The sequence below is a fragment of the Lepidochelys kempii genome, chromosome 23 (assembly GCF_965140265.1).
Source record: "Lepidochelys kempii isolate rLepKem1 chromosome 23, rLepKem1.hap2, whole genome shotgun sequence".
In the NCBI taxonomy this organism is placed as follows: domain Eukaryota; kingdom Metazoa; phylum Chordata; order Testudines; family Cheloniidae; genus Lepidochelys; species Lepidochelys kempii.
In genome coordinates, this window is record NC_133278.1 from 10,709,644 (window position 1) to 10,781,732 (window position 72,089).

At 41.4% G+C, this 72,089-nt stretch overlaps 1 protein-coding gene across 1 annotated transcript; it reads right to left on the reverse strand.

Moving 5' to 3' along the window:
• Nucleotides 1-29,172: 29,172 nt before the first annotated feature.
• LOC140901851 (butyrophilin-like protein 2) lies at nucleotides 29,173-58,497 on the reverse strand. The gene is made up of 11 exons (XM_073321275.1): nucleotides 58,434-58,497; nucleotides 56,690-57,040; nucleotides 55,185-55,469; nucleotides 54,094-54,522; nucleotides 48,541-48,816; nucleotides 42,905-42,970; nucleotides 42,384-42,404; nucleotides 37,462-37,482; nucleotides 37,127-37,147; nucleotides 31,365-31,385; nucleotides 29,173-29,351 (listed from the first exon to the last, which is right to left on the reverse strand). The coding sequence occupies exons 1-11, from the start codon at nucleotides 58,495-58,497 to the stop codon at nucleotides 29,173-29,175; spliced, it is 1,734 nt and encodes a 577-aa protein (XP_073177376.1).
• Nucleotides 58,498-72,089: the final 13,592 nt, after the last annotated feature.

Sequence of the window (72,089 nt, forward strand, 5' to 3'; positions counted from 1 at the left end):
AATTTGTTCCAAGACATTGCATACAAATGAGGTCAAACTACATTGCTACTTTTGGCATTCTAGCTCAATCAAAGGCAGTTCAGGTATGTCTATCCAAACTGGAAATTACTTCTCCAGTTCCAGTGTAAATGTCCCATTAGTTAAGGCGAAGTTTCTTTGTGGAGAAGAAGGGGGATAATCTTACAATTATCAGGTCATTGATAAAAACGTTAAATAGCATAGGCACAAGAATGAGAGGTTATCACCCTGTGCAGTAACTGGAGTTCTTCAAGATGTGTCCCCCTGTGGGTTCTCCATTTCAAGTGTGCACGTGACGATGTGCCTTTAATTGGAGATTTTCAGTAGCAGTGCCTGCTAGGCCTGCGCATGTGCTCTACACAACATCATGCCCTGCACCAAGGCTATATAGGACTGCTCAGGCAAACCACCCTCAGTTCTTCCCCCACTTCAAAGTCCCATAGAGAGGAAGAAGCAGAGAAGAAGAACGGCAGGTGGGGAACACCTATAGGGACACACACCTCAAAGTACTCCAGTGACTCAACAGGTTGCGTAACCTCTTCTTCTTTTTGTTCAAGAAGCGTACCTGTGGATGCTCCACTTCAGGTGACTACAGAGCATTACCCCAACTGGAGGGGGGGGCTTCAGCTCTGAGTCAGGACTGTAGACACAACTGCATTCCCAAGGGTAGCCTATGATCTGGAAGAGTGGAAGTTTGGAAAAGGCATGCACTGAAGTCCAAGTTGCAGCCTTGAAGATGTCAGCAATGGAAATGTTCTTAAGCAGCACCATGAAACTAGAAAGAGCTCTCATTGAAAGGGCCAGTACCCTAGAAGGAGTTTGCATATTGAGAGATTCATAACAGGAAATGATGCATCCAGAAAGCCATCTAGAGAGCCTCTTACTAGAAACTGTGAATCTTTTAGATGAGTCAAAACAGAATGGGAGACTTCCGAAATGGCTTGGTCCAGTCCATGTAAAACACTAATGCCCTCCTGGCATCCAGTGTGTGTACTATAGCATACTTGGTGGTGGAGTGTGGTTTAGGGGACAAAAATGGATGAGTTGGTTAATGTGAAACTCTTATGACACCTTAGGTATGAATTTCAGGTGAAGGAATAATGAAACTTTGTCCTTCAAGAAAACCATAAAAGGTGGATCCACCATTAATGCACCTATTTCCCCAACTCTTTGAATAGAAGTGATGGCCCCTAGAAAGGACATCTTCATAGATAGGCTAAAAAAGGAACAGATTGCTATCAGTTTAAAGGAAGTCTCTTGAGACATTTGAGTACCAACTTCAGATCCCAAACAGGAGTGGGTTCTTTCATTCAAGAGAAAAGGTTCCCCACTCCTTTGATAAATCTCACTGTTGTGAGGTAAGAAAACACTGAGAACCCTTCAACAGGGGAGTGAAAGGCCTTATGGCCACCAAGTGGATTCTAACAGAAGTCAGACAATCCTGTCTTTTTCATTTCCAGGAGGTATTTTATAAAAGTGGAGAGGGAAGAATGAGCAGGTGGATGACATTGCTGTTCATATCAATGAGTGAATCTTCTCCACTTTTGAAGGTAAATATTTAAGGTGGATTCTTTCCTACCGTTCAACAACACCTGCTATACCTCTGCAGAGCAAGCAGACTCTATTCCTGCAAACCATTGAGGACCCACACCTTGAGGCATGTGAAGTTTGAGTCTGATCTTTCCATTTTTTCTACTTGTGCTCTTGGGGGAGGCACAGAAATTACATGTCTGGGAAATGTGAGTGTCCCCCAGGCAATGGATACAACAGGAATGTCCCTCTTGACCAGGATAGCCTCCCAACAAATGAGACATCTTTTAAAGCCTGGAACTTTTTTAAGTTCCTGCCACACTCCCGTAAAGGAGGAAAAGCAGCCTCCACACAGAGGGAGGGGAGAAGGAAAGGGAAAGATGAGGGGATAAAACAAATTTTGAAAGATAAGCTAAACTAAGCTAAAAAACGTGTAAGGCTAGACTAAACTAAAAGGAAAGCAACTAAACTGGCAACTAAGTGGGCACACTAGATGCCCCATCTCTCACCAAGGTGGCTGAGAACTAACAAAGGGCAGCTCACTTGTGCAGCCCTATATAGCCTCGGTGCCAGGCATGGGGTCCAGAAGGGTGCATGAGCAGGCTGAATGGGCGGTCCTATCAAAAAACTGATAGAAGATGCATAGGATACAATACATGCACTTAAATATTCAAATTTACTAGGGCTGTCAATTAATCGCAGTTAACTCATGTGATTAACTCAAAAAAATTAATCGCGATTAATCGCACTTATAACAGTAGAATACCAATTGAAATGTATTAAATACAGAATACAAAGTGCACAGTGCTCTCTTTATATTATTATTTTTATTACAACTATATCCACTGTAAAAATGATAAACAAAAGAAATAGTATTTTTCAATTCACCTCACACAAGTACTGAAGACCAATCTCTTTATCATGAAATTGTAATTTACAAATGCAGATTTTTTTTTGGTTACATAACTGCACTCAAAAACAAAACAATGTAAAACTTTAGAGCCTACAACTCCACTCAGTCCTACTTCTGATTCTGCTAGTCGCTAAGATGAACACGTTTGTTTACACTGACAGGAAATACTGCTGCCTGCTTCTTATTTACAATGTCACCTGAAAGTGAGAGCAGGCATTCGCATGGCACTTTGTAGCCGGTGTTGCAAGGTATTTACATGCCAGATATGCTAAACATTTGTATGCCTCTTCATGCTTCGGCCATCATTCCAGAGCACATGCTTCCATGCTGATGATGCTCGTTAAAAAAATAATGTGTCAATTAAACTTGTGACTGTACTCCTTGGGGGAAGAACTGTATGTCTCCTGCTCTGTTTTACCCGCATTCTGCATATATTTCATGTTATAGCAGTCTCGGATGATGAGCCAGCACATGTTCATTTTAAGAACACTTTCACTGTAGGTTTCACTAAATGCAAAGAAGGTATCGATGTGAGATTTCTAAAAATAGCTACAGCACTTGTTTAAGAATTTAGGTTAAGAATTTGAAGTGTCATCCAAAATCTGAGAGGGATTAGGTGTGGACCCTGCTTTTAGAAGTCTTAAAAGAGAAACACTCTGATGCGGAAACTACAGAACCTGAACCACCAAAAAAGAAAATCAACCTTCTGCTGGTGGCATCTGACTCAGATGATGAAAATGAACATGGGTCAGTCTACACTGCTTTGGATTGCCATCAAGCAGAACCCATCATCAGCATGGAAACATGTCCTCTGGAATGGCTGTTGAAGCATGAAGGGACATATGAATCTTTAGCGTATCTGGCACATAAATATCTTGCAACACCAGCTACAACAATGCCATGCGAACACCTATTCTCACTTTCAGGTGACACTGTAAACAAAAAACAGGCAGCATTATCTCCTGCAAATTGTAACCAACCTCGGTTGTCTGAGTGATTGGCTGACCAAGAAGTAGGACTGAGTGGACTTGTTGTAGGCTCTAAAATTTTACATTGTTTTATTTTTGAATGCAGTTTTTTAACATAATTCTACTTTTGTAAGTTCAACTTTCATGATAAAGAGATTGCTCTACAGTACTTGTATTAGGTGAATTGAAAAATAATTTTTTTAGTTTTTTACAGTGAAAATATTTGTAATAAAAAATAAATATAAAGTGAGCACTGTAGACTTTGTATTCTGTATTGTAACTGAAATTAATATATTTGAAAATGTAGTAAACATCCAAAAATATTTAAAATAACTGGTATTCTATTGTTGTTTAACAGAGCGATTAATCGCGTGATTAATCGAGATTAATTTTTTTAACTGCCTGACAGCCCTAAAATTTACCAATTTCATTCTCAAATTGTTTGGCAAAAAATTATATTTGATCAACATTTATGTCTGTTTTTTGAAAATTTGTTTCACATTATAATTGGCTATTTGACATATGAACTTGCTTCATGAGTAGTAGTACGAATCAGCCATATTCAGACAGGCTCATATTAAGTGAGATAAATATTATGATCCATAACTTGTGCTATCTCTATGTTCAACCACCATTGCATTCTCTTCCCTGCTGTCAGCCCGTCATCATGGCTTCTCTGTTTTCAGCTAACAAAATTATCCTCATTCTTTTCAATGTAAGTCACAGGTTCTCACATCAGAGTCAGGGTGAATTTGAAATCTAGTCTCAATAATATCAAGTTCCAGATAAAGATTAGAACACAGCTGCCCTGCACAGTAAACCACTTCCTGGAAAATAAGAACCTCAATATTGTTTTATTATCAGTTTTCATCAAAGCCTCGTTTTTCCCAGGTGCAAGTCCACTGATTTCACTGGTGTTACAGACAGGAGGTATTTGGCCTCTGGTGTGTAATATACTCTTTGAAGAGGAAGTGTGGCCAAGTACACAGTACATGCAATTCCATCAGATCCTCTAACCCTCTGCTGCTTAAGAATAAAGCTATAGAGATCAATACAAACTTACCCCTTTCCTTTTGCAATTGGTCTGCAAAGCAATGACTTACATTTGAATATAGTACATGTATTCTCTTGATACAGTGAAATAATGTTTTCTATGCAGATGACATAGTATAAGGGGCTCTTTGGTCTGTGTTATAAGAACATAAGAACATAAAAATGGCCATACTGGATCAGACGAAAGCCCCAGTATCTAGCCATCTAGCCCCAGTATCCTATCTTCTGACAGTGGCCAGTGCCAGGTGCTCCAGAGGGAATGAACAGAACAGGCAATCATCAAGTGATCCATCCCGTCGCCCATTCCCAGCTTCTGGCAAACAGAGGCTAGGGACACCATTCCTGCCCATCCTGGCTAATAGCAATCAATGGACCTATCCTCCATGAATTTATCTAGTTCTTTTTTGAACCCTGTTATAGTCTTGTCCCATACAACATCCTCTGGCAAGGAGTTGCACAGGTTGACTTGCATCATGTGAAAAAATACTTCCTTTTGTTTGTTTTAAACCTTAATTTCATTTGGTGACCCCTACTACTTGTGTTATGAGAATTAGTAAACAACACTTCCTTACCTACTTTCTCCACACCAGTCATGATTTTATAGACCTCTATCATATCCCCCTTAGTCGTCTCTTTTCCAAGCTGAAAAGTCCCAGTCTTATTAATCTCTCCTCATATGGCAGCCGTTCAATACCCCTAATAATTTTTGTTGCCCTTTCCTGAACCTTTTCCAATTCTAATATATCTTTTTCAAGATGAGGCGACCACATCTGCACACATTATCCAAGATGTGGGCGTACCATGGATTTATACAGAGGCAATATGATATTTTCTGTTTTATTTTCTGTCCTTTTCTTAATGATGCTCAACAATCTGTTCACTTTTTTGACTGTTCCTGCACTTTCAGTGGTTGTTTTCAGAGAACTATCCACAATGACACCAAGATCTCTTTCTTGAGTGGTAACAGCCAATTTAGACCCCATCATTTGATATGTATAGTTGGGATTATGCTTTCCAATGTGCATTACTTTGCATTTATCAACACTGAATTTCATCTGTCATTCTGTTGCCCAGTCACCCAGTTTTCTGAGATCCTTTTGAAGCTCTTTGTAGTCTGCTTCAGATTTAACTATCTTGAGTAGTTTTGTACCATCTGCAAATTTTGCCACTTCACTGTTTACCCCATTTTCCAGATCATTTATGAATATGTTGAATAGGACTGGGCCCAGTACAGACCCCTGGGAGACACCACTATTTACCTCTCTTCATTCTGAAAACTGACCATGTATTCCTACCCTTTTTTCCCTATCTTTTAACCAGTTACCAATCCAAGAGAGGACTGTCCCTCTTATCCCATCATAGCTTACTTTGCTTAAGAGCCTTTGATGAGGGACTTTGTCAAAGGCTTTCTGAAAATCTAAGTACACTATATCCACTGGATCCCCCTAGTCCACATGCTTGCTGACACCCTCAACAAATTTTAGTAGATTGGTGAGGCATGATTTCCCTTTACAAAAACCATATTGACTCTTCCTCAACAAATTATGTTCATCTATGTATCTGACAATTTTGTTCTTTACTATAGTTTCAATCAGTTTGCCAGGAACTGAAGTTCAGTTTATCGACCTGTAATTGCCGAGATCACCTCTGGAGCCTTTTTTTAAAATTGGCATCACATTAGCTATCCTCCACTCATCTGGTACAGAAGCTGATTTAAATGATAGGTTACAAACAACAGTTGTTAGTTCTTCAATTTCACATTTGAGTTTCTTTCAGAACTCTTGGGTGAATACCATCTGGTCATGGTGACTTATTACTGTTTAGTTTATCAATTTGTTCCAAAACCTCCTCTAATGACACCTCAATCTGGCACAGTTCCTCAGGTTTGTCACCTAAAAAGAATCGCTCAGGTTTGGGAATCTCCCTCACATCCTCAGCCATGAAGACTGATGCAAAGAATTCATTTAGTTTCTCCGCAATAGCCTTATCGTCCTTGAGTGCTCCTTTACCATCTTGATCAGCCAGTGGCCCCACTGGTTTTTAGCAGGCTTCCTGCTTCTGATGTACTTAAAACAATTTTTGCTATTACTTTTTGAGTCTTTGGAAAGCTGTTCTTCAAATTCTTTTTTGGCCTTCCTAATTATATTTTTACACTTCATTTGCCAGAGTTTATACTCCTTTCTATTTTCCTCACTAGGATTTAACTTCCACTTTTTAAAGGATGCTTTTTTACATCTCACTGCATCTTTCACTTTGTTGTTTAGCCAGGGTGGTACTTTTTTGGTTCTCTTACTATGTTTTTTAATTTGGGGTATACATTTAAGTTGAGCCTCTATTATGGTGTCTTTAAAAAGTTTTCATGCAGCTTGCAGGGATTTCTCTTTTGGCAGTGTTCCTTTTCATTTCTGTTTAATTAACTTCCTCGTTTTTGTGTAGTCCTCCTTTCTGAAATTAAATGCTATAGTGTTGGGCTGCTGCGGTGTTTTCCCCGCCACAGGGATGTTCAATTTAATTATATTATGGTCACTATTACCAAGCGGTCCAGCTGTATTCAGCTCTTGGACTAGATCCTGTGCTCCACTTAGGACCAAATCAAGAATTGCCTCTTCTCTTGTGGGTTCCAGGACTAGCTTCTCCAGCAAGCAGTCATTTAAGATGTCAAGAAACTTTATCTCTGCATCCCGTCCTGAGGTGAGATGTACCCAGTCAGTGTGGGGATAGGTGAAATCCCCCATTATTATTGAGTTTTTTATTTTTATAGCCTCTCTAATCTGCTTCACCATTTCACAGTCACTATCACCATCCTGGTCAGGTGGTCGGTAATATAGCCATACAGCTATATTCTTATTATTAGAGCATGGAATTAATATCCATAGAGATTCTATGGTACAATTTGGTTCGTTTACAATTTTTACTTCATTTGATTTATGCTTTTTTTCACATATAGTGGCACTCCCCCACCAGCACGGTCTGTTCTGTAATTCTGATATATTTTGTACCCTGGTATTACTATGTCCCATTGATTATCCTCATTGCACCAATTTTCTGTAATGACTATTAGATCAATATCCTCATTTAATACGAGAAGCACTAGTTCAATCATCTTATTATTTAGACTTCTACCGTTTGCATATAAGCCCTTTAAAATTTTTTCACTTTTTAGCTGTCTGACATTACATGATGTGCTTGAATGGGACTCTTTTTCATTTGACTGTTTCTCATCAGATCCAACCTGTATTTTATCATCTTCCATCCTCTCCTCCTTACTAGGATATAGAGGATCTCCAATAATAGATGCTCCCCAAGGAAAGTCTCTGTCCAAACCACATGCTCCTCCGCACCAGTTGGCTTTCGCCCAGCCCTTAGTTTCAAAACTGCTCTATGACCTTTTTAATTTTAAGTTCCAGCAATCTGGTTCCATTTTGGTTTAGGTGTAGCCCATCCTTCCTGTATTGGCTCCCCCTTTCCAAAATGTTTCCCCAGTTCCTAATAAATCTAAACCCCTCCTCCCTACACCATCCACACATTGAGACCCTGCAGTTCTACCTGTCTAACTAGTCCTGTGCATGGAACTGGAAGCATTTCAGAGAATGCTCCCATGGAGGTCCTGGACTTCAATCTCTTACCTAGCAGCCTAAATTTGGCCTCCAGGGCCTCTCTCCTATCCTTCCCTATGTCATTGGTACCTACATGTACCACTGGCTCCTCCCCAGCACTACACATAAGTCTATCTAGATGTCTCGAGAGATCTGCAACCTTCGCACCAGGCAGGCAAGTCACCATGCGTTTCTCCTGGTCATCACAAACCCAGCTATCTATGTTTCTAATGATTGAATCCCCCATAAATATTACCTGTCTCTTCTTATAACTGGAGTTCCCTCTCCCGGAGAGGTATCCTCAGTGTGAAAGGATACTGCAACATCATCTGGAAGGAGGGTCCCAACTATCGGATCATTTTCCTCTGTTCTAGTTGGATGTTCTCCTTCCCTGAGACATCCATCCTCCTCAGCAACACAGAGGCTGTCAGACCGGGAGTGGGACCATTCAACTGTGTCCCAGAAAGTCTCATACATGTACCTTTCTGTCTCCCTTAGCTCCTCCAGTTCAGCCACGCTAGTCTCCAAAGCCTGTACACTGTCTCTGATGGCCAGGAGCTCCTTACATCGAATGCACACATATGCCACCTGCCCATCAGGCAGGTAATCATATATGCTGCATTGGGTGCAATAAACTGGATAGCCCCCACTCTGTTGCTGGGCTTCTGCCTGCATTCTCTTTTTACTCCTGAAGCTCATTCCTTTGTTGATGTTTTGTTTTTATCAGGGGGTGGTTTTGGTTTTAAGTTTAAAGCAGTTTAAAGAATGTTAAGTGTAACTAGACTCCCTCACACTTCCCCTCTCAACTCCCTCGCAAAAATCCTGTTAGCCGGTCCTGTTTGCTCACTCCTCTGGTCACTTAGGAGTGGGCTTTTTAAAGCCCTGGCCCCCTGGGTAAAGGGTTGATGGGTGCTAAAGGGCTTAGGGATCAAAGCCTCATTAAGAAGCTCTCAGCCTTGCCTAGCAAGACTGCAGCAAAGGATTCAAATGTGCAGGACATGTGTCTACCCCACATCCAGTTCCACAAATCAACCATCAGCATCATTCCACAGATTACTATGAGCATTGTTTTTCCTTCTTATTAATAAAAATGTATTTTGACTGATGGATTAAACCCCAGCACTGGACTTCACTAACAAGTCATGTGACCCAGCATTCTAGATTCTGTACAGTCTATGTAACTCTCTCAGGGTATGTCTGCACTAGAGCTAGGAGGCAGCGTTATCTCCTGCAAATTGTAACCAACCTCATTTGTCTGAGTGATTCAGCTAGTGTACTAGAAATAAAAGTGTAACCATGGCAGTGACAGCAGTGTGAGGGGCTATCCACTCAAAATACAATCCCATCTGAAACACTAGGTACGTGCTGGAGACAGCTAGCCCATCCTTCTGCTCTTGAAGATGTCACTACACTGCTAATTTTGGTATGATCATTGGTGAAAATGTTAAATAGAGTAAGGCCAAAAAACAATCCCTGTGGGACCACACTAGAAACACACCACTCTGTGAGGATTCCATGTTTGCAGTTACATTTGGAGACCTACGAATTAGTCAGCTTTAAATCCATTTAATGTGTGTCACATTAATTTTACATTGATCTAGTATTTTAATCCAAATGGCATGTGCTACCAAGTCAAACACCATACAGAAGTCTATTATATCAACACTATTACTTTTATCAAACAAACATCTAGAGAAGAGGATGCAGGGATGTGCCATCCCCTTCCGGGGTGGAAGGAGAAACCTAGACACCATGAGGGACTTTATATGATACTAGTGATTATTTTTAAGGTGCTTGGATACTGTAAGCATCAGTGTGTTATATCTGTAGATAGACAAATTGATATAATATGGCAAATCATTACAGAAAAAGTAAAAAATTAAAATGTATGAATCTATAATTCAAGTGCATTAAGTAGGGAATTTGTGTTGCATCCTTAAAATATTTGTTCAAGTCTTACCCAGGTAGAAGTGTGGATGTGAATGGATGTTCTATATGACTAACAACTTACAAAATTCTGTATTTGACCAATTATCTTCAAAGCAACTATTTATGGGAGAAAGATACCTCACGTAACTCAGAGTGGGCAGAATTGGACACATACTGAGTGGTATCTTTTTTTTTTTTTAAAGCTACATAATGGATGATTTAGGGACTTCTGTTTAGACTGAGAAATATAGGATATACAGTTGAGTTAAAAAGAAAAATCTCAATGCACCTGCTTAGAAATCAGGGCTAACTTACCATTTTCACGCTGGACTTGGTCTGTAAAAGAATAAACTTGATCAAGATTTGCATTTTGTTTTTGTTATTGAAAATTAGGTTCTCATTACTATTGACTATGTCAGTTCTTAACTTCTGGATTAACAAGAATTGGGATTTGTAAGAACTTCCATTGGATTAGATGGGCTTTGAATCAGCCCCAAAGTTTCTCTGAACTGTCCAATGTATTTTGGAAAGACCATTTTTGCTATTGAGACTGGTAGAACAAATCAGTACAATTTTTTAAAATGTCAAAGGATAGAAGCAGCCTTACTCGGAGCTTATCACATGCTGCAAAATGTTGTTTCATGGTCAGGCCAATGGCACACTTTTGACTGGCGGGAGGAAGGGAATTATTCAGGAAATGAATGGAAGAACTTTCTCACAGACAGTTGTCAATTTGAGTGGAAGTGCTGAAAAGGCAACTTTGACTTACACATTATCTGCTGGAGAGTGGTTGAAAAAGAAAAGTTGAAATAACACAGAGCTTTTCTCTAAATGAGGCAGAGAACGTAATTTTTTTTAATTTAAGGCTCTCCCAAATTATCAGACACATCATAGCAATAGAAAAATTTATGCTTTATTTCTTGCCAGAAAAACAAACTGAGGGTTAAACCCGATTGCATTTAATATTGTACAACGGGATTCAGATATGAAGATTTGTCTGCTCAATCTCAGTTCTATGCAGTCTCATCGTAAGCTGTCTCTCTCCTCTCCCTGGTAAGAAGATTACAATAAATCATTTTTCACTTTCCTAGTGCCTTCCATAGCTTGGTGGCAAAGGAATGAAACACATTTGAAGTAACTACATATTTTCCCTATTGTGTAAACCAATCATGTCAATAGACCCCCAGTAAATAATGATCAATCTCTTCTGTTCCAGGTGAGGGAACCTCCTGGACTTCCCTTTATGCACAAATGATCAGGTCTCTCATTATCACCCTCTTAAAGAAATTCCCGAAGAAGGCATTACTTGACCTTCCTCCTCCAAACCCTAGAAATCAGAGCAAACTTACTGTTTTCCACCTGGAGCCGGTCTGAAAAAAACACAATTATTTTCAATAAATGCACTTTTTTTCATATTGGGGATCCAGTCCTGTTCCCCTGACATCAATGGGACTCCTACCATTGATTTCCCTGAGAGCAGGAACAGACTCAAAGTAAACAAGTATTCTCACTTTTTATATTGTCATATGGCCAACCTGACACCATTCCAGCATCCAACACAGCTACCAAACTTCTTTGGCCTTCCCCCAGTGATAAATGCCCAATCCACACTGATACCGATAAGCAGAAGATATCGAGATTAACATGGGAGAAATGCACTCAAACCCATTCAGAATCCCACTTTTGCCCAGTACTAAGTGACTCACATGTGAAAGTCTCTCCCAAACACTGCAAAAAGTTCCTTGTCCCAAAGCAATTTAAGAAAAACTCCCCTGTGCCACCAAAATAAATCATTAATGGTATACCTACCATTAAGGCAAATTATTAAAGAAAAAGTTAAGTACAAATCAACATGTATGAATCTATATATCAAGTATATTAAGTACAAGACAGCTTTGGGTTGCATCCTTAAAATATTTATTCAGTTCTTACTAAGGTAGAAGTGTGAATACGAACACATGTTTTATGTTACAAAAAACGGAGAAAATTCTGTATTTGCCCAACTATCTTCAAAGGGACTATTTATGCAGGGAAGGATACCTCATGCAACTCAATGTTTGCAGATTCACACATCAACAGAACAGCATCTTTTCTTAGATTCTGCTTTCACAATGGGTCATTTAGGGGCTTTTATTTAGACTTAGAAATATAGGATATACAGATGAGTTAACAAGAAAAACCTCAGTGCACCTGCTTAGAAATTGGAAAAACTCACCGTTTTCACGCTGGAGTTGTTCTGCAAAAGAAAAACATTAATCAAGATTTGCATTTTTTTTAATTGAAAATTAGGTTCTTGATACCATTGAGTATGTCAATACCTAACTTCTGGAATAGCAAGAATTACCTACATTCAGTGAACAAATTAGGCCCTGTGAGACTTTCCATTTATTTGATGGGCTTTGATTGTATTACATTATTAAAACTGATATCCTATCCCTCCCTCTTTTGCTGCTTTCAATACCTCTTCCTTTCTCCTCTCCTTCAAGCAAAATTTAGAAACATAGGATATACATTTCTATTAAAAATGCATATAGAAAGATTAAAAATTGGAGGGAGTCTTAAAAATGCAAATTTACCAATTTCATTCTCAAATTCTTTGGCAAAAAAAATATATTTGATCGACATTTATGTCTTTGTTTTTGGAACCCGTGGTTAACATTGCAGTTGGCTACTTGATTTATTAACTTTATTCATGATCAGTAGTATGAATGAGCCATATTCATACAAACTCATATACAGTGAGATAAATATTTTGGTCCATGAAGTGTGCTATCTGTATATTCAACCACTCTCCCATTCTATATTTTGCCTGTCATCACTGTTTTACTGCTATAAGAATTATCCTCATTCTTTTGCAATGTAAGTTGGCTACTGAATACACAGGTTCTCACATGAGATTCAGAGTGAATTTGAAATCTATTTTCAATTATATCAAGTTCTACATATGATTAGGATAAACCTAATCTGGACAGTAATCCACTCCATGGGAATTAAACAAATCAATATTGTTTTAATTGGAGTTTTCATCAAAGTCCAGTTTTTCCCTCATGTAACTCAGCTGACTTCACTGGAGTTACAGACAGGATGTATCTGGCCTCTGATAGGTAGTAAATTATTTTGAGAGGATGTATGGTCAAGACAACTATATAGCAGATGCAATTCCATGAGATGTTCTATCCCTTCCCTGCTTCACAATAAAGTTATACAGATCAATACAAACTTTACCACATTTCTCTTGCAGTTCTTCTGCAAATGAAAGACATACATTTGAATAAAATACATGTGCTCTCTAGATAATGTAAACTATTCTTTCTATGCAGGGTAACTTAGGATAAGGAGCTGTTTCACCTGTTATAGCAAAACTGCAACAAAGGATGCATGCATGCAGGACACTAGAGCATAAGGAACTATGTCTACCACACACCCAGTCCCACAAGTCAACCGTCATCATTATTCCATAAGTTACAATGAGCATTATTTTCCTTCTCATTAATAAGAATGATTTAACTGATGGACTTCCAGCACTGGACTTCATAGAATCATAGAATCATAGAATATCAGAGTTGGAAGGGACCTCTGGAGGTCATCTAGTCCAACCCCCTGCCCAGAGCAGGACCAATCCCCAAATAAATCATCCCAGCCAGGGCTTTGTCAAGCCTGACCTTAAAAACTTCTAAGGAAGGGGATTCCACCACCTCCCTAGGTAACGCATTCTAGTGTTTTACCACCCTCGTCGTGAAAAAGTTTTTCCTAATATCCAACCAAAATCTCCCCCACTGCAACTTGAGGCCATTACTCCTTGTCCTGTCATCTGCTATCACTGAGAATAGTCTAGATCCATCCTCTTTGGAACCCCCTTTCAGATAGTTAAAAGCAGCTATCAAATCCCCCCTCATTCTTCTCTTCCGTAGACTAAACAATCCCAGTTCCCTCAGCCTCTCCTCATAAGTCATGTGTTCCAGTCCCCTAATCATTTTTGTTGCCCTTCGCTGGACTCTCTCCAATTTTTCCACATCCTGCTTGTAGTGTGGGGCCCAAAACTGGACACAGTACTCCAGATGAGGCCTCACCAATGTCGAATGTCACTAACCAGTCATATGATCTAGTGTTCTAGATCCTGTACATTCTATGTAAATCTGTCATAGTATGTATACACTAGATTTGGAGGTGTAAATCACAGCTCAGGTGGACATGACTCTGCTAGCTCTGATTGTGTTAGTGTACTAGAAATAAAGGTGTAAGAGTGGCAGTGACAGCAGTGTGAGGGGCTAGCTGCCAACAGTAGAATCTCATCTGAAAAATTATCTATGAACTTGGGGCAGCTAGCCCATCCTGCTGCCCATGCAGACATGACTACACTGCTAATTTTGGCATGCTAGCTCAATCAGAACTAGTGCAGTTATGTCTATTCAAGCTGGAAATTACACCTCCAGCTCCAATGTAGATGTACCATTAGTGAAGGTGAAGTTTCTTTGTGGATAGGAAGGATAATAATCTTCCCATCTTCCAGGCCATTGATGAAAATGTTAAATAGAGTAATGCCAAGAACTGATGTCTGTGGGACCTCACTGAAAAACACCCACTCTCTAAGGATTTTGTGTTACTATTTTGTTTTGCTATCAGTTAGTCATCTTGATTGTATATCATTTTAATTTTATATTCATCTACATATTTAATCCAAACGTCATGTGGCATCAAGTCAAATGCCTTATAGACATCTATTACATCAACACTATTACCTTTATCAATCAAATTTGTAAAGAGGAAAAGGAAGGGATGTATCAGATCCCTGGAGGAGTGAAAGGAGAAATCTAGACAACATGATGGGCTTTATACAATAAAAGTGATGATTTTTAAGGTGCTTGGATACTTTACCCATCAGTATTTTATATATTTCTCAACAAACAAATTGATAGAATACGGCATTATTAAAGAAAATGGAGAAAAATCTGTATTTGACAAAGGGGCTATTTAAATGGGGAAGGATACCTCACATAACTCAGAGTGCAGTAACAGTGCAGTATCTGTTCTTAAACTCTGCTACACAATGGAATATTTACAGGATTTTATTTAGATTCAGAAATAGAGGATGTACAGTGGACTTATAAAGAAAACAATTCAGTGCAGCTGCTTAGAAATCAGAGCAAACTTACCATTGTCACGCTGGAGTTGTTCTGCAAAAGAATAAAAATTATCACAATTTGTATTTTTTTTTGTTATTGAAAATTAGGTTCTCGATACCATTTACTACGTCAATACTTAATTTATGGAATAGCAAGAATTACCTACATACAGTGAATAAATTAGGTCCTGTGAGACTTTTCATTGGATTTGATGGGCTTTAAATCAGCCCCCAAAGTTTCTCAGAACAGTCCCTTGTATTTTGGAAAGACCATTTTTGATACTGAAACTGGAAGAACAAATGAATAGAGGGTTTTTTTAAAAAAAATCAGAGAATAGAAGCAGCCTTACTCAGAGCCTACCATATGCTGAATTAAGATTTTGTACAGACAAGACAATGACACACTTTTGCGGCCAGCAGGATGAAGGACATCATTAAGGAAAGATTGAAAAACTTTCTCACAGACACTTGTTGATTTGAGTGGAAGTACTGAAAAGGCAACTTTGACTTACGGATTATCGTCTGGAGAGTTGCTGAAAAAGAAATGATGCAGAGAATGTCACTAATTTTCTAAGTAAAGGATCTTCTAAATTATCTGATATATCATAGCACCAAAAAACTTTATACTTTTGTTTCCTGCCAGAAAAACAATTTGAGGATTAAATGAGATTGTATTTGATATTGTACAAGGGGAGTCACATGTGAAGTTTTGTCTCCTTAATCTCAGATTCAATGCAGTCTCATTGTAAACTGCCTCTCACCTCTGGTTGATGAGAAGACTGCAAAAAATCAATGTACACTTTCCTAGTGCCTTCTGTAGCTTGGTTGCAAAGGAATGACATGCATTCTAGTAACTACACATTTTGCCTTGTTCTAGTTATCTACTAGTTATCTCAATGGTCGCCAAGGAAATGAAGCTCAATTTGTTCTGTCTCAGGTGAGGGAACCTCCTTAGAGTCCCTTTCATGCACAACTGAGAAGATCTCTCATTATCACCCTCTTAAAGAAATTCACCAATAGGGAAATATTTGACCTTCTGCCTCCAAATCCTAGAAATTAGAACAAACTTACTGTTTTCCACCTGGAGCTGGCCTGCAAAAAAAAAAAATATTGCCAATAAATGCACTGTCTTTTCATATTCGGGACCCATTCCTGCCCCATTGGCATCAGTGGGACTCCTGCCACTGATTTCACTGACAGCAGGAACAAGCTCCAAGTTAACAACTATTCTCACTTTTTATATTGACATATGGACAACCTGACAGCATTTCAGTTACCAACACAGTTACCAAACCCCTTTGACCCTTTCCCACTGATAAATGCCCAACCCCCATGGATACCCAGCAGCAGAAATTACCCAGATTAACCAGGGAGAAATGCTCTCAAGCCAACTGAGAAACACTCAGAATCCCATGTTTGCACAATACTGAGTTACTCACATGTGCCAGTCTGTCCCAATCACAGTGAAAAGCTCCCTGTTCCTAAGCAATTGCAGAAACTGCCCTCTCCCTATGTCTTCCTAAATGAATCATTCATGGTATGTCTACAGTTGAGCTTTGTGTGTTCTCTGACTGAAATGGAGCAGAAACCACGCAGAAAGACTAAATTTCACCCTTGAGCGTTACTGAAAAAGAAATAAACACTGCAATATCAACTATGTAGATTCACTTCCACATCAGGCAAACGCTGTTTTATCAATTTAAGATTTTATTAAATTACTAAGACTGGTATCCTGTCCCTCCCTCTTTTGCTATTTTCAAAACCTCTTTCTGTCTTCTCTCCTGCAAGCAAAATTTTGAAATATAGGATATACACTTTTCTTTAAAAATGCATATAGAAAGATAAAAAATATGAGAGATTGCTTAAAAATGCAGATTTACCAATTTCATTTTGAAATTTGCAAAAAATGTATTTGATTAACATTTATGTCTTTGTTTTTGGAATTTGTGGTTAACATTGCAATTGGCTACTTGATTTATTAACTTCTTTCACGAGCAGCAGTATGATTCAGCCGTATTCATACAGGCTCATATTCAGTGAGATAGGTATTTTGGTCCTACCTAATAAAATGTTAAAGTATTTCTAACATGTATTTTTAACCTCTCCATGCTGAGTAAGATGTTTGGGAAAGAAAACCAGTGAAATTATAGATTGGTTTATATGAAATTCTGAGATCACTTTTGGTAAAATCTTTGGGGGTATATGAAGAACCTCCTTCTTCTCCTGAAAAAGCAGTCAATGGGGGATCAGCCATTAATGCATGCAGTTCACCTCCATGCCTTGCAGCATTACTGGCTATTACAAACACTGCCTTAGTATACAAATAAAATAAATTACAGAATCCTAAAGGCTCAAATGGATGTTTCATCAATTGTGAGAGCACTATGTTTAAATTTCAAGATGGCAGAGGGTGTTTTATTGGAGGATAAAGAAAAGGAGTACTTGTGGCACCTTAGAGACTAACCAATTTATTTGAGCATAAGCTTTCATGAGCAGTAGCGCTAAGGTGCCACAAGTACTCCTTTTCTTTTTGTGAATACAGACTAACACGGCTGTTACTCTGAAACTTGTTATTGGAAGATATAAATTATTAAGGCCTTTTAAGAACCTTTTAACAATATTATTAGTAAAAAAATGTTTTCCCCTCCACAGTTATGTGATATGCTGATTATGGTGAAAATATTAAACTTTACTGAAGACAGAGAGAGCTTTGCTTTCTGGGGTACAATAAATACTGTAAAACAAATAAGTACTGTAACTAATGGGCGCTGTAGATGGATATATATACCATACATGGCAATCCACAGTAAAAATCTTTTACGTTTATGACTGTAACATTTTCGTGTGGACTGTTCTGGAATACAACAGTACATTTTTCATCTCTAAAGAATAGCTCTTCTCTAGCACTCCCAGAGTCCTACTCCCCACACTGTTAGATGGACAGACTTTGAAGATCCAGGTGATAAAACATCTCATGTTGTTGTGCCACCACATCAATGGCAGAAGCTCCATTAGTCCTCTTGACAGGTGAATTAAATCTGGATACCATTGTTGTCTGGGCCATGCAGGCACTATTATAATTACCCTGGCCTTGTCTTGTCTTATCTTGTTTATCACTCTCTGAATGAGGGGAAATGGGGGGAAGTATTAAGCCCTGACCAGAGTGTATTAGAAAGGCATCCAGTATTGATTCCCTGTCTCTGTGTGCTCTTGAGCAAAATCTCTGATACTTTCTGTTGCTGCTGGATGCAGAGAGGTCTATTGTCAGATTGCCTCATAAAATGAAGAGATGTTTTGCTATTTCGTCTTTCAGAGACCATTTGTGCTTCTGACATGTTGACCTGCTCAGGCAATCTGCAGGAGTGATCTGCTTCCCTGCTACATGAATTGTAGCCAACATGCTATTGGAAAAACCTCCATACTATTGGACAAACCTACAATTTAACACCATCATATAAATAGCATGCATATACAATAGCATGCAGGTTGGACATGCATACAATAGCATGCAGGTTGAACAAACCTCAGGACTTTCCAAAAGGTCATTGCCTCCCTGCGTAATGTCAGGAATGCGTCTCCTTTTGCTTATTCAGATAATATAACACCATCATATTGTCCATTACCACTTGAACTACCTTGCATTAGACTTGAAGTGGAAATTACTTTAAAGCTAGTCTGATTGAGCTGAACTCTAACATGTTGATATGAAGAATCTTTTTTCAGGGGGAGACCAATTAGCTCTGGCTAACAATTTGTTGTTCAAATGTGTGGATGCTTTGGAGGTAAGTATTAATGACGGAAGAGGGGAATTGAAAAGCATACTTTTCACAAATTTTGAACATTTGTCCACACTTTAATGATGCCAACACCTGCTGTGGAATTACTAATTTGTGACACATATTGTCTAAAATTGGTCTGTAATGTACTGCTAACCAGTGCTGCATATCTCTCACGTGAAGATGAGCATATAGTTGCCACCAATAGACCCAACAAGCACAGAAAACAATTATTAGTTGTTGAGGGATTGAAATCGGAGATTTATAGACTTTTTATCTTTATAAATTTCTCCTCTGGAAGGAAAGCTTTTGCCATAGTTGAATCTAGTATTGCCCCCAATAAAGATGATCTTTTTAGATGGGATTATATTTTATTTCTCCCAATTTATTTGTAACCCCAACCTGGCAAAAAAGGAAACACATTTATTTTACATGCAGTAAAGGTCTTCCCTGGATGACGCTCTTACTAGTCAATCATCCAGGTATGGATACACGAACATACCCTGCCTTCCTAGGTATACTTCTATGACAGAGAGGGATTTTATAAACATTCTGGGTTCAAAAGGGAGAACCTTATGCTACAAATGGTCCTTTCCCACCATAAAATGTAGCTATTTCCAATTACAAGGTTTTATTGATACATGAAAATATCTATCTTTTAAATCCAGAGCAGCAATCCCAAACTGAGGATAAACTATGTCTGCCTGGACTGGTTTGCAACTCCAAGTCCTCATGTTAAATCTGAGACCTTTTAGGAATCACATATGACAAAGCTCCAGCCCCCTGTGGAGAAAGAAGTGGTTCAGGACTATTTAGAAAAGCTGGACAAACACAAGTCCATGGGGCCGGATTCGTTGCATCCGAGGGTACTAAAGGAGTTGGCGGATGTGGCGGACTAAGTTAGCCAGCCTGCTCGCAAACATCATAGAATCATAGAATATTAGGGTTGGAAGGGAACCCAGAAGGTCATCTAGTCCAACCCCTGCTTGAAGCAGGACCAATTCCCAGTTAAATCATCCCAGCCAGGGCTTTGTCAAGCCTGACCTTAAAAACCTCTAAGGAAGGAGATTCTACCACCTCCCTAGGTAACGCATTCCAGTGTTTCACCACCCTCTTAGTGAAAAAGTTTTTCCTAATATCCAATCTAAACCTCCCCCACTGCAACTTGAGACCATTACTCCTCGTTCTGTCATCTGCTACCATTGAGAACAGTCTAGAGCCATCCTCTTTGGAACCCCCTTTCAGGTAGTTGAAAGCAGCTATCAAATCCCCCCTCATTCTTCTCTTCTGCAGGCTAAACAATCCCAGCTCCCTCAGCCTCTCCTCATAAGTCATGTGTTCCAGACCCCTAATCATTTTTGTTGCCCTTCGCTGGACTCTCTCCAATTTATCCACATCCTTCTTGTAGTGTGGGGCCCAAAACTGGACACAGTACTCCAGATGAGGCCTCGCCAATGTTGAATAGAGGGGAACGATCACATCCCTCGATCTGCTCGCTATGCCCCTACTTATACATCCCAAAATGCCATTGGCCTTCTTGGCAACAAGGGCACACTGCTGACTCATATCCAGCTTCTCGTCCACTGTCACCCCTAGGTCCTTTTCCGCAGAACTGCTGCCTAGCCATTCGGTCCCTAGTCTGTAGCGGTGCATTGGGTTCTTCCGTTCTAAGTACAGGACCCTGCACTTATCCTTATTGAACCTCATCAGATTTCTTTTGGCCCAATCCTCCAATTTGTCTAGGTCCTTCTGTATCCTATCCCTGCCCTCCAGCGTATTTACCACTCCTCCCAGTTTAGTATCATCCGCAAATTTGCTGAGAGTGCAATCCACACCATCCTCCAGATCATTTATGAAGCTATTGAACAAAACCGGCCCCAGGACCGACCCTTGGGGCACTCCACTTGATACCGGCTGCCAACTAGACATGGAGCCATTGATCACTACCCGTTGAGCCCGACAATCTAGCCAGCTTTCTACCCACCTTATAGTGCATTCATCCAGCCCATACTTCCTTAACTTGCTGACAAGAATACTGTGGGAGACCGTGTCAAAAGCTTTGCTAAAGTCAAGAAACAATACATCCACTGCTTTCCCTTCATCCACAGAACCAGTAATCTCATCATAAAAGGCGAATAGATTAGTCAGGCATGACCTTCCCTTGGTGAATCCATGTTGGCTGTTCCTGATCACTTTCCTCTCATGCAAGTACTTCAGGATTGATTCTTTGAGAACCTGCTCCATGATTTTTCCAGGGACTGAGGTGAGGCTGACTGGCCTGTAGTTCCCAGGATCCTCCTTCTTCCCTTTTTTAAAGATTGGCACTACATTAGCCTTTTTCCAGTCATCCAGGACTTCCCCGGTTCGCCACGAGTCTTCAAAGATAATGGCCAATGGCTCTGCAATCACAGCCGCCAATTCCTTCAGCACTCTCGGATGCAACTCGTCCGGCCCCATGGACTTGTGCACGTCCAGCTTTTCTAAATAGTCCCTAACCACCTCTATCTCCACAGAGGGCTGGCCATCTCTTCCCCATTTTGTGATGCCCAGCGCAGCAGTCTGGGTGCTGACCTTGTTAGTGAAAACAGAGGCAAAAAAAGCATTGAGTACATTAGCTTTTTCCACATCCTCTGTCACTAGGTTGCCTCCCTCATTCAGTAAGGGGCCCACACTTTCCTTGGCTTTCTTCTTGTTGCCATCATACCTGAAGAAACCCTTCTTGTTACTCTTAACATGTCTTGCTAGCTGCAGCTCCAGGTGCGATTTTGGCCCTCCTGATATCATTCCTACATGCCCGAGCAATATTTTTATACTCTTCCCTGGTCATATGTCCAACCTTCCAGTTCTTGTAAGCTTCTTTTTTATGTTTAAGATCCGCTATGATTTCACCATTAAGCCAAGCTGGTCGCCTGCCATATTTACTATTCTTTCGACTCATTGGGATGGTTTGTCCCTGTAACCTCAACAGGGATTCCTTGAAATACAGCCAGCTCTCCTGGACTCCTTTCCCCTTCAAGTTAGTCCCCCAGGGGATCCTGGCCATCCGTTCCCTGAGGGAGTCGAAGTCTGCTTTCCTGAAATCCAGGGTCCGTATCCTGCTGCTTACCTTTCTTCCCTGCGTCAGGATCCTGAACTCAACCAACTCATGGTCACTGCCTCCCAGATTCCCATCCACTTTTGCTTCCCCCACTAATTCTACCCGGTTTGTGAGCAGCAGGTGAAGAAAAGCGCCCCCCCCCCAGTTGGCTCCTCTAGCACTTGCACCAGGAAATTGTCCCCTACGCTTTCCAAAAACTTCCTGGATTGTCTATGCACCGCTGTATTGCTCTCCCAGCAGATATCAGGAAAATTAAAGTCACCCATGAGAATCAGGGCATGCGATCTAGTAGCTTCTGTGAGCTGCCGGAAGAAGTCCTCATCTACCTCATCCCCCTGGTCCGGTGGTCTATAGCAGACTCCCACCACTACATCACTCTTGTTGCACACACTTCTAAACTTAATCCAGAGACACTCAGGTTTTTCTGCAGTTTCGTACCGGAGCTCTGAGCAGTCATACTGCTCCCTTACATACAGTGCTACTCCCCCACCTTTTCTGCCCTGCCTGTCCTTCCTGAACAGTTTATAACCATCCATGACAGTACTCCAGTCATGTGAGTTATCCCACCAAGTCTCTGTTATTCCGATCACGTCAGTTCTTTGACATCACCAGGACCTCCAGTTCTCCCTGCTTGTTTCCAAGGCTTTGTGCATTTGTATATAAGCACTTGAGATAACCTGTTGATCTCCCCTCATTCCCAGTATGAGGCAGGAGCCCTCCCCTCACAGACATTCCTGCCTGTGCTTCCTCCCGGTATCCCGCTTTCCACACTTACCTCAGGGCTTTGGTCTCCTTCCCCCGGTGAACCTAGTTTAAAGCCCTCCTCACTAGGTTAGCCAGCCTGCTGGCAAAGATGCTCTTCCCTCTCTTTGTAAGATAGAGCCCGTCTCTGCCCAGCACTCCTCCTTCATGGAACACCATCCCATGGTCAAAGAATCCAAAGCCTTCTCTCTGACACCACCTGCGTAGCCATTCGTTGACTTCCACGATTCAACGGTCCCTACCTAGGCCTTTTCCTTCCACGGGGAGGATGGACGAAAACACCACTTACGAAGAGAGGGAAGAGCAGGGAACGGATGGGTAGGATCCCCTGGGGGACTAACATGAAGGGGAAAGGAGTCCAGGAGAGCTGGCTGTATTTCAAGGAATCCCTGTTGAGGTTACAGGGACAAACCATCCCGATGTGTCGAAAGAATAGTAAATATGGCAGGCAACCAGCTTGGCTTAACGGTGAAATCCTAGCGGATCTTAAGCATAAAAAAGAAGCTTACAAGAAGTGGAAGGTTGGACATATGACCAGGGAAGAGTATAAAAATATTGCTCGGGCATGTAGGAATGAAATTAGGAGGGCCAAATCGCACCTGGAGCTGCAGCTAGCGAGAGATGTTAAGAGTAACAAGAAGGGTTTCTTCAGGTATGTTGGCAACAAGAAGAAAGCCAAGGAAAGTGTGGGCCCCTTAATGAATGAGGGAGGCAACCTAGTGACAGAGGATGTGGAAAAAGCTAATGTACTCAATGCTTTTTTTGCCTCTGTCTTTACAAACAAGGTCAGCTCCCAGACTGCTGCGCTGGGCATCACAAAATGGGGAAGAGATGGCCAGCCCTCTGTGGAGAAAGAGGTGGTTAGGGACTATTTAGAAAAGCTGGACGTGCACAAGTCCATGGGGCCGGACGAGTTGCATCCGAGAGTGCTAAAGGAACTGGCGGCTGTGATTGCAGAACCATTGGCCATTATCTTTGAAAACTCGTGGCGAACGGGGGAAGTCCCGGATGACTGGAACAAGGCTAATGTAGTGCCAATCTTTAAAAAAGGGAAGAAGGAGGATCCTGGGAACTACAGGCCAGTCAGCCTCACTTCAGTCCCCGGAAAAATCATGGAGCAGGTCCTCAAAGAATCAATCCTGAAGAACTTACATGAGAGGAAAGTGATCAGGAACAGTCAGCATGGATTCACCAAGGGAAGGTCATGCCTGACTAATCTAATCACCTTCTATGATGAAATTACTGGTTCTGTGGATGAAGGGAAAGCAGTGGATGTATTGTTTCTTGACTTTAGCAAAGCTTTTGACACGGTCTCCCACAGTATTCTTGTCAGCAAGTTAAAGAAGTACAGGCTGGATGATTGCACTATAAGGTGGGTAGAAAGCTGGCTAGATTGTCGGGCTCAACGGGTAGTGATCAATGGCTCCATGTCTAGTTGGCAGCCGGTATCAAGTGGAGTGCCCCAAGGGTCGGTCCTGGGGCCGGTTTTGTTCAATATCTTCATAAATGATCTGGAGGATGGTGTGGATTGCACTCTCAGCAAATTTGCGGATGATACTAAACTGGGAGGAGTGGTAGATACGCTGGAGGGGAGGGATAGGATACAGAGGGACCTAGACAAATTGGAGGATTGGGCCAAAAGAAATCTGATGAGGTTCAATAAGGATAAGTGCAGGGTCCTGCACTTAGGATGGAAGAACCCAATGCACCGCTACAGACTAGGGACCGAATGGCTCGGCAGCAGTTCTGCGGAAAAGGACCTAGGGGTGACAGTGGACGAGAAGCTGGATATGAGTCAGCAGTGTGCCCTTGTTGCCAAGAAGGCCAATGGCATTTTGGGATGTATAAGTAGGGGCATAGCGAGCAGATCGAGGGACGTGATCGTCCCCCTCTATTCGACATTGGTGAGGCCTCATCTGGAGTACTGTGTCCAGTTTTGGGCCCCACACTACAAGAAGGATGTGGATAAATTGGAAAGAGTCCAGCGAAGGGCAACAAAAATAATTAGGGGTCTGGAACACATGAGTTATGAGGAGAGGCTGAGGGAACTGGGATTGTTTAGTCTGCGGAAGAGAAGAATGAGGGGGGATTTGATAGCTGCTTTCAACTACCTTAGAGGTGGTTCCAGAGAGGATGGTTTTAAACTATTCTCAGTGGTGGAAGAGGACAGGACAAGGAGTAATGGTCTCAAGTTGCAGTGGGGGAGGTTTAGGTTGGATATTAGGAAAAACTTTTTCACTAGGAGGGTGGTGAAACACTGGAATGCGTTACCTAGGGAGGTGGTGGAATCTCCTTCCTTAGAAGTTTTTAAGGTCAGGCTTGACAAAGCCCTGGCTGGGATGATTTAATTGGGGATGGGTCCTGCTTTTGAGCAGGGGGTTGGACTAGATGACCTACTGAGGTCTCTTCCAACCCTGATATTCTATGATTCTATGATTCTATGTGATTGCAGAGCCATTGACCATTATCTTTGAAAACTCATGGTGATCCTGGGAGGTCCCGGATGACTGGAAAAAGGCTAATGTAGTGCCCATCTTTAAAAAAGGGAAGAAGGAGGATCCGGGGAACTACAGGCCAGTCAGCCTCACCTCAGTACCTGGAAAAATCATGCAGCAGGTCCTCAGGGAATCAATTTTGAAGCACTGATAGTAGAGGAAAGTGATCTGGAACAGTCAGCATGGATTCACCAAGGGCAAGTCATGCCCGACTAACCTAATTGCCTTCTATGATGAGATAACTGGCTCTGTGGATGAGGGGAAAGCAGTGGACATGACATATCTTGACTTTAGCAAAGCTTTTGATACGGTCTCCCATAGGATTCTTGCCAGCAAGTTAAAGACGTATGGGCTGGATGAATTGACTATAAGGTGGATAGAAAGCTGGCTAGATCGTTGGGCTCAACTGGTAGTGACCAATGGCTCCATGTCTAGTTAGCAGCCAGTACCAAGTGGAGTGCCCCAAGGGTTGGTCCTGGGGCTGGTTTTGTACAATATCTTCATTAATGATCTGGAGGATGGTGTGGACTGCACCCTCAGCAAGTTTGCAGATGACACTAAACTGGGAGGAGTGGTAGATATGCTGGAGGGTAGGCATAGGATACAGAGGACGTAGACAAATTAGAGGATTTAGCCAAAAGAAATCTGATGAGGTTCAACAAGGACGAGTGCAGAGTTTTGCACTTAGGATGGAAGAATCCCATGCACTGTGTGACAAAGTTCCTGCTCTACCTTGGTGGGTCTTGCTCTTATTGGTGGATTTGCTTGCCTTGGAGCTTCACGGCTGCCCTCACTTGGCCATTTTTCCTCCTGTGTCTGACCAGGAGTTGGGAGGATTTGGAGGGAACCCGGGCCCAGCCTCCAGTTCCAGGCCAGGGCCCTGTGGAATGCAGCTGTCTAGAGTGCCTGCTGGAATAGCTGTGCGACAGCTATAACTCCCTGGGCTACTTCCCCATGGCCTCCTCCCAACACCTTCTTTATCCTCCCCTTAGGACCTTCCTCCTGGTGTCTGATAATTCTTGTACTCCTCAGGCCTCCAACAGTCCACGTTCTCACTCTCAGCTCCTAGTGCCTCTTGCTCCCAGCTCCTCACACGCACACCACAAACTGAAGTGAGCTCCTTTTTAAAACCCAGGTGCCCTGATTAGCTTGCCTTAATTGATTCTAGCAGCTTCTTGATTGGCTGCAGGTGTTCTAATCAGCCTGTCTTAATTGTTTCCAGAAGGTTCCTGATTGTTCTGGAACCTTCCCTGTTGCCTTACTCAGGGAAAAGGGACCTACTTAGCCTGGGGCTAATATTATCTGCCTTCTATTACTCTCCTATAGCCATCAGGTCCGACCCTGTCACAACTGCTACAGACTAGGGACCAAGTGGCTAGGCAGCAGTTCTGTCGAAAAAGACCTAGGGGTTACAGTTGACGAGAAGCTGGATATGAGTCAACAGTGTGCCCTTGTTGCCAAGAAGGCCAATGACATTTTGAGCTGTATAAGTAGGAGCATTGCCAGCAGATCATGGGACGTGATCATTCCCCTCTGTGCGGCATTGGTGAGAACTCATCTGGAGTACTGTGTCCAGTTTTGGGCCCCACACTACAAGAAGGATGTGGAAAAATTGGAAAGAGTCCAGCGGAGGGCAACAAAAATGATTAGGGGACTGGAACGCATGACTTATGAGGAGAGGCTGAGGGAACTGGGATTATTTAGTCTGCAGAAGAGAAGAATGAGGGGGGACTTGACAGTTGCTTTCAACTACCTGAAAGGGGGTTCCAAAGAGGATGGATCTCAACTGTTCTCAGTGGTACCAGATGATAGAACAAGGAGTAATGGTCTCAAGTTGCAGTGGGGAGGTTTAGGTTGGATATTAGGAAAATACTTTTTCACTAGGAGAGTGGTGAAGCACTGGAATGGGTTACCTAGGGAGGTGGTAGAATCTCCTTCCTTAGAGTTTTTTAAGATCAGGCTTGACAAAGCCCTGGCTGGGATGATTTAGTTGTGGATTAGGTCCTGCTCTGAGCAGGGGGTTGGACTAGATGACTTCCTGAGGTCCCTTCCAATGCTGATATTCTATGATTCTATCATAAGCTTCCCCTCTTTATTATCAAGCTTATGAGACTTATTCCTCTGCTCTTGATGTGGAGAGGCATGAAATTGAGGCTGAGGATAATAATTCCTCCTCTGACACTGGTAAGGAATCAATTAAGCTGAAAATACTATCTTTAATATCTAAACACTGGATCTGTACACAATCTCTTAGCATAGTAAAGAAACCCAGATACCCACCTGTAGCTTTCACATTTTTCATTTTTCTGTACACTTAACAGACTTTCCCCTTCAAAGGGAAGGTTTCAGTCTTCATCTTAGTGTTGAGAGACAGGCTTACTGACATAAGATATGCATGCCTTCTGAAAGAGATGGATGAAGCTATTGCCCTAACAGAAGCATCTGAACAGTGAAATGCTGCTCTGAATTGATGTTTAGTGACATTCTGTCCTCCTGTAAGTAGAGCAATTGCTGATCTCTGATCTTCCTCAGGTAAAACTTTGATAAAAGATAGCTTTTCCCCCCATAGCTGGTTCTGATAACCTGCTATGTCAGCTTCATAATTTGAAATTTGCATTGCTAAAATGGTAGAAGAAAGGGTGTCAAGGTTCCTCCCCCACTCTGAACTCTAGGGTACAGATGTGGGGACCTGCATGAAAAACCTCCTAAGCTTATCTTTACCAGCTTAGGTCAAAACTTCCCCAAGGTACAAAATATTCCACCCGTTGTCCTTGGACTGGCCGCTACCACCACCAAACTAATACTGGTTACTGGGGAAGAGCTGTTTGGACGCGTCCTTCCCCCCAAAATACTTCCCAAAACCTTGCACCCCACTTCCTGGACAAGGTTTGGTAAAAAGCCTCACCAATTTGCCTAGGTGACTACAGACCCAGACCCTTGGATCTTAAGAACAATGAACAATCCTCCCAACACTTGCACTCCCCCTTTCCTGGGAAATGTTGGCTAAAAAGCCTCACCAATTTGCATAGGTGACCACAGACCCAAACCCTTGGATCTGAGAACAATGAAAAAGCATTCAGTTTCTTACAAGAAGACTTTTAATAAAAATAGAAGTAAATAGAAATGAAGAAATCCCCCCTGTAAAATCAGGATGGTAGATATCTTACAGGGTAATTAGATTCAAAAACATAGAGAACCCCTCTAGGCAAAACCTTAAGTTACAAAAAAGATACACAGACAGAAATAGTTATTCTATTCAGCCATTTAAAGAAATCTTTAATCTAACACATACCTAGCTAGATTACTTACTAAAAGTTCTAAGACTCCATTCCTGGTCTATCCCCGGCAGAAACCAGCATATAGACCGACTATAGACAGACACACAGACCCTTTGTTTCTCTCCCTCCTCCCAGCTTTTGAAAGTATCTTGTCTCCTCATTGGTCATTTTGGTCAGGTGCCAGCGAGGTTACCTTTAGCTTCTTAACCCTTTACAGGTGAGAGGAGCTTTCCCCTAGCCAGGAGGAATTTCAAAGGGGTTTACCCTTCCCTTTATATTTATGACAAAGGGTCTTCCTACCAATGACATCTACACTTTTCCCTTCCTTATCAGAGGGAGCAGAGTGTGATTGAGCACCTCTTGACCTCTGAAAAGCCACCTTTGCAACCAATGGATTGGGATATAGGTGGGTGTGGAACGTCACCAAACTTTCTGAGGAAACTAGTACAGTTTTTCAGCCTTCTTCAATAAAAGTTGAGAAAATGAGGGATCCCATCTCCCAGTTCATTGGTTGTAAAGGGAGATTTACAGAGATCAAAAGGTGCACAATCCTTCCAATAAGGGAAGTGTAATTCTTTGTCTAGCAGCTGCTCCCAGTATATCAAATACAGGATGAGAAGATGCATCAGTTGAAACTAAGGAATATCCAATGTCTTTTCCATATGATCCACTAACTCATGGGATGCCACCACATCTTCTGAAGGTGACAAGACTGACTTGTCCCCTACATTCTCATCTGGGGATGTCATTTCTCCAGATTCTGGATCTGACTTCTGCACTTCCGTTGATTCCTCTTCTGATAAAAAATCTCTCCCTGTTGTAGGAGATTTAGCAGGGCTTATGTATTCTATCTGATCCATATCATTTAGATCTGGGACGTGCTCATTTCTAACTGCAGAAAACCTATTCCCATACATAGGGAATTCTTGGTAAATTACTGGAGAAGGCCATTGTGACATTCGGATCCAAGGTAGTAATTGCCAGTTAGGCCCGAAGCCCACATCTAGATCCAGCGAAATATATATATGCCCGGATGGATCTGAGATATATAGGTGTATGTGTCCATAATACTATCTCTCTTTCTCTCTTTCCCTCCCTCTATGGATCCAGTCCACGATTCATTTTCCTTCTCTGATGTGAGAATATTCTTGGTTCAGATGGAACCAGAGATAGCAATACCTTTGGCTGAACAAGAGAAATTGGGGCTGGGGGGATTTCTCTGGGAAACCAGAAGGTGGTTTAGGTGATCGAAGGAGAGAAGAAAATTTAAATTCCTCTACATGACCTCCCCTTCCTGTGGAAACACACGTTTGAGCCTTTTTCACCACATCCTTCTTTTCATTTGTATAACTGATACAATTTTTAGTGGAGTTGGGGATGGATCCTAACTATGCACCTGTGTCTCAACTACTGTCTGCTGCAGTACAACACCACTATCAGTCTCTAGCAACATAGTATTCCCTGGCTTTGCTGATTCCTTATTCCTCCTTTTTTGACCAACTCATCCATATCGGAGAGTATTGGATCTGAGCAGAAATGTCTCCTCACCTTCCCAGGAGGAAATACATCACTGCTCAACTCCTTAAACATATCTGATTCAGAAGAGTCTTTCCCCTGTGGATTGGCTTTTGTCAGAGAAGCCAATGCCACTTCAGGCTGAATCCTCATGCCTGCCTTGCCCTTCCAGTTGTTATTAACAGGATTGCCTCTAGTCCTAGAGACTGACACCTCAGACAAATTCTTTTTCTGATCTTGACCTCTGGATCCTTTAGTATTATGGGTTCAGAAAGATGGTTTACTTTTCCTCCCTGTAGATTCATCGGGAGTCACTGCTAGTCTGTGAGCTTTCCTGGAACCTTGTGCTGTCCCAGTTCCAGATGGTTTTGGAACATAAGTGCCTGAAGCCTATTCTGTCTTTCTTTCTTTGCTCTCTTGGTAAATGTAAAGCAAACTGAACACTTGGAGGGTGAGTGTCCTTCACCTAAACATGTATCTGATGCTGGGAACACCACTAAACAAGATACACACCTTTTGAAACTGGGTTTCTTCTTCATTTCCGTTCAAGTAACTATCTAATCTCCTATCACTAAATGTTAACTAATTCCTAAATATTTGATAACCTATGTTTTAACACTACCCACTAATCACGGATGCAAGCTCCACATAAAACTATTCATCTGGTCACAGTGAGAAGGAGCTCACTGCCCCTTTTGTACCCTGGCCTTGGAATGCTCCAAGTTTACGGAGGGGAGAGGTGAGGGAAGTGCATGAGCACTTCAGTGGTTATGATTGGCTAGAACTCAACTGTTCAGGGCTGCACTGGTCTGGAGTGTTCCCATGAGTGAGAGTATGCAGAGGACACTTGAAGGAGAAGAATCTCTCTGTGGATGGTCCAGTATCCATGGATAGAGCCTGCTTTGGCTTCAATTTTTAGGTTTTCAGACAGCACAATTTATCTCCTCTGTGAGCTGGGAAACCCATCCCCCTTGAGAGGACATTCCCCAGGAGAAGCTCATAGATTTCCCAGCAGATGTGCCAAAAATGGTAACAAACTGTAGCTTCCTGTGACAATCTAACACTCCCAACCCAGCACAAATAACAGCCACTCCCAACAATCCCCCGATGAATAATGATCAATGTAACCCAAGTACCAGCTGCAATAAACTTCTCAAATCTCCCTCCCGTTCAACACCGCTGCCCTTGGTTCCTTCAACAATAATATAGTTATATCTAGCCAATATCCTCTCTCCCCTCAAGAGTAGAAAGCTGCACAATATCCTCTCTCCTACTCAAGAGTAGAAAGCTGCACAACTCGGTGCTAACTTACCCCTTTGTCTCTGAAGCTCATCTGTAAAAGAATGACACACATTTGAGTAATTATAAAAAGAAAAGGAGTACTTGTGGCACCTTACAGACTAACAAATTTGTTAGTCTCTAAGGTGCCACAAGTACTCCTTTTATTTTTGCGGATACAGACTAACACGGCTGCTACTCTGAAACTTGAGTAAGTATGTGATTTTTGCCCTTTTCTTCAAGCATCTTTTAAATTGCTTTATTTACCCCCTCCTGATAATTAAGAATGAAGGAGGATTCATGGACAGAAGTACTGTACTGAATTTGACTATCAACCTCTAGGTCCTTCTGGAGAATTTACTGTTGCTGGACATTCAAATACATGCTGCTCCTAAAGATTCCTTCTCAAATCTGCGGGTGGATAGGAGGCTGTGGGCAATATTGCGCATATGACTAATGAAATAATTACACCACCACCACCCCCCGTGCGCTGTAAACATCTGAATACAAATGGAGAAAAAATAGGTTGGAGTTTTACAAAAATCCTAGGGGCTAATTTACCCAAGTGTAACTACATTGACATCACTGTAGTTTCAGATGGGATGAATTTAGCCATATCTATGCAGTGGAATGTTTTCAGAGAGAACCGATTTCTAAACAACAAATACACAGCATCCACAATTCCACCATATAGCCTCTCTTTTTTTTCTTTTGCTTGAGTAGAAGGCTATATAAATCAATTAAAACTTATTCATTTCTCTCTGTTGTTGGTCTGCAAAAGAATGACAACTATTTGAGTAAGAAAATAATTTCCCTCTTCTTCAAAAAAATTCTTTTATAGAGGTTGAGAGGGGGTAGATGTCTGTTAGGTGAGAGTTATAAAAAGACAGCAAATTTTTTTCTTTATTTTTTAGAAAGGCCTAATTCATGATTAGGGCTTAAATAGGGTTGCCAATTTTCTAATTGCACAAAACTGAACACCTGAGCCCCGCTCCTTCCCGAGGCCCTGTCCCCGCTCTCTACATTACCCCTCCCTGTGTGGCTCACTCTCCCCCACCCCCACTCACTTTCACTCTGCTGGGGAAGGGGGTTGGGGTGAGGGAGGGTGTGAGGTCTCTAACTGGTGGTGTGGGTTCTGGGGTGAAGCCAGAAATGAGGGGTTCAGGATGCGGGAGGGGGCTCTGGGCTGGGGCAGGGAGTTGGGGTGCAGGAGGGGGTGAGGGCTATGGCTGGGGATGTGGGTTCTGGAGTGGGGCTGGGGATGAGAAGTTTGGGGTACAGGAGGGGGCTCCAGGCTGGGGGGTGGGGCCAAGGGATTCAGAATGTGGGAGGGGGGTGCAGGTTGATGCAGGGGGTTGGGGTGTGGGAGGGGACTCCGGGTTTGGTGGGGGGCTCAGAGCTAGGGCAGAGGGTTGGGTCTCGGCATTGGGGCACAGGATTATCTCGTGTGGCTCCCAGTCAGCAGCACACCCGGTCTAAGGCAGGCTAGTCCCTATCTGTCCTGGTACCGCGATGTGCCCCGGAAGTTGCCAGCACGTTCGGGTGCTGGGGTGTGGGGGCAGAGGCTCCACGCATTGCTCTCGCCCACAGGCACCACCCTCCCTTCTCCCATTGGCTGCGGTTCCTGGCTAATGGGAGTGTGGAGCCAGTGCTCGGGGAGGGGGCAGCACATGAAGCCCTTTGGCCACCCCAGCCTAAAAGCCGGACTTCTGGGGTGCAGCGCAGTGCCAGGACAGATAGGGATTAGCCTGCCTTAGACTGCCTGGACTTTTAATGGCCCGGTCGGCGGTGCTGACCGGAGCCGCCAGAGTCCCTTTTCAAACAGGCGTTCCAGTCGAAAACCGGACACCTGGTCACCCTAGGCTTAAATTACTGTGAGACTGCACTAGAAGCTCTGCATTTTCAGCAGGGATACATCTGGCTACGGCTGTGCAGCAGACTGTTCTGTGAGGGAGGGGCACTCCAGTCAGCAAATATAAAGCAAATGTAAGTCCATCATGAGCTCCATCTCTACATCAATGGAAGGTGTAGTAGGAAGAGGGCCTGAAACATAAGCCCATGTATCAACCATAAGCCCAGGTATCAAAGGCCTGGTATGAGGCCTGAGCTAAAGTAGTTAAAATCTTGCTGCTATAAAGCAAAGTTAAGTTGTGAGCAAGAGGCAGGCCCTGCTCACAGAATTGATTGCAAAGGTATAGCTTGTGTTATAAAAGACTTGGTCCCTACTACATTGTAAACAAACTAATTTAATCTGTGTATTAAATTTGGGTTACTGAAAACAAGAAAAAATGTAAAACAAATAAACAATTTTATTATGTTAACTAACTTAAGCTGTTTAAGGTTGCATCCCACAGATAAAAGAAAACAGGTGATATCACACCCCGAACACACCAAACTTACCCATTTCCCCCCGTAGTTGGGCTGTAAAGGAATGACACACATTTGAGTAACAGCAGAGTTTTTGTTCTATCCTGTAAACAAATGTTTTCTACATAGTATGGCTTGGCAAAGGTGGCTGTTAGGTGGGAGCTATAAAAAGGTGCAGGAAAAGCGTAATGGTTCAGGATGCTGATGGATAAGGAATTAGCTCCCCCTGCATCCTCTACTCATACCAGTCGCCCATGAATATTACTGGGACAGATATGGCAAATTCCTAAAATATCTTTGGGATATCTTACTGCAGTGTTTTCTCTGTAATGCTTTCACTTTCCAAAGAAATGTGTTTACAAATAAAAAGCTATGCAGTAACCGGTGCCTGCTGGCAATTCCAGCTGCACATAGCCTTTGAAGAGAAAGTAAAGTACAGATGCAGGCCAGTTTAAGCAGTCTGACTTGCTGGGGATATCACATTGTAGGCAGGGAACTGTGCAGCCTGGACAAACCCCAGACAGGAGGGAGAGAGACAGAGATCTCTGCCCTAGAGAGGTGATGGCTGATGAGCCCTCAAGAGACCACAGAGGGGTAACACAGGGAGAGTTGCCCTGAACTGTGATAATCATGTCACAGTTTTCAAAATGCAGAGCAAGTGGACAACCCATTCATTTAGCCTGGCTTTCCCATAGCTGCAAAAAGGAAAACAAAGAGAGAAGTAGGAAATTTGCAAAAAAATGTTTAATAATTATTGCTTGCTAGCTTCTGGGAGGCATATAGACAATATGAGACACTTTATCAGAGTGACAGGTTTCAGAGTAACAGCCGTGTTAGTCTGTATTCGCAAAAAGAAAAGGAGTACTTGTGGCACCTTAGAGACTAACCAATTTATTAGAGCATAAGCTTTCGTGAGCTACAGCTATACCCACCTGCAGAAGTAAAGAAACAGATTGATAGAGCCAGAAGAGTTCCCAGAAGTTACCTACTACAGGACAGACCTAACAAAGAAAATAACAGAACGCCGCTAGCCGTCACCTTCAGCCCCCAACTAAAACCCCTCCAACGCATTATTAAGGATCTACAACCTATCCTAAAGGATGACCCAACACTCTCACAAATCTTGGGAGACAGGCCAGTCCTTGCCTACAGACAGCCCCGCAACCTGAAGCAAATACTCACCAACAACCACATACCACACAACAGAACCACTAACCCACGAACTTATCCTTGCAACAAACCCCGTTGCCAATTGTGCCCACATATCTATTCAGGGGACACCATCACAGGGCCTAATAACATCAGCCACACTATCAGAGGCTCGTTCACCTGCACATCCACCAATGTGATATATGCCATCATGTGCCAGCAATGCCCCTCTGCCATTTACATTGGTCAAACTGGACAGTCTCTACGTAAAAGAATAAATGGACACAAATCAGATGTCAAGAATTATAACATTCATAAACCAGTCGGAGAACACTTCAATCTCTCTGGTCACGCAATCACAGACATGAAGGTCGCTATCTTAAAACAAAAAAACTTCAAATCCAGACTCCAGCGAGAAACTGCTGAATTCATTTGCAAATTGGATACTATTAATTTAGGCTTAAATAGAGACTAGGAGTGGCTAAGTCATTATGCAAGGTAGCCTGTTTCCTCTTGTTTTTTCCTACCCCCCCCCCCCCGATGTTCTGGTTTAACTTGGATTTAAACTTGAAGAGTGGTCAGTTTGGATGAGCTATTACCAGCAGGAGAGTGAGTTTGTGTGTGTATGGGGGTGGGGGGGATGTGAGAAAACCTGGATTTGTGCAGGAAATAGCCCAACTTGATTGTCATGCACATTGTGTAAAGAGTTGTCACTTTGGATGGGCTATCACCAGCAGGAGAGTGAATTTGTGTGGGGGGGTGGAGGGTGAGAAAACCTGGATTTGTGCTGGAAATGGCCCACCTGATGATCACTTTAGATAAGCTATTACCAGCAGGACAGTGGGGTGGGAGTAGGTATTGTTTCATATTCTCTGTGTATATATAAAGCCTGCTGCAGTTTCCACGATATGCATCTGAGGAAGTGAGCTGTAGCTCACGAAAGCTTATGCTCTAATAAATTGGTTAGTCTCTAAGGTGCCACAAGTACTCCTTTTCTTTTATCAGAGTGGTGATTTGTAAGGTGATCAGACACTCTAGAAATGAAACTGCTGGACATTTTGAGGTAAATGAGACAGAATAAGTAAGTCAATAAGTAGAAAGTTTAGAAATATAGGATACACATTGCAAAGCAGAAAAAAATCTGAATATCGCTACTTACAAATCAATGCAAACTTATCACAATCATTACGGAATTGGACTGCAACAGATTAAATTAGATTATTTTTTTTTTTATTCTTGAACGTTTGGTTAACAATACATTTAGCTGACTGAATTTTTAACTTTGTGAATAGCACCAATCAACCTTATTGAATGACCCACATAGGGACAAATATCTTGTACTATGTATATATTTTACCACCATCCTGCTGTTCCCATCACTGGTTCTTTCTCATGTCCTCCAAGAAAATGTAATTTTTTTTTTCACAATATACCATGGTCACTGCATTAATTACCTCTCCCACCTGTATTTAATATTTGCTTCTCATACGATCAAAGTTTAGCACATTATGCAAAGATTAGCAGAAATCCACTCTATGGATTAGCCCTCTTGCAAAAACTGTCATCTAATTCATCCTTGCTATAATCGCACTGACTTCACAACAGGGATGAATTTGGCAACTGCTGTGTAGTAGACTCCACTGATATGGAGCAACACTCTAGATAATAAATATATATCACATACAGTTCCTTCATGTCATGCCACAGCTGCAATCAGCAAAGAAGCTGAGGCTAGATCTCCTTAATATAAAGTTCCTGGGGCTTTGGAATACCCTCCTGACCTAGGTCTGAAATAGCATGGATTGCCAAACTTTCAGAGCATGCTTCAGAACTCACCAATATGTTGAGATGTTATCAGACAGAAGGAGTGAAATTTTTATCTGATTTTGTATTTTGAAATAATTTGCAAGGTGCTCACAGCTTGCACATGGGCACATTGTTTAGCTGAGATAAAATAAACACATTTTTACAAATATATTCTTGCTTTTTTGAGAGAAAAGGTGGGTGAGGTAATATCTTTTATTGGACCAAATTCTGTTGTTGAAAGACAAACTTTCAAGCTCACACAGAGGGGTTCTGCAGAGCTGTTCCCAGATCTGAAAAAAAAGAGCTCTCTGTAAGCTTGAAAGCTTGTCTCTTTCACCAACAGAAGTTGGTGCAATGAGAGACTTTACTTTACCCACCTTGTTGCTCTAATGTTCTGGGACCAATACAGCTTCAATAACTTTTCCTTGTCTTGGTAGCTTGAGTAGAAGCTTACAGAAATCAATGTAAACTTACCCCATTCCCTCTGCAGTTGATCTAAAAAGAAAGTACACAATTTTCTTTAGTAAAAAAATGATTTAAATGGGAGGAGGGAGTGAGTTGGGATAGGGGTTTGTTAGCTGCGATTATAATAAGATTGCAGAAAAAACCTTGGGGCTTATTTTTCCCTGGTGTAACTACACTGACATTACTGAAGTTACAGCAGAGATGGACTTGGCCACCGCTGTGCAGTGGATTGCTCTGAAAGGGAGCACTGCTTTGATCAGCAAATATGAAGCACCTGTAATTCCATTATATGCTCCATCCCTTTCTACTTGAGTGGAAACCTACATAAATCAAGTCAAACTTACCCATTTCCATCCGTAGTCGGTCTGAAAAGGAATGACACAGATGTGAATAATGGAAGAGTTTTTCTCCTGTTCTATAGGCACTGACTTTTTTTTTTTTGGCCGGTGGGTGCTATCGAAGTGGTGTGTGTGCTGAGCAGGGTGGTGGTATACTCTGCCAGTTTTGGGGGGAGGCTATTTTCAGCATATTTATATACTTCTTACCTGTTCTAATTATTGAATGTGTCTATCATTGCTATCTTTACTATTTTAATAATGATTAAATTGTTATGAACTACATAATTACATTATCATGAATTACATTATATTAAAACCATTGCAATCACCTACAAGCTGTCTTAACTAATGTCCCAATTTAAAGACATTATGTCTCACTGTAGCTTTCTGGATGAAACTGTCAATCTTATTTACATCTAGTTCCCTGGTATTGTCTTGATGAACATTAGGACAGTTACATTATTCAGTTGTGTCTGTCCCACTGATGACTGGAGATAATTTTTAAGTCTTCTGAAGCTGGAGTATGAGTTCAGGATGATACAGGCACAATGAGAAGGATTCTTATACATTTGCATTACTCTGGAAGCATAGTTATACTCCATATTCTTTATGAAAATATGCTTGTGGTAGGAATATGACATAATTAAGATATGCTTTATGCAAGATAACTCTTGTAAGGTATCATTGGAAAAGTTATAATGTACTGAATATGATTATCCTATTTGTATGCCTGTATCATTTCTGTATCTGAAATTAGGAATACTGACTCTGTGTCTATATTTCAACTATGCTACTTTGGATGACACCCCCTGCTAATACTTCAGGTACAATGATGAAAAAGCTGGACAGTGCTGATGGCCAACCAGCAAGAGACAATGGACTGTAAAAGAGCTTAGTCTTCCTGTGAACTTGTGGGTCAGCCTGTGAAGAATAGCCACAGGGGCCCAACAGAGGCATGTGACCATGTCACCTGGTGCTGGAACCCATCTTGAATTCTGTACTTTTCCAGGAGAAGCTGGTGTGTGTGTGTCAAACTAGGAAACAAAGGACTCCCACCTTATGCAAATACTATTTAAGGGTGGGAAGTGAGGTAATCCAGGTCATCAGTTCTCCCCTCCTACCCCATCCAAGATGACTGCTGGAAACAACTAATGTTGGGGGGAGGGATAGCTCAGTGGTTTGAGCATTGGCCTGCTAAACCCAGGCTTGTGAGTTCAATCCTTGAGGGGGCCATTTAGGGATCTGGGGCAAAAATTGGGGATTGGTCCTGCTTTGAGCAGGGGTTTGGACTAGATGACCTCCTGAGGTCCCTTCCAACCCTGATATTCTATGATTCTATGAACTGGGGGAAATAACTGGCCCCAGGCTAGAAGGGCATCTGGCCTGTGAATAAGATTATTAGAATCACATTTAGGGTGAGAGCTTACATACAACCAGTTTCTTTAGTGTATTAAGCTTAGTTTGCATGCTGTTTTATTTTCTTAGTAATCTGCCTTGTTCTGTCTGCTACCTCCTTAACGACTTAAAATACACCTGTTATAGTTAACAAATTTATTTCTGGTTTACAATATAACCCAGTTTGTGTGATTTTTAACTGGGGGGGGGGCAAGAAGTTGTGAATACCCTCCTCCACATTGAGGGAGGAGGCGAATTTTGTATAATTTTGGGTTTGTACTCCAAAGGGGGTGGACATCTGGCTGTGGCAAGCCCCTTAAACTGAGCCTTCCCAGCGTGGATCTCTGTCCCTCTGTGCAGCTGTGTGTGGCCCTGCCTGTGTGCTTCGCTGGAAAAGCTAGCCCAGCAAGACCAGGTAAAAGGGGGCCGAGGCTGGCAGAATAGTCTGACTCAGTGGCATCCCTGTACACCAGGTGACATCCCAGGGGGTCTAGGCAGCTAGATCAATTAGACAGCTCAGTAAAATAGGATATACATTTCTGAGAGAGAAAAATATCTGAGATCAACTGCTTAGAATCATTGCAAACTTACCATAGTCATTGCGGGATTGCTCTGCAACAGATTAAATCAGTTCAAAATGTGCGTTTTGTCATTGGAAATTTGGTTTAACATTACAATTGGCTGATTGAATTCTTAACTTAATGAATGACATGAATCAGCCTTATTTAATGAGCCACATATGACGGAGTATTTAATCTTTAATACTTGTTTTATGTTATACATATATAGCCACTATTTCACTCTCTCACTATCTCTTGTACCATCAAGCAAAATTATCTATTCTTCACAGTGTAGGATCACTGTTTTCATAATATCTTCATCCAAATTCATGCTGTATTTGAAATCTGGCTCCTATCATATCATAGAATCATAGAATATCAGGGTTGGAAGGGACCTCAGGAGGTCATCTAGTCCAACCCCCTGCTCAAAGCAGGACCAATCCCCAACTAAATCATCCCAGACAGGGCTTTGTCAAGCCTGACCTTAAAAACTTCTAAGGAAGGAGATTCCACCACCTCCCTAGGTAACGCATTCCAGTGTTTCACCACCCTCCTAGTGAAAAAGTTTTTCCTAATATCCAACCTAAACTTCCCCCATTGCAACTTGAGACCATTACTCCTTGTTCTGTCATCTGGTACCACTGAGAACAGTCTAGATCCATCCTCTTTGGAACCCCCTTTCAGGTAGTTGAAAGCAGTTATCAAATTCCCCCTCATTCTTCTCTTCCGCAGACTAAACAATCCCAGTTCCCTCAGCTTCTCCTCATAAGTCAAGTGTTCCAACCTCCTAATCATTTTTGTTGCCCTCCGCTGGACGTTTTCCAATTTTTCCACATCCTTCTTGTAGTGTGGGGCCCAAAACTGGACACAGTACTCCAGATGAGGCCTCACCAATGTCAAATAGAGGGGAATAATCACATCCCTCGATCTGCTGGCATATCTAGCACTATGCAAAGGTTAGGTGAAATCCAACCTTCATAGTTATCCTCTTTCTGGGAATTAATGACATTACATTTGTTCCAATAGGAATATCCCAAATACTTTGAAAAAATGCTGCAACCTAGTCCTTCCTTTTTCTAACTGTACTGACTTCACTGGAATTACAGTAGGGATGAATTTCACCAGTGAAGTACAGTGGACTACACTGAGAGAGAGTTGCGCTCTTGTCAATAAATGTAAAGTACACACAGTTCCATCAGATGTACCATTTAACATTGGCCTGCTTAGAAGGCTACATAAATCAATACTAACGTACCTCTTTCCCTTTGCACTTGGTCTGCAATGGAAAGACAGAGTTGAATAAATACATATTTTTGCCTTCTTCTGTACACAAGTGTTCTGTAGGTGTGATCCTGAAACAAAGCTGGTCACTGAGAGCTCATGACCCTGGTACTTCACATTGGCACCCCATAAAATCCTGTCAAATTCCAGATCAAGACTCATCTTTGAGGAAGTTTTTGATATGTGCACAAGATGAGACAGAATACACTTGTCAACCTTACAGCAAGATCTCTCTTGAGGACTCCCACATGAACAATGAAATGGTCAACCACACATGTTGAACTTGTGAGAGCAGCAGCTGTAAAAAGACCAAGTAGCTGCCTCTAAAGCAGGCGAGAAGGCCTCAGATCTTACTGGTTCCAGAGCAAATGTAGTTTTCCCAGCCACAACACAGAGAAAGAAGGGAGGAGGAGAAAAAGATGTGAAAAAAATATTTTTGCAAAAAAGAGAGTTAGATTAGGTAGGCAGCTTATGTCGATAGCTCTGTGTGTCACCGCCTGCTTCTGTGAGGTACTGAGCACCCTCAATTCACATTTGGCCAAACCCATAAGTCTTATTCAGATGTAACTCAGATAAAATTCTCAAAAGCATAGATAGTTCTCGGAAAACATCTGCTCAATGTGCATCAGCAGTCAAAAAAGCTAACAGAATGTTAGGAACTGTTAAGAAAGAGATAGATAATAAGACTGAAAATAACATAATGACACTATATAGATCCATGGTATGCCCACACCTTGAATACTGTGTGCAGTTCTGGTCACCCCATCTAAAAAATATATATATGTTAACATTGGTAAAAGTACAGAGAAGGACAACAAAAATGATTAAGGGTATGAAACAGCTCCCATACAAGAAGAGAGTTAGAAGACTAGGACTGTTCAGCTTGGAAAAGAGATGACAAAGGGGGAATATGACAGAGATCTAAGAAATCATGAATGGTGTGGAGAAAGAGAAAAGGCAAATATTATTTACCCCTTTGCATAGCACAAGAACTAGGGATTACCTGATAAAATTAATAGGCAGCAGGTGGTTTAAAACAAACAAAAGGAAGTACTTTTCACACAACACACAGTCAACCCATGGAACTCATTGCTAGGGGATGTTGTGATGACCAAAAGTATAAATAAGTTTTAAAAAAATTAGATACGTTCATGGAGGATAGGTCCATCAATGGCTATTGGCCAACATGGTCAGGGACACAAGCCTGTGCTCTGGGTGTCCCTAAGCCTCTGACTACCAGAAGCTGGGACTGGACAACAGGTAATGCTGATAAATTGCCCTGTTCTGTTCATTCTCTTTGGCACCAGCCACTATCAGAAGACAGGATAGTGGGTTAGATGGATCATTGGTCTGAGGCAGTGTGGCCATTCTTATGTTCTTCATGTTTAAGAAAAAGAATATTGTGCCAATAAAGACTAAATAAAACCAGCATTTGGTAAACTTAATCCAATGGACTATTCAGGTGGGTAAAATGAGCTTTCACCCAATTGAGCATTTGCAAAATCTGAGCCCTACAGTGAAAGGTTTTGGGGGTTTGATTGTTTGTTTGTTTTTGAGTTCCTCCTGCAAAGTGGATTATTGAGCGACTAGTGTGGAGAATTTAAATGATAGTAAATACATTTTTTCAATGAACCAAATAGAAAATTCAAACAAAATCTGAGTGAAACTCCTTAGAAATGAGGCCAGACTCACCAATCACATTCTGGAACTGGCCTGTAAAAGATTAAAATTGATCAATGTACTTTGTTCGTGTTAAAATTCACTAATTGTATTTTAAACATCATGAACATCATAAATTAGTCACCTTCAGTGAGGTTCATGTGGACAAATATTTGGATCCAGTAGTTTTGCTATCAGTAAATTTGACCAGCATTGTGTTCTCTCTGCTGCTTTCAGTCAGCTTCTCCTTGTTTCTTTCAAGGAAAATTAACCTCATTCACTTGCAATATGACAGTTTTTCCATTGATCCCAATGCCAAAAGAGACCATTCTAATAATGTAGTCTGATCACCTGTAGAACGCAAGCCAGAGAACTGCCCCAAAATAATTCCTAGAGCAGAGTTTTTAGAAAGGCATCCAATCTTGATTTAGAAATTGTCAGGGATGGAGACTCCACCGCAACCCTTGCTAAATTGTTCCAATGGTTAATCACCGTCACTGTTAAAAATGTACACTTCATGCAAATTAAACAAAAAAAAAAGTAAGTTAACTTACTTTTGCATTTTCCAAAAAAATGTTCGACAGTCACAGCAAGAAACAGCAAGAAACAGATTAAGAAACCTACTGAAAGATAGAACATGTTACTATCACCACAATGTAGCCTCAAACATGGGAGGTATTTCTAGGTGTTACAGTTTTGGACCTAAACAATGATGGACTTTTTTCTCATTCTCTAAAGTATGGTTGTCTTTATACCTTGATAGAGAATGAGAGAGACTATATTTCATATGGAATAATAGAGGCCTGCCTTCAGTGTCCCAGGGAATTATAACAAAATCCAAAATACATGTACTTACTTTTGTGTTGCTAATTGCTCTATCAGACTACGCTGTGAACATTTACATTAAGCTTATAAATGAGCTAAACAGCCAGTCCCAGAATGTTTTTTTTTCCTTCACACAGAACTGCATTCCCAATCTTATGTATTCTAATAACCTCCAATTCACTTCATAGTGAACTGGCCCTCATCTAGAATATTTATCATTCTTCTGGTTCTGTGTGAGACCTGACTCTCATGATGGAGAGTGTCTCTTCCAAATGTCTGTAGCCATGTAGCTAGTCTTTAGGTTTGGAAGGATTCAATTTTTACTGACAAATGTCAATAAACTTCGGTTTCATCGTCCACAAACAAACTGAGGGAAAACATTTCTACCAATAATAATAAAAATGTGTAAATAGACAAAGTAAGAAAAATGTTGCTTGAGAATTTATTAGAGTCTGAATAAGGATATTTTACTTGGTATATTTTGACATACAATGTTCACAATTTGTATTTTAATGGTTATAAAGCTCTATCTTTTTTGAATTTCAACATCTACTGTCATTAAATAATTATTGTCTGACACCCCCTCTCTGAACCCACCATAATTTTCCCTAAATGTGAAAATTTAAGTAGGTAAACATCTAAAAACCCCTTAAAATCCATAATTTTGCATAACTATGAAAATTTAAATGATAAAAATAAAAATTGCTTAAAAATAAACATTGATATTATACATCAAAATTGTAAAACAATAAAAAATCTAATTCTACCAAGCCTATTTATCTTTGGTATTACGATGGGCTATCACTAAAGATGAGTGAATTGTGAAGAATATTTCACATGTATTTGTTCAAATTTAAAGACTAATTTGGATTTGGCCATGGTCTCAACTCTCTCATGTTTCCTTTCTGAGAACTTTCAAGTTAGTATGAATACTCAGGAAAAACAAATTTTAAAGCTGAATGCTCTTATATTTATTATAAAGTGTGTTTCGAATTACAGAACCACTTATATTGAAAATATGCCCTGTGCTGATCACTTTACAAAAATCATCTATGCAGTGTTGTAGCTGTGTCGGTCCCAGGATATTAGAGAGACAAGGTGGGTGAGTAATATCTTTTACTGGAATGACTTCTTGGTGAGAAGAAAAGGAGTACTTGTGGCACCTTAGAGACTAACCAATTTATTTGAGCATGAGCTTTCGTGAGCTACAGCTCACTTCATCGGATGCATGCCGTGGAAACTGCAGCAGACTTTATTTATACACAGAGAATATGAAAAAATACCTCCTCCCACCCCACTGTCCTGCTGGTGATAGCTTATCTAAAGTGATCATCAGGTGGGCCATTTCCAGCACAAATCCAGGTTTTCTCACCCTCTACCCCCCCCCACACAAATTCACTCTCCTGCTGGTGATAGCCCATCCAAAGTGACAACTATAAGCTATTACCAGCAGGACAGTGGGGTGGGAATAGGTATTGTTTCATATTCTCTGTGTATATATAAAGCCTGCTGCAGTTTCCACGATATGCATCTGAAGAAGTGAGCTGTAGCTCACGAAAGCTTATGCTCTAATAAATTGGTTAGTCTCTAAGGTGCCACAAGTCCTCCTTTTCTCTTTACACAATGTGCATGATAATAAAGTTGGGCCATTTTCTGCACAAATCCAGGTTCTCTCACCCCCCTCCCAAAAACCACACACACAAACTCAATATCCTGCTGGTAATAGCTCATCCAAAGTGACCATTCTCCCTACAATGTGCATAATTAAGGTGGGCCATTTCCAGCACAAATCCAGGTTTTCTCACATCCCCCCCACCCCCATACACACACAAACTCACTCTCCTGCTGGTAATAGCTCATCCAAACTGACCACTCTCCAAGTTTAAATCCAAGTTAAACCAGAACATCTGGGGGCGGGGTAGGAAAAAACAAGAGGCTACCTTGCATAATGACTTAGCCACTCCCAGTCTCTATTTAAGCCTAAATTAATAGTATCCAATTTGCAAATGAATTCCAATTCAGCAGTTTCTCGCTGGAGTCTGGATTTGAAGTTTTTTTGTTTTAAGATAGCGACCTTCATGTCTGTGATTGCGTGACCAGAGAGATTGAAGTGTTCTCCGACTGGTTTATGAATGTTATAATTCTTGACATCTGATTTGTGTCCATTTATTCTTTTACGTAGAGACTGTCCAGTTTGACCAATGTACATGGCAGAGGGGCATTGCTGGCACATGATGGCATATATCACATTGGTGGATGTGCAGGTATACGAGCCTCTGATAGTGTGGCTGATGTTATTAGGCCCTGTGATGGTGTCCCCTGAATAGATATGTGGGCACAATTGGCAACGGGGTTTGTTGCAAGGATAAGTTCGTGGGTTAGTGGTTCTGTTGTGTGGTATGTGGTTGTTGGTGAGTATTTGCTTCAGGTTGCGGGGCTGTCTGTAGGCAAGGACTGGCCTGTCTCCTTGGTGAGAGAGACAGGTCTGAGGAAGAGCTCTATGGAGCTCGAAAACTCTCACCAAGAGAAGATGGTACAATAAAAGTGTAACCGCCAAGGCGCTTACCTAGGTTCCTGGGGCTCTGTGTGCTAGTAATTCAGGGAGAGGCACTGTCCCTGAGAGGAAGGGGGGCCAAGGGCAGATTCAGAGCCTGTTGGCAGATAAGAGAGAGACACTATTTAGAGCATCAGGAGCCTAGTCAGTGTGGGGAGAGTAGCAGCTCTGCCTGCTCAGAAGAGTGGCAGTGTCTGAGAGAAAGGAGGGGGAAGAGTCAAATGACTGACAAGTGAAAGCCCAGGAAAAAAAACTAACCTTACACATAGGAAGTGAGATGCCCTCCCCTGGGAGCCCTGGAGAGGGGAGGAGCCATTTTTGAGGAGTCTGGGGTCAGCCACAGAAAGGGTGGGACTGGCTGTGGGGGCTGGTGAGTCCCAGGCCTGCATGCAGAGCCCCCTGAGAACTGGCATCTGGGCACCTGGCAGCAAAATCCCACAGCTTGGTCCTTTCCCTCTTCAAGGTGACTCCCGGTCTGTAGCGTTCTGTTGGGAAAATTTACCACCCAGCCAGGCTGAGTTAGCCTTTCAGCTAACTCAGCCTGGGAAAAGCAGTCACCACATGGTATCTCTGCTCTGGCTGTTGGTTCAGGGCTGCCTCCTGCTGTGAGTGTGTCTGAGCACTAGGGTGGGAGACTTAAGTGAGGATTTTAGTAGAGCTGATGTAATCTGCACCTTGAGCCTTGCACCCCTTTGTGGTGAGGGGAAATCCTGGGACCAGAAGTAGCCCAACTCCTGCCAGCAGCGATCATCAGCCCCTCTGCTGTGACTGAGGAGGCCAGATCCATCTCTGAACCTGAGGATCATTCATGGAGTTGTGAGTGCGCCATCCTTTAGTTAGATAGTCAGGGAGATTGTTTGAGAGACCCCCTAGTCCCTGAACTGTGTCCTCAAGCCAGGGGGTAAGGGTTTGGAGATTTCACTACCTGCTGCCTATTAAACATGTGGAGGAACTTACCGCCTTATCCCACATGTGAGTCATTTGGGCTGCACTGAGCCCATTTAGCCAAATTGCTAACTGCTGCTGCACAGAAGATATCGTTGTCACAGGTCATCAAATGTCCCTACAAAGTACACATACTAACAGGACTCTAATTTTTATGGGTATTATCAGTATGGGGATAAAAAAATGAGGTCTGTTTGGGGAAATTCATGGATATTATCAGTATGGGCACCGGTGACTTGGAGAGTAGGGTTTTACCCAGTTATGTTATATTTACTTCCTGTTTAATATAATTACTTTGTTGAATATGTTGTGTGCGTTTGTGTTATTTCTTGGGAGACTCCAACTATCTGGCATGTAAGTGGGAGTTACTCTGTGGTTAGAATGTTCTTTCTAAGCTGCCCTGGTGACCTTGCCAGGAATGCAGGAATGTGTGAGGGGGACCAAATAAATTCATACAGGAAGAAAACAAAGAAGTTACACACTGCTGAGCTGGAGGTGGGATCCAGATGAACCCAGGCATGTCCATCAAAACTTGTAAGGAGACTAGCACTAAAGGAGGTAATTGGGTAGATAGAGGATATTATAGAAGATATTACCTCACCCACCTTGTCTCGTGAATAATCTAGCCACATAACATAAACAATACCACCTGAGTTATTTAACCAATATACCGTGGAAGTTGAAGCTCAGATATAAAATATTCACAAATGCATTTGTGAACATTAGGAATTCCCAATTTTGTTAAAAAAATCAGCAGTTTTGCCTGAAAAAAATTAGGTTTGGGGTGTCTAATAAAACATCGAAAAAGATAGAGGGAAGCAGACACTTTCGACACAAAAATTAATTTGGTCAAAACCCCAATTTTCTACCAAAAATAGTTTTGATGGAAAAAATTTTGACCAGCCCTAGTACAATATGAGTGATTTGCAGCATTTGACCAAAATATTCAAAGTTGGGACCTAAAGAGAGACTCCAAAATAAAAGGTTTCAGAGTAGCAGCCGTGTTAGTCTGTATTTGCAAAAAGAAAAAGAGTACTGGTGGCACCTTAGAGACTAACAAATTTATTTGAGCATAAGGTTTCGTGAGCTACAGCTCACTTAATTGTGATAAGCTCTAGGTTTTGAGGGCAGTGTGTGTGAGAGTGTATGTGTTTTTGAGAGAAAGAAATACACAGGTGATGGGAAGAGAAGTTGTAGTCGCTCTCTGATCCGACTGTATACATATATGTACTATTTACTATTCCAGTAGCTCCTTTCCTAGACCATTGATGAAACTGTTGGCAGGTAGCTACCCCTCCTTGGTGTGTACCCACTAAGCAATCTCTCATCCTGAGTGACCCCATAACAGAGGAAAGGCCAAATTCTATCCTGACTGGCAAAAGCTGCAACACTTTGAATGAGATTGAACAAATCCCTCTCGAAGTAGAAATGCCTCACCCATCATAGACATGCAGTCACATCTGAGAGGAGTGCAGATGCAGTTCTACATCAGAAACACTGCATGCTGTGGTGTGATCATCCTGTAAGCCCTTCATCTGTTAGACTCCCATAGATTTCAAGAGCATCCATTTGCCCCTTTAATCCATTCTCAGCCACAATCAAAACTAACACTGCAAGATGATACGATGGGAGATGAGGGTGCTGAGCAGGTCACAGACATGTGGTCAGCATCTTGAAGAATAGAGTCCTAACTTGTTACAGATGAATTATTTGGGGATAGAGATGAGTTAAGATTCAGAATGTAAAGATTTGTGTTTGTTAGTAGGCAGGATGATGCCCCATAGACCAAATAAAAAAAGCAGTAACACTTGCTCAGAAGAGGGCAAGTTTTCTGGAATAATAATAATAACATACAAAGTTACATACCAAAGTCTTGAGCAGTTGATTGTTGAATCATCTCTGATTCTGTGTTGACGATGTCACAGGTAACCTTGGGAGTATCACATGACACAGCAATGGCGCTTGCTACTGTGAAAAGATTCTGCTCATCCTGCACTTCTGTTGTCTCAGCCAATGAGTTTATGCTTTGTCCTTTGTGATTTCTCCAGAAGACAATGGGCTTTGGATACCACCCTTTCCATTTACATTCATATTTGCAAACTTTCTGCAGATGCATTTGTAAAGAAGTTTCATTCCCTACCCCTGTAAAAAAGGCAGCATTATCACAATGGATGCATGTCTGACAATGCCGAGAGATGCTCAGAGAGGGTACAGTGTGAAAAGATCTCAGGGGCATCTACATATTTGTTCACTGTTTCATCTCAAAGCAAAGAGTGAATGTTTTGGTTAATATGATTTAAGATAAATCCCAGTGGAAACAATGGGAAATTGTTCTGCCTGAACAAAGATGAAGGTTCAAGTATTGCTCTCATTTATACCTTTACAACCTCAGTGAAGCTAATAGTTCTGCATGGATGGCAGAATTTGCCCAGAATATTTACACTGAGCAGAATGTGCTCCACAAAGAGAAAGACTGAGCTCCAGCCAAATCCCCAATCACTGCCCCTTTACATAGTGTCTCTCACCCTGAATAACCCATCACACTTTACAAACTTTAAAAGAAAAAAAGAAACCAAAAATAAGCTTTAGTGTGAAAAGATGGACACATATCGCTGTTCTCTGTCATTAACAGATGGCTGCCATACTAACCCTGGCATAGTTCAGCAAAAAGGCACATGAAGGACTCATTTTGTGTAGGAAGAAGGGGGTTCAATTGCCACCTTCTGCTTATAGATAAATAGGTTATGTTAATAAGATGGCAGAAAAAGAAAGAAAATATGTGGAATTGCCACAGGACTCTATCTGCAGTTAAATGACCGTAACCTGCTGTACGCCAATATATTACACTAGGGTTACAGAATCCTATACCTGTTCCAACCCTGTTCTGAAGCCCTCTCCTTCCTGGCCCCTCAAGAACCAGTGTATCTTGTATATCTCTTTATTCTGAATTTTAACTTCACACACTAAGAGAAAACTACAATTCCATCGTAACTCATTTGCTACTCTCAGCCTTTGGTTTTGTGTATTTGCTTTTGTATCTCTTCAATAACACCTAGATCCATCAACACGTAGATAAGTGAGTTCAAGTTTCCAGATGAGCAATTCAGAAAACAAAATTACATGAATGGACAAAAAATGTTTGTGAAACAGCTAGATTAAAGTAGGGAAGGGACGGACAGAGAGTGGGCCAGGAGGAAGTGGCAGCAGAGGTGGATGGCACAGGGGCTCCTCCTTTGCTGCATGTGCTTCCACCTGCATTGATCTGCCTGTCTAGACATGTCATCTGATTCCTTAGTTGAAACTGAGGAAAAAAATGTTGTTCTTCTGAGGGCTAGTGTACACAAACTCAGGGATTTCAGCAGTGCCCTTGAATCTTTTAGTGTTGGCAGTGCTTTATCCATCTTCAAAGAAAATAAACTACAATCCATAAAGGGGAGCTCTTCAATGGTCTGTTGTATTTCTACAGAAATCCCCAATGACTGAAACCATGATAAGCAACAGATGGTAACTGCCATTACCATGACTCTGGCAGCTGACTTGGCCACATCCAGAGAAGCCAGCAATGCAGACCTTGCAACCAGTTGACCTTCCAGCAGGAGGGATCAGCAATTAAAACTACCCTTTAAGCTGTGGTGTGCGAAAGCATAGGTGTCTGGCCTCTAGACTGTTATGCCCTGAACAACTGAAACACCTCTGTGCAGTATGCCCTGTTTACAGCAAAGCTGCCCTTCTGCTTTTGCCCTGAGACCTGGACTGCTTCAAGCCAGAACAACTGTGGGTTCAAATTGAATGTGGTAATATAATGATTTTTTATCATATTCTTAGGTGACCATTTCATATCACCTCATGGAAGGCAGCTCCAGAAAATATCATGCTGACAACTGAAGCCTGAACTGCTAAGGAGAAAACAATTCTCACTAGAGAGTGGTTCTGCAAGAAGATGCTAGACTTGCATAAAGCATTCAGCATCCTGAAGGACAAAGTCCGAACTGACATGGGGTTGGGGATAGAGATAGAGATGACCTAAGTAGACAGCTCAGAATATAAGCCTCCATGGTTATTGGTAGGCATGATAATGTAATACGTAAGGGCCAAATAGAACAAGAACCCCATTGTATGCCTGGAACAGCCTGTAAACACTAGCAACAAGAATTAACAAAGTGAAAAAAATAGCTTGGTATAAAAAAGTTACATAGCAAACTGGTGGGTGCTTGATTCTTGACTGATCTTTAATTCTGTAAAAGGAAAAGGACTACTTGTGGCACCTTAGAGACTAACAAATTTATTTGAGCATGAGCTTTCGTGAGCTACAGCTCACTTAGCTCATGAAAGCTTATGCTCAAATAAATTTGTTAGTCTCTAAGGTGCTACAAGTACTCCTTTTCTTTTTGCGAATACAGACTAACACAGCTGCTACTCTGAAACCTTTAATTCTGTGTTGATGATGGTGCAGGTAACCTCAGAGGTCACACATGGCACAGTAATGGAGCTCTCTGCTGTGAAAAGTTTCTGGTCATCCTCTCTTAGGGTTGTCTTAGCCTTTGAGGTTATGTTTCCCCCTTTGGGATTCCTCCAAAGGACTTTAGGTTTTGGATACCATCCTCCTGATTTACATCTATACCTACATACATTCTCCTTCTGATCCATTTGCAGAGATGGTTTATCCCCTAACCCTGTAAGAAAGGCTTCCTTATCACAATGAAAAAACATCTTCTAGTGCAGAGAAATGGAAAAGAAAATGTTCAGGAAGGACACATTGCTAAGAGATCTCAGCAACATGACATCTGGATATTTATTCACTGCTTCACCCCAAATCAGTTTTCCTTTTTATACCAAAAAAGGTGTGTGTGTATGCTGGTGGATTATTTTAATAGTGATTTAACATAAACACATTGGGTAAAATATTGAGAAGACAGAAGTTGCTCTCGTTTACTATCGTATGACCTTTCTGAAGTCTGTAGTGCTACAGGGGTTTAACTAAGGGCAGAATTTGCCCATACAAGCTTTCACTAAGAAGAATGTACTCCACCAAGAGAAAATCTTAGCTCCCATCAGTGTACAAATAAAAAATCTCTCTATATATCACATTGTCAATCATTATTATTGATACCACATATTAATATTCATTAAGCACACAATTTCAATATAACATTATACTGTATACACATTTCTCGTAGTTACATGCCCAGAATGGACGTATGTATTTTTTATAATCCTGTTCATTAATGCTAACTATCCTATAATACTTAAAAGCTGACTTCAGTTTTGGCATTAGAAAATAAGAAACTTGTCAAAGGCAAAACACATTAATGTTTTGCCCATATACAAGCAGGAGACTGGTACCTGGAATGGTTGTATCCAAAACAAAGATAAGGAAGATACAAAACAGCTAGTTAAGGAACCGGGATGAATTGTTGGGTTGGATTTTAGTGATGTGTAAAGAGTTTTTTAACTTGTAAAATCATCTTATGAATACTCCAGGCTGAAATGTGTAACTTTGGAAACACAATGCGTAAGGCAAATTTAACAACAATGCATGAGACAGCGTCCCCAAAACAGGTACCACATTTTGAACCTTTCTTCCTGTGCACACTATTATTGACTTTTAGCAATTAACCTGACTGACATTGGTTATTTTGTATTTTGAATATATTTCATACCGAATCAAAGTGTGGTTTAGCAATAGACTATACAATTTACCAGCACTTCCCTTCCTAGATACAGTCACTTCATAATAACCTTTTATAGACAGTAACAGAAAAATAGCTGGTTACTGGTAGTAGAAATTTCCTCATACAAGGATGGCATGGGTCAACCATTGCTCTAGTGCTTGCTCCATAGGTAAAAAGTATTTTTTAAAAATATCTTAAAACTGATCAGAATTCTATAGAAAGGAAGGATGGGCTTACGGTTAAGGCTTTCATTGGACTAGGATGCAGATGATCTGGGCTCTGTTCTTGGTTCTACCACAGACTACCAGTGCGACTTGGGGCAAGTCACTTACTCTCAGTTCTTTAGTTCCCCTTCTATAAAATGGGAATTATAACACTTCCTTTCTTCCACCCATTGTCTGCCTTGCCTATTTCATTATAAACTTTTTGGGTCAGGGACTCTTTCTTAGCCTGTCTGTCTCGCACAAATAATAATAATAATAACCACTTTCAAAGGTGATTTATGTACTTCTGAGCCTAAAGGCAGGTCTGCACTTAAAATGCAGGATTGGTGCAGCTACACCGATGCAGCTGCTGTAGCATTTAAATGAAGACACTCCTACATCTAATTGGCATAGTTAATACATCTCCCCAAGAGGCAATGGCTATATCGGTGGGAGAAGCTCTTCCATGGACACAGCACTGTGTACACTGGGGGTTAGGTCAGTATAACTACGTCGCATGGGGTGTGGATTTTTCATACCCCTGAGTGACATAGTTATACTGACATAGATCTATAGTGTAGACCCAGCCTAAGTCTCCTGAAAAATTAATGGGATTTAGTCTCCAAAGTATCTAAGGGCTTGTCTGCTTGGGAACACTCAGGAAGGTTGATCTGAATCAACTTTTAAAATGGATTAGTTAAACCACAGTAAACCCATGTGGGTGTTCTTATTCAGAATTAAAGTGGCCTTAATTTGATTTAGCTTAGTTCACAAATCGAATTCAGGCAACTTTAATTCTGAATAGAGATGTCCACACAGGGGGTTAATGAAATTTAACTAATCCACTTTACATTCAAATTTTAGTTAATTGGGATTAATTTTCCAGAGTGCCTCTGTGTAGACAACAACTAAGTAACTTTTGAAAATGGGACTCAAGATCCTAAATCTTTTTGCCACTTTTGAAAATTTTATCCTCATGGAATAAAATGTATTTTTTCAACCTGAGTGTGGAAAGAAAAACATCTGTTCTCTGTTGTAAACAAATTGTTGCCATAATAACTCTCATAATAACTTCTTGAGGTCCTTTCCAGCCGTACATTTCTTTGATTGTATGTTGTTATGGCTTCTACTTATTATTATTATTATTATTATACTTCGAAAAGGCTTGTTAAAAAGTAGTTTAAATTTCACTCTCACATCCCTTTAATTTTTGGGAAATAGATTTACTAATACGGCTCCAAGAATTGTCATTTTAAAGGAAAATAAAGGGGAGAGTGATTATTATTGATACCTCTTCTAATAGCAGACAGTCTGAAATCACTTCTGAAATCAGGAAACTGATCTCACAGTGAGATGCATTAGACCATGTAGTAGCTTCCCAATGGAAGAAGTGGAAACTCCATTATTTAGGAGTTTTAAAGCAATAATAGACAAAGCAATAGAAAATGTGCTGTAGAGAAGGGACAAACCCATGCTGGCTCTTGGGGAGATAGAATAACAGAGTTCTGCTACATTTGCTTTCTCCAGTTCCAGGCTTTTCTTACCTATAACCAAGACTTCAATGATGATCTCTCTGTGAAAAAAGTTGGCTGAGGCAGAGCATACATATTTCCCTTCATCTTCCACCTGAATATTATTCAGTTTCAGAGAAATATTTCCTTTCCCAAACTCTTTTCCTTTAAAAACTTCTGCCTTTTTTTCATATTCCTTCCTGAGCCATTCTCTGCTGTTGTCTCCATTTGGAGACAAGTAGCTCATTGGGCATTTGTCACTCTGTGGATAAGAATTAACCAGGGGTCTGCTTTCATCATAGAGATAGAAATAGATTAGCTTATCCTTTCCAGGTCCAACTTTCCTCCATTGCAACTCCATGCTAGGGGGCAGATGTTTCGTAATCAGCCGGCAGGGAAGAATGGCATTTTCTCCAGTTACAGTGGTAATTATGTCATATTCTGCCTCCACATCAAAGAAACCTGAAAAATGTTCAGGGGGTTATATTTGTACCAGCAGCACATAATGCCTCATATTAATGTGCAAGAGAGAGAGTGAAAAAGAGGCAGCCCTAATTCTCCTCTTATTGATACTGTTTTTACAATAGTGTAAATTCATTAGCTTCAGGGGGTCAATCACATATACACACAGATAAGTGAAAAGAGAATCAGAGTTCTACTATCTTTTACATCTGTGGTGAACTCAAGAATAGTATTTGAAAAGAAATGCTGAGTTGTACAGGTCTTCACTATGCTGTACCAAAGGCTTGTCTACACAGTGGGGTAATGGGCACTACAGAAGTGTAATTAATAAAGTGCACCAATGTGTTGTTCATTAATTGCTCTGTGTAGACCTTGATGATGCACACTAAAAGTTCCCTAGTGTGATTTACCATATTACTGTTTCAAACAATAATACAGTAAAGCACTCCAGGGAAACTTTAGTGAGTACCAGCTGGATGTCTACATGGACTAATTAACGTGCAATCCATTAATACACTTTAGAAATCACACCCCAATAATGTGTGTTGGTGCTCCATGTAGGCAAGCCTTGAATGACATGGTTGGCCACAAGGCAGATGCGTTTAGCCCGATTTCGTAAGTAACAGCAGGAATATTTACTTTGACAGTACTGCATCTCTTACCTGAAATTGCAATAACTTTTTTGCGGTGCCTCTTCAGCAAGGGGTTTCTTATAGTGCATGAGATAGTGTCAGAAGCAGTATCTGCGACCCTGAGCGTACTGTGGATTTGATACAGATCTGTCCCATCTTTTTGGATTCTTGTTTCAGCCATAGCAGTTATGTTTTGTCCTGTGCTGTCAGTCCAGCATACTTCAGGTTGTGGGTACCACCCTTGGGACGTACACCTCAGAGTGACTGAATTATTCTGCTGATGGTCTATAGTTAGGCGAGGTGCAGATCCAAAACCTAGAGTGAAAACCAATTTCAGAAAATGTTAAACAGGCTGAAGAACTAGCTAACCAACCAAACAAAGAGTGCTAATGATGAATGATCACCACTATCATTACAGTCACCATGACCTATTGAATCTACACTATAATTTTGCATTTCCAAATATCTTAAATTCATGCAGAGAGATTTCCACCTCAAGAGATCACCAAACACTTCACAAGCTGATCCCAAACTGTATCTAGACATGACTACATCGTATGTATGTGACAGCTTCACTTTTGGGATGGTAGAAGGTCAATAAGGAAACAGTATTTTCAGAAAAAGGGAGATCCACCTTTGTGCTCCCCATATTTTGGACTCATTCAGGGGCTCTGCTAGGTCCCAATGTAAGTCATAGCAACCTTAGGGCTATTCTACCTTACACTTTGCTTCCCATGGTCCCCTATGATCCCTGGGTAGCAGAGCATAGCCAAAGCACAGTGAGCTCCAGCCATACCCCTACCAGCCCTTAGCCTGCTCCCTCTCTCCCACAACCCTGACATGCCCCTTACACCACGTCCAGAAGCAAGGCCACTATAGAGCCCTTACATCAGCGCTACACTGGCCAAGGAGAACCTTCTCTGTACAAGGGGTAATGTCAGCGGTTCATTTCCCTGTAAAAGGGCCTTTGTGTAACTGAGAATCAGGCACCGTGCATACAAACCACAGGTTGACAATGACCTCACAATCCCACCGGACTCTGTAATTTATTGCCTGGATGCATATGTGTGTGTGACGGGAGGTAATGGCCCAGCTTTGCCCCTGCGCTTTATTCATTTTATTGCTCTTGTGCAACAGCAGCACACACAAGGCAGGTGGATGAGGATTGCACATGCCACTAGCAAAAAGCCAGAGAAAAATGTACATGATGTGTTCATGTTGTGTGCATACACTGGGTATAATTTGCATATACTATGCGAGATGGACACCAAACTGCTGAAGCTTCCCTGACTCCCAGTCCTGCACTTCCTCTGCCCACCTCCCATAACATTGCACACACATGTGTGTTCATCTACAACAGATGCTGTTTCTCCTTCCCTTGCCAGCTGCTGAGCCCTCCATGTTGGGAGGAAAGGATTAAATGGAAATACAGCTGGCCACACACAGTGCACTGCAATGGAGAATTAGCGCCACTGTGATAAGTGCAGCATTGTTTACTGCCAGCAACACTTCTGTATGAACATATCCATGCTTACCTGCAACAATCACCTGGGCAATAGCTTCTTGATAGACACCATTGTTTGTCACCGCACACACATACTGCCCACTATCTTCTACTTGCACTGGAAAAAGCTTCACCCTAACGACTCCATTCTCATATTGTCCTTTAGGAGCATCACTCCTGTGCTTGTCCCCAGCCTGGCCCAGCTCAGTACCATTTTCTGTGCTGTTGTAAAAATATAACGTCATATTTTTGCTCCTTTCCCATTTATACCAATGCACTTGAACATTAGTGGGGTTGTGGCCTCCGGGCTGGCAGGACAACATCACACCTTGTCCAACCAAGGCAATTGCAGGATCAACATGTACAGTGACAGTAAAACCATCTGCAAGAAAGAAAATAAATCATGATCATCAATTTTCTTCAAAGGCTTGACATTGGTGTTGAGAGAACAAAAGAAAAACTAGACACAATTACTGAGACACAACAGCAGAATTATGTTTCATGGTAGAAATGTACCTCATCTAACCTAATTATCCCCCTTCAGAATGGAGAGAGCATTTGAGGTTCTCACTAGTAGCTCAGCTATGCACAGATTTGAGCACGAGGTGGCGCAGACTGAACTTCTCAGGGGTCGGTGCAGGATGCATAGTCCCCCCTGAAGCTCCAGGCAGAGTAGGAGCCTGTGCCGTCATTAAAGATGTTACAGTGTGTTCTCCTCTCAGTGGCTGGCCAGCATGGGGAGGTGGACAGCAGAGCTAGGGTTAGACTTGGCAGAATTCTATTTTTTTAAATAATTTTGATGGATGATATCAATGTTTATTTTTAATCAATTTTTCTATTTTTATCTATTGAAATTTTAAGAGTTTTGCAGACTTATGGGTTTTAAGAATTTTTTTATTTGTATCAATTTAAATGTTCACAGATACAGGAAATTATGGAGGAGCACAGAATGGGGGCAGGCCAGACTATTATTTAATGACAGTATATTCTGGGATTCAAAAACTTAAAGTTTATAAGCATTAAAACACAATTGTCAACAGAATATATCAAAAGTGTAGCCTGAAATCAAACTCCAACTTCTTACTTTGTATCTCTGAATATTGAGCAGCAATGGAAGTATTTTTCATCGGTTTGTGTGCGTACAAAGCAATCAACATTTATCAACATTTACTGATAAAAATCTAAGCCTAGTTATTGTCCTGCTTTCTGCCCAACCCTTTTGGGTGGCTTGTGCCTCTGTAAGAAGTAGGAGGGAGAAGTCCCTGAGTACAGGAAAAGGAATTGTACCTGGCCACCATTGTGTGAAGTGTGGGTGTAACGATCTTTCTGCCACTTGGAATATTAACAATTATTCTGTTATTTTAGGCTTCTTCAAACAATACTCCTGGACAGGGTAAATGTCCCATCTAAGCATCAGTGTCACTGTGCTTTCATCCTGATATACGGCTCTCTGTACTTTTTCATAGGTTGAGGAGGTGACTAATGATAACTTTAGCATTGTGTAACAGACATGGAGTATGGTTAATCCCCCTGCTTAATGAAGCAAGGTCACTGAGACTTTACACACACCTGAGATCATGTAAAAACAACCAGGGAGGTAGACAGGCTCCAGCACACAATGATGTTAATCCCAGCTCAATGCCATTAGAGTTCCCAAATTCTCTTTGGGTTTCCCCTCTTCAGATTGCATCATGGTTTCCATACACACGGTTTACACAAGCAGCAATGTATACATTTATTTCCTGATCAGTAGTTAGGAAAAATGGTGCTCTTACCCCAAAGCCATTTCCCAATTATATAAACAAATGGGATGGCGATTGATTTGATCCATGCAGTCATTGTGAAGTGATTGCAGTCTTATCCATCCAACTCTCTGCTAAGGGAAATAAAAAACATTACAAACTGTAGCATGAGGTTTACACACAACTAGAGCTGGTCAGGAATTTTTCTACAGCGGGGCTGCATCAGAAAATGTTGATTTGTCAAAACCAAAATATTTCACGGAAACAGCACACCTCACCAGTTTCAGGAGAGTCTGGGCTTCCAGAATCCATGGTTCTGGGGTGGCTCCCCATGCAGCCCAGGGAGACTCCAGGAGTCGAGAGCACTCAGCTGCTTTATTTCATATTGGGAAAATTTAATCAAAACCATTTGATTTAAAAAAAATGTTTTTCTGAATTTCCTTTATGTGAGAAATTTCAAATTTTCCAGTTATGTTTCCAAATCAAAATTAAATTTTTTTCAAAATTTCAGAATTTACAATGGAATGGAAATTTTGAGTTTTGGCCAGCTCTGCACAAAACTGCATTCATTTTACATGGCCACTTCTACTTTCCTGAATAGTGAAACTCTAAGCTAAAATTATCTTTTGTGGAAGCAGATTGAGGGAAGAAAAGATAATTCATCTGATATTTAGTTAACCGGGGACACTTTCACCTGTCAGTGGCTGCATGGATCAAAAGCAGGCCAAGCTGTGGGTGACATAAATTCAGCACCATTCAATGACTCTTCTGAGCTATGCTGATTGTCCCAGACAAGTTTCTGATAGAAAAATGTTCCCATGAAAAAGTTAAAAAGCAAATGAGTAGTAATCTGGTCCTTTGCGGGACGGGGCTTATATAGACATGACATAACATTCCCCAAAGTGGTCTCTCTAGATCTCGGTTTGGGAATTTGTGCTTCTTCCTTTACTAATTCTGTTCAGATATTATCGAGAAATTTAGTCTCCATTAATCTCAAATGCACTGGCACTGATTTTTGGTTTTGCCAGTGGGTGCTCTGTCCCGAGAACCCGCTCCCACTCAGCTTCTTCCCCAGTGGCTCTGCCCCTACTCTGCCTTTTCCTGCCCCTGCTCTGCCCTCTCCCCCAAGTGCCTCCCACCTGCCACACGCTCCTTTCTGCCCCCTCCTGCCTTAAGGGCGAGTGATGGAGGAGGGGCGGAGAGGAGCAAGTGGTGGGAGCATTGGGAGAAGAGGTAGAGCAGGGGCAGAAAGAGGCGCAGCACGGGTGGGGCCATGCAGGAACAGGCCCAGTGGGGACAGGGCCTCAGGGCAGAGTGCAGGCCTCGGGTGCTGAGCACCCCCTATTTTTTTACCATGAGTGCTTCAGCCCTGGAGCACCCATGGAGTCAGTGCCTAAGCTCAAATGGGAACTTTTCACAAACACAAAAACCATTTAAAAGAAAAAAAATTCAACTTCAAACTCAAACTTCAAATTTGCTGTATTTTTCCCCCAGAAATGCTGACTCAATATCTACTCAGATGACAGTCATGCACCTGGTATAAGACCCTATTTAAAGAGGAAGTATTGTAGAAGTAAGGACTGAAAGTCCCTATGAGCGAGCCTGGAAGAATCAGGCCATGTAGTACAATTTATGTGTGGCTACTGCAGTACTTTTCACGTCAAAGACTTCACAAACATACCCAACGCAAATATCAATTACTTCCTTGTTCAAAGAACAAAGTACAACGCTGCTAGAACAGGAATTTAACACTTCATTCACCTGAGACTACAACGGGAATTTGTGTAGACAAGCCCTGGTTAACACAATTGTAATTTGTCTAAGACAGCAGGGTTAATACACTGACCATTACAAGAACATACCACAATATATGTCACATCACGTCCAGTAGGATGTTACCCCTTCATACTGTGCTATAGTAGCAAATTGTATTGTCAGAGTGGGTACAGTCAATCTTCCTATTTCCAGTTACCCTAAATAAGAAAAGCTGGTTTATGCAATGATCACAATATTGACATTAGTGAAAAGTAAAAGGGCTGGGCTGAGACACTAGTTTCTCCCCCCGTCATCCCCAGAGCTGGCGTTAGACAACAGCTCCTCCCCCCATCACCCCCAGGGCCAGGCTGAAACATCAGTCCCTCCCCCAACCAACTGCCATTTACCACCTGCCATGGAACCACCCATCCCCATGTGTCTTTGGGCTGGTTCCACCCGTCTCTGGTCCAGGTCCCACAGGCTGCAGGGCCCAGTTCATACCCAGCAGCCCCTGCCCAGATACAGCCCACACACACACTCATCCCATGCAGACCCCCAACACCATGCAACACCCCCGCATCCCCCACCATGTGGAAAGGCATTCAGACCCACGGCCCCCCGCAGAGATCCCAGCCCAGAGCCAGATGCACCCTGGTCCTGATGCCAGGGACAGCACTAGCCAGGGGGAGATAGACACAGGGCAGGGCAGCTGCCGCAGTGTTACGGTGGCAGGGGCAGGAGCTGATTTTTGTGGATGGTGGGCAGTAAGTGCTTTTGGGGTGGTTGGGGGGAAGTGAGTAATTTTCGGGGTGGGAGGGGCAATGAGTGATTTTGGAGTGTGGTGGTAATGGGCAACAACTGATTTTGGGGAAGGGGCAATAAGTGATTTCTGGGGACAGGGCAGGGGACTGTGACTGTCTCATGGTGGGGAAATAAGTGTGTGTGTGTGTGTGTGTGTTAGGCTCCTAGAACATCACTGTAATCCAAAAGTCGGTGTTTGGCATCCAGGATCCACATTCAACAAATGGAGGGAGGGACACGCCTTAAATTGAGATTCCCAAAAGCCCATGCACTAGGTGGCTCTTCGTTTAAACTAGGCAATGGGGGAGGCCTAGGTGAGTGATGTGCGCTAAGCCTTCCCCTCTCTCAGAGACAGGTGCCTAAAACTGGTTTGCGGTCAGGATTTATTGGTGACTCATGGGGATAAATTTTAGACAGTAGATTTTCCCTTTTTATGCTTAAAAGTCTTGTATGTTGTGAAGGCTATTTGTTTAAAAAATCCCCATGATGTAATCATGAGGGATAATAAACATATATTTGGTTTTGTTTCATTTCAAATTGAACTGTTCCATTTCTTAATAACCAGAACATCTTTAAAAAATCAAACATTTGGATTTCTATTTCTTCCACTTTCTTTCTCTTTTCCCCTTTTTTGCCACTGAATGCAATAGACTGATTTAGTGAGGTATAGGGTTTGTTTGCTTGTTTATTTTTTTCCTATGATTTTTTTTCTGCACTCTGTAACTTTGCAAAACAGCTGTCAGAAATAAGCTATTACGAAATTAAACTGATTCATTTTAAGTTTTTTTATCAGTTTATTTCTTCAAGAGAAAATATGTCAAATTTCACAACATGTAAAATAACTCATTTCTTCTCAGCAGTGGGTGAATGCATCCTCTTCATCAGAATTTTTGGTACTTGTGTCTCTATTAAGCAGAATTTATCCCTATATAACCCTTCCAGGATGCACATGCTCCCTGGTACAGTTTCCAATACGGCAACCAACCTTGTTTAAAATCACTCCAATTAAATGGACTAAACTGTTTCAGCTATAGTTAAATTTGGTTCTTTCTAGTATTTTCTTTTAACACACTTTGTTGGGAAAGGACTGGTAACAGATGGAAATCTTTATTTTAAGGCACAGAAAGGAAATATGGTTTGGGTGCCTAAATCCCTTAAATCCCTTTAGAACTCCCAATCTAATGCATTCCTCCCCAAATGCAAATACAGGTCTAGATGCTGAGCTCTATTTTGCTGCTAAGTAAGGAGGGGAGGTTGGGGTCTCTTCTTTCCCACCAAGTCTTGATTGTGTAATGCACACAACATGTATAGACAGGGGAAATGCAGGGCTGCAAAATTCCGGGGGGAATGCTGGGAGAAGGGCTGACCAAAATTTGTCCATAAAAACATTTTTTTTATAAAAAATGAACTTTTTGAAAACACAAAACATTTCATAGAAAAGGTCTGCTTTCCTAGAAAAGTTCTGATTTTTCACCAGAATGCTGAAAATATGAAAACTGAACATTTTCATCGAAAACCCAAAGATTTCCCAGTTTGTGGCCAGAAAATATTCAACCGTCAGCAGTTTTTGGCTGAAATATTTGTTTTTCAGAATTTTGATATTTTGGTCAAAAAATCAAATGTTTTCTGCTAAAAAGTTACCAGAAATTATATGGGTTTTTTTCATCTTCACACTCATTTTCTGCTGAAGAGGGCAGATTGCCTCCTAGGACTCCCTGGTGCTCAGGGATCTAGCACTCCAAACTACACTCCTACACGGGATGCAGACTATTCCCCTCTGAATGACTGGCCCGCTGGGTTAAAAAGGGCCAGAACCATGGCAGGGGTAGAACCACCGCTGTAAAGATAGTGCTCAGTTTTGAATGTCTGTAGTAGTGCTGAGCAAATTATGCACAGAAGGTAACATATTTATATCTTTTTCTGTTGGTGAATTATCTGTGAGCATTTCTCACTTTTCACAAACCTATTCACTATTCAGAGTTATTTTCCAAATAATTGCAACAAAACAATTCTTGGCTGTGAGCTATTCAATGTGAGTAACTGACATTTGATATTTGAGCTGCCTTGGTTAGAATTGTTTGGACGGATAAGCATTCTGTCTTGATTGGGTCCCGGGTTCAGCAAACCATCCCTATTCTGCAAAGAAATAGGGTTCACTAAAGTCTAAGGAACTTAAGTATAGTCTTAAATTTTGCTGAAGAGGGATGGCCTTTGCTGCATTCTGCCCTAGATGATCATATCATTTGATATCAAGTTTCTGGTGTGCATATTTGCATTTACTCATTCAAAATTTACTTTCCAACAATATTCTGTCATCTTTGCTTACAATTTATCATTTCCATTAACATTGCTGGTAGTAAATTAGTTCACTAGATACCTGATGAAAGTGAACATAAAATGGACAAAAGCACAGCCCTCCTTTATTTATTTTTTTATTCAAGTCAATATTTACTGAAAAATTATTGGTCCATTTGACCAGTCGTAGTTTTTACTCAGGTCATTTCACTGGCAATTTGCCTGGGTTGGGGTTATGAAGTATCTGTTTCGGCCTTTGGGCCATCTTCAAACATGTTAAAATTTTACCATTCCCCCTTTCTCTCTCTCTCTTTCTCTCAGATTCTATATTAACTAATTAAACCCTTCCCTTTCTTCTATATTGGTTCAGGTTTCCTGGTTCCCCTTTCTCCTCTCTCCTCAGATGGAGTGAATTTAAAATTCCCATAACTATTATTATTATAATCAGCTGCAGCGGCACAGGAGCTAGCAAACAGAGCTGTAAACAGGGGAGTTTGAGTGGGAGTTCTGTTGGAGGAGAAGGTATTTGTGTTTGTTTGGTTTTGTATTGGTAGTATCTGTATGTGTAGAGGCTTGTAGGGGCTTTGTGCTGGGAGAGAAGCTGAGCCCTGATTAGGGGGCGGGGCTTCACTGACTAGGGGTCCTATAAAGGTAGCAGCCAGTCAGGCAGCGGCACAGGAGCTAGCAAACAGAGCTGTAAACAGGGGAGTTTGAGTGGGAGTTTGAAAGGGGAGTTTGTCTTGTGGTGCTTGTGTGGGGTTTGGTTTTGCTGTGGGTGGTGGTGTTTTGGTGTGGTTTGTGTTTCCCAGATTAACAGGATTTAGGTGGGAAGGCTATGACAGATTCAGAGGTGGCAGTGGGAGTGACCCATGTAGCAGATGACACAATGAAGATGACTGGATGTGGAAGCTGTGGTATGTACATGATCCTGGAGGGGGCACCTGGTAAGAGTTTTGTCTGCATGAAATGCCGTTTGATAGAGCTGATGGAGGAAAAGATCAGAGGTTTGGAGATGCAGGTGGAAAGTCTGGTAGAGTTTAGGAAGGGGTTTGAGCAGATTATGGAGCAAAGACATGAGGTATCTGAAGGGAAAAGCTCAGACTTGCAGATGGAAGCAGGACTAGGGAATTCTGAGGGGAGACTGGGTGAGGAAAGTGGTCAGTGGAAGCATGTGACTAAAAACTAGGCAGAGGAAAAGACGGGCTAGTGAAGGAGAAATAGAGCTTCAGAATAGGTTTGCAGAGTTGGAAAATGAAGAAGGGGCTCAGCAGGTAGTCACTGAAGGTGACAGGGCAAGGAAGAAGAGAAGAGCAGTTAGTCCTATAGGAAAAGGGGAAGAGTTAATGGAGATTACACCAAATATGAGCCCCAGGAGGATACAGGATGGGTTAAAAAGGATTACAAGAGAGAATGGGAATGGAAAAAACTTGCAGCCAGAGGGAACAGGGGAGAGACTGGAGAATAGCACCGTCACTAGGAAAAGGCAGGTCTATGTGATTGGGGACTCTTTACTGAGAAGAATAGATAGGCCTGTAACCAGAGCTGATCCAGAAAATAGGAGGGTGTGCTGTCTTCCAGGTGCTAAGATACGGGATATAGACCTGAGGTTGAAAAGGATTCTAAAGCGAGCGGGAAAGAATCCCCTAATTATCCTTCATGTGGGAACAAATGATACGGCTAGATTCTCGCTGGAAAGTATTAAGGGAGACTATGCTAGGCTGGGGAGGACGCTTAAGGAAATTGAGGCTCAGGTGATCTTTAGTGGGTTTCTGCCTGTTCCTAGAGAAGGGCAACAAAGGTGTGACAAGATTATGACTATCAATAGATGGCTTAGGCAGTGGTGCTATAAGGAGGGCTTTGGGATGTATGGCCATTGGGAGGCATTCATGGATAGAGGACAGATCTCTCGGGATGGACTTCATCTGAGTAGGGAAGGAAATAGACTTCTAGGATGGAGGCTGGCACAATTGATTAAGAGAGCTTTAAACTAGGAATTTGGGGGAGATGGTTGGGAGATGTCCAGGTAATCTCCACGCCAGAATTTAGCATAGAGTGGAAAGAAAATGAAGTAAGAGTAGATACAGCTGTAGGTAGGAGGAAGGGCAGTGTAGATACAAGTCTAATAGGTTATACTGGTAGTAAAATAACCGTGCCTAATAGGGTACAGAATGTGAGTGAGGCCAAACAGCAAAAATTAAGATGTTTGTACACTAATGCAAGGAGCCTAGGTAACAAAATGGAGGAACTAGAGTTACTGGTGCAGGAAGTGAAACCAGATATTATAGGTATAACAGAGACCTGGTGGAATAGTAGTCATGACTGGGCTACAGGTATTGAAGGGTATGTGCTGTTTAGGAAAGACCGAAATAAAGGTAAAGGTGGTGGTGGAGTAGCACTGTATATCAATGATGAGATAGAATGTAAAGAAATAAGAAGCGATGAAATGGATATAACTGAGTCTGGGCAACAATTAAATTGGGGAAGAAAACTATTAGAGCCTCCCCTGGGATAGTGCTTGGGGTGTGCTATAGACCGCCGGGATCTAATTTGGATATGGATAGAGCCCTTTTTAATGTTTTTAATAAAGTAAATACTAATGGAAACTGTGTGATCATGGGAGACTTTAACTTCCCAGATATAGACTGGAGGACGAGTGCTAGTAATAATAATAGGGCTCAGATTTTCCTAGATGTGATAGCTGATGGATTCCTTCAGCAAGTAGTTGCTGAACCGACTAGAGGGGATGCCATTTTAGATTTGGTCTTGGTGAGTAATGAGGACCTCATAGAGGAAATGGTTGTAGGGGATAATCTTGGCTCAAGTGATCATGAGCTAATTCAGTTCAAACTGAATGGAAGGATTAACAAAAATCTGCAACTAGGGTTTTTGATTTCAAAAGGGCTGACTTTCAAAAATTAAGGAAATTAGTTAGGGAAGTGGATTGGACTGAAGAATTTATGGGTTTAAAGGTAGAGGAGGCCTGGGATTATTTTAAATTAAAGCTGCAGAAGCTATCGGAAGCCTGCATCCCAAGAAAGGGGAAAAAATTCATAGGCAGGAGTTGTAGACCAAGCTGGATGAGCAAGCATCTTAGAGAGGTAATTAAGAAAAAGCATATAGGGAGTGGAAGAAGGGAGGGATCAGTAAGGAAAGCTACCTTATTGAGGTCAGAATATGTAGGGATAAAGTGAGACAGGCTAAAAGTCAAGTAGAGTTGGACCTTGCAAAGGGAATTAAAACCAATAGTAAAAGGTTCTATAGTCATATAAATAGGAAGAAAACAAAGAAAGAAGAAGTGGGACCGCTAAAAACTGAGGATGGAGTGGAGGTCAAGGATAATCTAGGCATGGCCCAATATCTAAACAAATACTTTGCCTCAGTCTTTAATAAGACTAAAGAGGATCTTAGGGATAATGGTAGCATGATAAATGGGAATGAGGATATGGAGGTAGACATCACCATATCTGAGGTAGAAGCGAAACTCAAACAGCTTAATGGGACTAAATCGGGGGGCCCAGATAATCTTCATCCAAGAATATTAAAAGAATTGGCACAAGAAATTGCAAGCCCATTAGCAAGAATTTTTAATGAATCTGTAAACTCAGGGGTTGTACCGTATGATTGGAGAATTGCTAACATAGTTCCTATTTTTAAGAAAGGGAAAAAAAGTGATCCAAGTAATTATAGGCCTGTTAGTTTGACATCTGTAGTATGCAAGGTCTTGGAAAAATTTTTGAAGGAGAAGGTAGTTAAGGACATTGAAGTCAATGGTAAATGGGACAAAATACAACATGGTTTTACAAAAGGTAGATCGTGCCAAACCAACCTGATCTCCTTCTTTGAGAGAGTAACAGATTTTTTAGATAAAGGAAACGCAGTGGATCTAATTTACTTAGATTTTAGTAAGGCGTTTGATACTGTGCCACATGGGGAATTATTAGTTAAATTGGATAAGATGGGCATCAATAGGAAAATTGAAAGGTGGATAGGGAATTGGTTAAAGGGGAGACTACAACGGGTCCTACTGAAAGGTGAACTGTCAAGTTGGAGGGAGGTTACCAGTGGAGTTCCTCAAGGATCAGTTTTGGGACCAATCTTATTTAATCTTTTTATTACTGACCTGGGCACAAAAAGTGGGAGTGTGCTAATAAAGTTTGCAGATGATACAAAGCTGGGAGGTATTCCTAATTTAGAGAAGGACAGGGATACCCTACAGGAGGATCTGGATGACCTTGTAAACTGGAGTAATAGGAATAGGATGAAATTTAATAGTGAGAAGTGTAAGGTCATGCATTTAGGGATTAATAACAAGAATTTTAGTTATAAGCTAGGGACGCATCAACTAGAAGTAACGGAGGAGGAAAAGGACCTTGGAGTATTGGTTGATCATAGGATGACTATGAGCTGCCAATGTGATATGGCTGTGAAAAAAGCTAATGTCGTCTTGGGATGCATCAGGAGAGGTATTTCCAGTAGGGATAAGGAGGTTTTAGTACCGTTATATAAGGCACTGGTGAGACCTCACCTGGAATACTGTGTGCAGTTCTGGTCTCCCATGTTTAAGAAGGATGAATTCAAACTGGAACAGGTACAGAGAAGGGCTACTAGGATGATCCGAGGAATGGAAAACTTGTCTTATGAAGGAGACTCAGGAAGCTTGGCTTGTTTAGCCTAACTAAAAGAAGGTTGAGGGGAGATATGATTGCTCTCTATAAATATATCAGAGGGATAAATACCAGAGAGGGAGAGGAATTATTTAAACTCAGTACCAATGTGGACACAAGAACAAATGGATATAAACTGGCCACTAGGAAATTTAGATTAGAAATTAGACGAAGGTTTCTAACCATCAGAGGAGTGAAGTTTTGGAATAGCCTTCCGAGGGAAGTAGTGGGGGCAAAAGATCCATCTTGCTTTAAGATTAAACTCGATAAGTTTATGGAGGAGATGGTATGATGGGATAACATGGTTTTGGTAATTAAATATTCATGGTAAATGGGCCCAATGGCCTGTGATGGGTTTTTAGATGGGGTAAGATCCAAGTTACCCGGGAAAGAATTTTCTGTAGTATCTGGCTGATGAATCTTGCCCATATGCTCAGGGTTTAGCTGATCGCCATATTTGGGGTCCGGAAGGAATTTTCCTCCAGGGCAGATTGGAAGGCCCTGGAGGTTTTTCGCCTTCCTCTGTAGCATGGGGCACGGGTCACTTGCTGGAGGATTCTCTGCTCCTTGAGGTCTTCAAACTACAATTTGAGGACTTCAATAGCAAAGATATAGGTGTGAGGTCTTTTTTAGGAGTGGTGAGTGAAATTCTGTGGCCTGCATTGTGCAGGAGGTCAGACTAGATGATCATAATGGTCCCTTCTGACCTAAATATCTATGAATCTATTAGATCCAATGTTTGATTTCAGAGAGAGGTTAAGGGGCTGGGGACACTGACAGGGCAGATTCCTAGATATTGCTTATCACTGCCAGGATTGAAGAATGGGTACAGTTTTCCCTGAGACTCTTGAGTGATGGGCACATTAGCTCTACATTATAGAATGAGAGAATTCCCTCTTCCCAGTCCAGAAAAATGCCAACCACTGGGCATTTTTTATCCTCAGAGGTGATTGTGTCACTTTTCCAACTACAATGATATTGACCCTCAGACAGCCGCAAACTCCAGTATTCCTTCTCAGGAGGTTTCTCCATCTTCTCATTTTTCAGTTTCCCTCTTTCATTCTGAGTCAGCACTCCCAGCTCCCACTCTGGCTTGTCCTCCACCTCCCAGTATTGTTTCTTCTCTGAAAATCCTTCATTTGCCACCACTATCAAATCCCTGCAGGCTTTCTTCTCTGCAGTGGAAATGACTCGATTTTTATCCTTGAGTGAAAGTTTGGGATGTTTACAGTCAGAATCCAGAGTGATGTTAACTGGAGGGAGGAATAAAAATGTTCATTTCATCAGTAACTAGAGACTTAGTAACTCTCACTGAAATAAACAAACAAATATCAAAGCTGGTGAGGAAAATTAAAGACACAGTAGAGAGACAAACAAAATATTAAATATCTCAGCAAAATGCACTGCCCAGAACAGAACTGCCCAGAACAAGAGCATATGTAATATATGTAATAGCAAGGGCACATACAGCCCTGGATGGTTATAGCATGAATTAACAAACACTCCTGGCCCAAATCATCTCCTCTCATAGTAAAAGCCATGGGCACAGAGAAAAGAAATCTTTGATCTCATAAGAACAGTCATAAGGGGTCAGACCAATGGTCCATCCAGCCCAGTATCATGTCTTCTGACAGTCGCCAATGCCAGGTGCTTCAGAGGGAATGAACAGAATAGGGCAATTTTGAGTGATCCATCCCCTGCCATCAAGTCCCAGCATCTGGAAGTTGAAGGTTTAGGGACACCCAGAGCATAGGGTTCCATCCCTGACCATCTTGACTAATAGTCATTGATTGACCTGTCTTCCATGAACTTACTGAGCTCTTTTTTGAGCCCTTTTATAGTTTTGGCATTCACAACATCCCCTGGCAACAAGTTCCATGGATTGACTGTGCATTATGTGTGAAGTACTTCCTTTTGTTTCTTTTAAACCTGCTGCCTATTGATTTCATAGAGTAAACCCTGGTATTTGTCTTATGTGAAGGAGTAAATAACACTTCCTTATTCACTTTCTCCACAGCAGTCACAATTTTATAGACCTTTATTATATCTCTGTCAAGGTTCCTCCCCCACTCTGAACTCTAGGGTACAGATGTGGGGACCTGCATGAAAAACCTCCTAAGCTTATCTTTACCAGCTTAGGTCAAAACTTCCCGCAGGTACAAAATATTCCACCCATCGTCCTTGGATTCGCCGCCACCACCACCAAACTAATACTGGTTACTGGGGAAGAGCTGTTTGGACGCGTCTTCCCCCCAAAATACTTCCCAAACCTTGCACCCCACTTCCTGGACAAGGTTTGGTAAAAAGCCTCACCAATTTGCATAGGTGACCACAGACCCAAACCCTTGGATCTGAGAACAATGAAAAAGCATTCAGTTTCTTACAAGAAGACTTTTAATAAAAATAGAAGTAAATAGAAATAAAGAAATCCCCCCTGTAAAATCAGGATGGTAGATATCTTACAGGGTAATTAGATTCAAAAACATAGAGAACCCCTCTAGGCAAAACCTTAAGTTACAAAAAAGATACACAGACAGAAATAGTTATTCTATTCAGCACAATTCTTTTCTCAGCCATTTAAAGAAATCATAATCTAACACATACCTAGCTAGATTACTTACTAAAAGTTCTAAGACTCCATTCCTGGTCTATCCCCAGCAGAAACCAGCATATAGACAGACACACAGACCCTTTGTTTCTCTCCCTCCTCCCAGCTTTTGAAAGTATCTTGTCTCCTCATTGGTCATTTTGGTCAGGTGCCAGCGAGGTTACCTTTAGCTTCTTAACCCTTTACAGGTGAGAGGAGCTTTCCCCTGGCCAGGAGGGATTTCAAAGGGGTTTACCCTTCCCTTTATATTTATGACAATCTCCTCTTAGTCTTCTCTTTTCCATGCTGAAAAATCCCAGTCTTTTTAATCTCTCCTCACATGGAAGTTATTCCATACTCCTGATCATTTTTGTTGCCCTTCTCTGTACCTTTTCTAATTCTAATGTATCTTTTTTGAGACGGGGTGACCAGAACTGCACATAGCATTCAAGGTGTGGGCATACCAGGCATTTATATAGTGGCATTATGATATTTTCTGTCTTATCTATCCCTTTCCTAATGGTTCCTAACATTCTGTTCACTTTTTTAACTGCCACTGCACACTGAGGGGATGAATTCAGAAACCAATCCATAATGCCTCCAAGATCTCTTTCTTGAATGATAACAACTAATTTAGACCCCATCATTTTGTATGTATAGTTGGGACTATGTTTTCCAATGTGCATTATTTTACATTTATCAACACTGAATTTCATCTGCCATTTTATTGCCCAGTCACCCAGTTTTGTAAGATTCCTTCGTAACTGTTTGCAGGCTGCTTTGGACTTAACTGTCTTGAGTAATTTTGTACTGTCGGCAAATTTTGCCATCTCACTAGTTACCCCTTTTCCCAGATCATTTATGAATATGCTGAGCAGTACTGGTCCCAGTACATACCCCAGTACATAAACAGGGGACACCACTATTTACCTTTCTCCATTCTGAAAAATTACCATTTATTCCTACCCTTGTTTTCTGTCTTTTAACCAGTTACTGATCTATGAGAGGACCTTCTCTCTTATCCCATGAATGTCTACTTTGCTTAATAGCCTGTGGTGAGGGACCTTTCTGAAAGTCCAAGATGTTTGTCCATTGGAAAATGCCAGTTTATCGAACTCTGAATTTTCTGTAGGAATGTGGAATTCTGCAATTCTGAAGAAATTTTGTTTTTGAAAATAAAAAAAGCTCATAAAGCACTTTCCACTTCAGCATTTTTATAATGGAATATTTTGATATTTGCCTTAAAATAATTTTCCCTTTCAAAATCTATTTCATTTTATAATGTAAATTTTAACATAAAATAAAAACTTTTAAAAATCAAAATGAAAATGAAATATTTTATCAAAAGGATAGGTTTCAACTAACCCAAAACAATTTTTAAAAAAATTCATTTCACAGAAGATTTTTAAATATGATTCTTTCTTTACAGGACAAAACCATTACAAGACAAAACCAAATCTCTAAATGTCAGTATTTGCCATTAAAATGAAAATTTGGCTTCCTGCACAGTTCTAGTTGTACGATGTGAGAGAGATGGAAGTTTTCCGCAATAAGAAAAGCAGTACTTGTGGCACCTTAGAGACTAAC

Bases quoted from the DNA above. Each gene is read 5' to 3' on its own strand.
- LOC140901851 (XM_073321275.1), bottom strand. From the start codon at position 58,497: ATGACTGCATGGATCAAATCAATCGCCATCCCATTTGTTTATATAATT. The intron at 57,041-58,433 runs GTAAGAGCACCA...TCTTTCTTGCAG, and splicing joins AATTGGGAAATGGCTTTGGG to ATGGTTTTACTGTCACTGTA. The intron at 42,971-48,540 runs GTATGTAACTTT...ATCTTTCAGTAG, and splicing joins ATCAACTGCTCAAGACTTTG to GTTTCTTAATCTGTTTCTTG.